The 72,089-nt window shown below is 44.5% G+C and overlaps 1 protein-coding gene across 1 annotated transcript; it reads left to right on the top strand.

Annotated features, from left to right (window-relative positions):
• Positions 1–16,512: 16,512 nt before the first annotated feature.
• Positions 16,513–43,481, top strand: TMEM64 (transmembrane protein 64). Its single transcript, XM_012936047.2, has 3 exons — positions 16,513–17,268; positions 35,140–35,295; positions 40,477–43,481. Exons 1-3 carry the CDS (start codon positions 16,513–16,515, stop codon positions 40,666–40,668), a joined length of 1,104 nt encoding a protein of 367 aa, XP_012791501.2. The 3' UTR covers positions 40,669–43,481.
• Positions 43,482–72,089: the final 28,608 nt, after the last annotated feature.

A 72,089-nucleotide genomic window follows, 5' to 3' on the forward strand; every position in this document is an offset into this window, starting at 1 on the left:
TATCCTTTTCTTTCTCTTTCTGTATTTTTCTTCTCTGTCCCTAACATGTGTCATTTGATTAAAGATCCCAGTTCATTTAAGATAGTCCCCAGGATCAATGGGATGATAGTGATAGTGAAACTGTAAGCCTGGACAATCTTCTCTCTTAAGGGGGTCATGCTCGGCTCTAACTTTCCCACTATGGAATGTGGTGCAGTGGAGTAGGGGAGAATTAATAGCATGCAGCCACTGTTAAGACCTTTAGCTCGAGAGCCCAGAGATAACAGAGCCGTAAGGGAGTTTGTCTTGCACGTGGATGACGCAGGTTTGATCCCCGGAATCCCGTATAGTTCTCTGACCTCCAGCCAGGAATGATCCCTGAGTGCAGAGCCAGAGCTATGTCTGAGCCCACCCCCCTCCCACCCACAAATATCCAAAAACCTTCAACTTTTCTGACATACACATTTAAATAGAGTGGAAAAATTGGTAAAATCAACACATCCACAATTATTTTCCTTGCTAATCTGAAAAATGGACTGGAGCAATAGCATAGCGGGTAGGGTGTTTGCCTTGGGTTTGATTCCTCCGCCCCTCTCGTAGAGCCCAGCAAGCTATTGAGAGTATCCCACCGCCCGGCAGAGCCTGGAAAACTACCCATGGCTGTATTTAATATGCCAAAGCCAGTAACAAGTCTCACAATGGAGACGTTACGATGCCCGCTCCAGCAAATCGATGAACAACGGGATGACAGTGCTACAGTGCTAATCTGAAAAATAACATTAAATTTCCTGGTCTTTAATATTTCTGATTTTGTTTGACACTAATTACTTTAAGGGAAGAAATTATTTTTCTGCAGTTCAGAAGTCATTGTTACAGTGTTATTGTTAGATAGTATTCATTTCTTGTGACTTATATTTAAAACTATTACAGTGTTATAAAACAAAGCTCCTTTAAACAATTCACTTGTTGATCTTCGTGATGAAGTATTTGGCTTTGGCGGGGTGGGCACACTCAGTATGTTCAGGGCTTACTCCTGACTCTGCACTCAGTGCTCAGGGGATCATAAGGGATGCTGCAGATCAAGCCCTGGTTGGCTTTTTGTGCAAGGAAAGAGCCCTATCCTCTGTCCTATTGCTCTCGTCCCTGTTTTCTTGCCTTTGTTGTCCTCAACTTACACACACCTCACCGTTGCACGTGGTGATGACGAATTACTTGCAGAGGGGGGTGACAATCAGTGACTTAAGTTAAACTTGCATCTGGGGGCTATTCAAAGGGTTAGATTGGCAGTTGGGAGTTAATATTCTGTTCTTGTTTTAAGACACAGACACATTTTACCTTCATTTCCAAATCCATACTCTCTCTCAAGTAGCTCAGAACTTGGGTGATGGGGAGGAATTATTTATTACCCAACTGTAACTGCAATAGTGACAAGACATAGGAGAACTAGCCTCACCATTGAGTTCTCCTATGTCTTGTAAACATAAGGTCAGACATCAGAAAAGCTTCTGAAAGTCAGCAAGGGCTGTGCTTAATGTCATTCAAGAAAGAGTACTATTTCTGCCCAAAGAATTTGTTTCCAGTTTAGACTCAATCTGAGTTACTCTTCTGGTCAAAATACAATGCTGACCTCATCTTGCCTTACCCCACCCCACTCCAAGCTTCCCTCCCACCCCACACGAAACAAACTACAGAAGCTATTGCCTAGTGAGAAAGACACAGTATTTTTGTGGGCTTTAAAGAGAAGAACTAATGTGTTTTACATACTTGGTGGTGAGAAATTTGAAAAAAAAATCCTTAGAAACGCTGTGAAGAAATGAAATTATGAAATTCAAAGACATGCCAAAATATTTTTCTTAAATATCCAGGAGTTAATATAAGGAAGTGACTAAATCAATAGCTCTGCAAGCTCAGCACCAGGGGCTTGATACAATCTGGACACGCTAAGAGCAACATTCGGAGAAGAACAGACAGAAGCAATTCTTGTGTGCAATTGCTAAGCAATTAACTTTAAGAGAAAACCTGGAAGTTGGCATCAAAACCTACCTGGATGTTACTCCGCATTCTATAATTAGGATCGAGGTGTTCACAACCAGGCACGAAGTACGCTTCATGTTGTGCTTGTAAAGTCCTATGCATCCCAAGGACCTTTGCGGTGGCTAAGAGGCCAGAAATGTCACGACTGCTACTCAGAGGGGGTAGAGTGGACATACACAGCGGGCCTTCTCAGTGGGTTTTATTTGCTTGTTTTTGGACCACACCCAGCTGCGCTCAGTAATCACTCCTGGTGGTGCTGGGGAACTTTACGGGGTTTCAGGGATTAAATCAGATCTAGCTCTGAGCTAGACCCAGGCCTTACCTGCTGTGCTCTCCACCCAGCCCCATCTACATGGTGCTTTTGGAGCATCTCTTGATGATGTCTCCTTAAAGTTTGGATCAGGACCTTTGCCTTACACGTATGCTTGTGTTCAATGGGAAGGCTCAGCACACCAGCACTGGTGTGAGTGGCTGACCCCTAGAAGCCTCACGTGGAGAAGAGGAGGAAGAAAGTGACTCTCAATGGAAGAACCCCACGGCCATAGACAGGGCAAAGGCGAGATTGCAAAGGAGCAGGGTTGCTGGACGGGACCAGGGTTCCTGGCAAGAGCAGTGACCAAGCTGCCAAACAGGCTTCCATTCCCCACCCCTGAACCAGCCAGAGCCCCGGTGGCAGCCCAGCAGCGCGCCCTTGGCTGCGCGGTCGGTCTGTGCAGAGGGAGACGGGGCGTGGGACAGGCTGCGGGTAGGCTGCGGGCGATGGGACCCTGGCCTGTTCCAGAAGGAGGCGGAGGGGCCTGACTAGACCCCTGACACCACAGAGGGCCAGCGCTTGGGGAACGGGCAGGGGTGCCATGTCTGCATCGTCCGTCTCCAGCTTCAGCCCGGTCATGCGCTCCTGAGCCGCGTGCCCCGGCCACCCTCGCTCCGTGACGCGTAGTTTCGAGATGACTTCTGACTGCGTGCAGAGGCGTCGCCTCTCTCCCTCTCGCCTCCGCTCGCCTAACCCTTCTCTGTCCAGCTGTAAGGACCCAACCGACAACAGACAAGACTCTGTGACTGACTCCAACCGACTGTTGAGACTTGGGAAGCTGCGGTGCTTTGGAGCAGAAACCTGACAGTAGTTTATTTGTATGTGGACCAGAATGAAATGATTTTAAGAACCCAGGATTCCTCCCTTTCAATATGTTTAATCATTCTAGTAATCTCAATTTGCTGTTACAGTCTAAAGTCTATTTCATATTTATATAAGTGGACTAGGGCCATTTATTTTGTCTTGATATAGGACACCATCTCAGCAAAAAGATGGTGAACTACAGCTGAATCTCAGCAAAACTATGTTCATGAAAAATGAACTAGTCTCTGACGTTCCATTTGCTCTCAATGGAATGAACATCTCTGAATGCAGCAGCTATGTGTACCTGGGTTGAGAATTCAACATGAGGAACAACTTGGCGCCAGAACGGCGCAGGAGGAAGAGAGCAGTGTGGAATGCCTTCAAGAGCGCCGAAGAAGTGGTTAAGAGGACAAAGAACCTCTGACTCTGGGCACATCTTTTTGACTCCACCATTCTTCCTGCAATAACATATGCCTCAGAGACCTGGGCCTTATGAAAACAGAATGAGAACGCTATTTGGGTTTCCCAAAGGGGAATCAAATGAGCTATGCTAGGAATATCATGTTTCACTCAAGTGAGAGAAGGAATCTGGAGTTCCGACCTCCGTCGATGGTCAAGAATCAGGGATGCTGTCTCATTTGCCAAGGCATCAAAAATCAGATGGGTCAGACACATAATGTGATTCAGAGATGACCACTGAACTAGAGCTGTTACAGACTGGATTTCATGGGACGTCAAAAGACCGCATGGCCGCCCACCAATGAGATGGTCAGACTTCTTCGTCAAAACCTTGAATGAATGCTTTGAGGCTCTTCCTGTTCCTGGAGCAAGCAGATATCATTGGGCTAAACTAGCACAAGACAGGGACAAATGGAGATGTTACTGGCACCCACTCGAGCAAATCAAAGACCAACAGGATGACAAGTGATACAAGTGATATGACACCATGGCTTCCATCCCTGAGTCTTCTCATATGTAACATGCACTAAACTTTCTCTCTCCTTCCTCCATCCCTCCCTCCCTCCCTCCCTCCCTCCCTCCCTCCCTCCCTCTCTCCCTCCCTCTCTCCCTCCCTCCTTCCTTCCTTCCTTCCTTCCTTCCTTCCTTCCTTCCTTCCTTCCTTCCTTCCTTCCTTCCTTCCTTCCTTCCTTCCCCCTTCCTTCTTCCTTCCTTCCTTCCCTCCTTCCTTCCTTCCTTCCTTCCTTCCTTCCTTCCTTCCTTCCTTCCTTCCTTTTCTTCCTTCCTTCCTTCCTTCCTTCCTTCCTTCCTTCCCTCCTTCCTTCCTTCCTTCCTTCCTTCCTTCCTTCCTTCCTTCCTTCCTTCCTTTTCTTCCTTCCTTCCTTCCTTCCTTCCTTCCTTCCTTCCTTCCTTCCTTCCTTCTTTTCTTCCTTCCTTCCTTCCTTCCTTCCTTCCTTCCTTCCTTCCTTCCTTCCTTCCTTCCTTCCTTCCTTCTTCCTTCCCCCTTCCTTCTTCCTTCCTTCCTTCCTTCCTTCCTTCCTTCCTTCCTTCCTTCCTTCCTTCCTTCCTTCCTTCCTTCCTTCTTCCTTCCCACTTCCTTCCTTCGTTCTTTCCTTTCTTACCTCTTTCCCTACTTCCTTCCTCCATCCCTCCTTCCCCAGGTCTCTCTCTCTTTCTGTTTCTGCCTCTGTCTGTCTCTCTCTGTCTCTGTCTCTCTCTCTTACACACACACACACACATATGCGTGCACGCGCACGCCCTAAACCCCTGAACGAAACTTTCTAAATCAAAATGTGTCTCATTTTCTCGTTATCAAAACTGTAGGTACTCCAAACATAAGAGAATAAATTCCAAACTCTATCGACATTGTTCTGAAAGACAAGATCTGTCAGCATTACTTGTGTGCCTGTAAGAGACACATTCCTTTTTTCCTTTTTTTTTATTAGAGAATCACTGTGATGTACTTGATCCTTTCCATTGTGGACATAGTATATAGGCAGACTCCTATTTTATTTTATTATTTATTTATTTATATATTTTTTTTTATTAAATCACCATGTGGAAAGTTACAAAGCTCTCAGGCTTAAGTTTCAGTTACACAATGCTCGAACACCCATCCCTTCACCAGTGCACATATTCCACCACCAAGAACCACAGTAAACCTCCCCCCCACCCCGTCCCCCAGCCCCCCATCTCGCCTGTGTAGCTGATACATTTCACTTTACTTTCTCTTTACTTTGATTACATACAAAAAAATTCACTATTATTGTTAGGAGTTCCCCCGGCCCCAGAATCAGACCTGCTGGAAAGGAAGCATTTGATAATTTGTTTTCCATTGCTGAGAATGAAGAGATATGAGGTCATGTGGCCACAATAGCGGCTGTGAGGTTCTGGATTTCGGTATTTTAGTATTTTAGTGACTAAGTCCAGAGGGCTTTCTGCCAGAAATTGCATCATTGCTAGCATGTACCTCTCTGCTATTTTATATTCTATATATGAGTGCAATCTTTCTGTTTGTCTCTTTCTGACTCATTTCACTCAACATACTTTCCATGTTGATCCACTTATATGCAAATTTCATGACTTCATGTTTTCTAACAGCTGCATAGTATTCCATTGAAGACACAGATTCTTACCTCCCCTTGCCCTAGACACACAGAATCAGTCTCTGGAGATGGAATCCAGCAACAAATGGCTTCCAAAGGCCTTCAGAGGATTCTGACACAGCACCTTACAAACCACTGCTACAGGATGTCACTTGTGGTTATGTGTACTGCCTTGGCTCTCCAGGCTCACACACACACTCCGTGCAGTTAGCCTCAGATCTCTTCACCACTTCCCAAGCTTAGTGGGCCCTTTCCTACTTCTGTGCTTGAGCTGCTTCTGTTCGACATGTTATTCTACCCACTGACAGTAACTGCAGGATGCTTCAAATATCCTTCCGGAGGAAGAAAATCACTGTACAACAAGCACCTTTAGCATCACCTTTGCTGCCAAGATTTCCCTGACTCCAGGCTGGTCAGTCCTTTCTCATTGCTGTGATTGTAAATCTCAGTGTGACAGTTGTTCCGGCTCCCAACCTGGAAGAGAAATCCTGGATGACAGAATATCCTCTTCAACATGTCCTATTAAAGTTCTGGGCATATCATAGCACATTGACGAGAAGCAATTACTGAGTAGGAACTTAACTTGGTGGTCTAGCAAGCAAGTCTGTCTACTCCTCTGGAGTGTTTATTTTGAATTCTTTTCTCTTAAGTGATGGTGATTCCCAGCTTTCCTGGGGTGAAATACCCTCCTCCCTTTTTGGTGGAGAGCACAGATTGGGAATGACATAAAGACAGGAAGGGAAAGAATATCGGACACATAGGTTATACAGTGGCTGGAAATCTGTTGAGCTTGTCTTTCCTGTCCAACTCAGGCCTTATAAACAAAAGAACTCAAATTGTATTTGATGAGTCTTGATTTATGACAGAGGTTGAAAAACATGAGGTATTTAATGTGTGTTAGCCTAAAATAATATTTTATTTCTGTGAAATTAATCAATATTAGTCCTTGGCTATATTTTCTATGTGAAAAACCAGGCTTTTAGGCAGTGGAATAATCTAAATTTTCCTTTTTTCTTGTTTCCCAAACAAAATTTCCAACAAAATTTTACCCATTTTTTCTAAGAGTTTATTTGGTACTAATTCAGAAAAGTTGAAGATAAACTCTGTGTACATCACTGCGTATAGCAACAATGACGACTGCCAAGGTTTGGCATTTGCATCTGTCATAAATGAGTAGTGGTTTTCTGATTGAAACATGGAATACTAATTTCCACAGAATCGAAAACTTCTTGAGGGACTGGAGAGATATTACAGTGTGTGGGACACTTGCCTAGCATGTGGCAGATCCTGATTTGATCCCCGGCATCCCATACGGTACCCTGGGCACCACCAGGAGTCATTCCTGAGTGCTGAGCCAGGAGTAAACTCTGAGCATGGCTGCCCCTGGCCCCACTACCTTTTTGAAATTGATAGCAGAAAATCTACCTACCATTCTGAATTGGCCTTATATCTGCAGAGTGTAATTTTCCATTTTCTTACTCTTACTAAGCAAATCAATTTCTTTGTTGACATCTCTCAGTCTCCTTTCTTCACTAATTCTTACCATCTCTGGCAATGTCTACTTCTTCTGAATCAATATGTAATGAGAAACGGTAAGATGCGATGGCCGTTTGTGGGGCTGAGGATCCTCCGAGGGAAGAGGGGTGCTTAGTAAAAGATGGAAAGGCATGTTAGCTTAAGGAAGGTAGGTCAAGGCTGGGTGACATTCAGCCTTTTCCACCACAAAGGCCATGTTGAACAGAAGGGGTTGTAGAAGACTAGTTGTATTCACAACTAGCTCAGGGTTATTAAGACAGACTTTTCAGTTGAAAGAGTCTAGTTAAATACATCCAAAGAAAATAACTAAAGGTGTTATTAAGAAATGGCCACCTTGCAATCCTCTGATGCACCTTGGCATCACTCTGATGCACCTAATTGCATTGAAAATAAAAATCAGAGCATTTGTATCTTGAATGTAATTGAATAAGTATATTACTCAGAAAGAATAAGTCAATAACAATGAAAGAATGGCTTAATTCACAGTCCTGTATACTCATTTAAATCATTATTCCCCAGCAAGTCTGAAAAGAGAAGGCACTTTTCTTCTGTAATGTGCTCTTAAAAGGTGTTTGAACTATTTACCATACTAGCTGGAGAGTTCTTAAATAAAACAGCTCTGTTTCATAGTTGTTATTTGTTGTAGGACATTTAATACTTTTCATTCTTTTGGCTATCGAAGTAGTCACTGGACGATTCCTGGCACGTGTATTTATTTGGCAAAGTTTCATGAAAAATTCATTTTCTGGTACCATTATATGAAAGGAGCCTTATTCTAATTTTGTTCCCACAACCATAAGATTCCCCCATAAAGCATACCAATAGAAGATGCAAATGGAAAGCACAGGAGACAGGGAATCATAGGCCACTAAACCCAGGACAGGCCTGATGAGTGTGTGCAAACAATTTCCATGAATAACAGGAATTACAGTGAATAATTAAACTGAGCTTCAATACTGGTGCCCAATCGAGAAATCGATGAACAATGGGATGACAGTGATACAGTGAGCTTCAATAATCACACGCAAAACATATTTCACTTGATAGATCATTAGCTTTACTTAAATATGCATACATATATTTATGCACTTAAATATAAGACATATATTTATGTAAATAAGCATATAAGTATAAATGCATGTTTATGTATTGAATATGGTATACATAGATTAATATCCATAAATTAAACATAACATACACATAATGTATATTTACATTTAAGTATTTATAGTTACATTTAATTAAAGTTAATATTGTACAGTGCATGGAAATCCTTAATTATAAAATGGATAATTTAGAGCTTGGAGAGTAATTTGCTATTGAATGTTTCAATAGCCTCAACTTTGCATTTAAATATGAGCTAACAAAGTTTGATTGTATTCTCTCTTTAACCCCATTCTCAGTTCTACTCCATTCTATAGATACTAGGGAATTAAACTATGCTAGTTTTCACCATGGAAAGGTGATTAACAAAAGAATTGGAAAATAATCTATCCATTCTATGAATGAAGCCCAAGGAACCCAAAAGATAGATGCACCTCTATTTTAAGTCATGGATAGTCATTGAAAGCATGTCCCGGACTATTACAGGGGAGAGAAAACCTACCTCTATACCCCTGAAATAAATTCAATAAAATCCTCAGATCACAGGCTAATTAAAACTAAGCATGGGCAAGGCTGCATTTATTTCTACAGCTTTGCTTTGAACCTCGAAGTTGCCTCTGCTTCTAATCCTTTCTTTGGAACTTATATTCCTGGCTTCATCTACTTTCTCCTTCTGTTCTTGTAACCCACCTCAGGTTTCTTTACCTCGGTATGACCGTCTCACTTATAAAAACTCCATCTTTCTTAGGTGTATTACCTTCAGCTGTTCTTTCCTTTCTGCTCAAAACTATAAGAAGTTCAAATATTATCATCCTGACTCATTTCAACTGGCTATGCTCAGGGATCACAGATTACTTCTTGCTCTGCTCTCAGAGATCATTCTTGGTGGATCTCAAGCAGCCATATGGGGTACTAGGAATTGAACCTGGTTGGCAGCATGCAAGGCAAGTGCCCTGCCCACTGTTCTATCACTGACTCCTGAACTCGCTGTTATAGGTGTGTTAAATCTCTGATATTTGTCTTTCACGGAATCCCTAAGGTAATAATGACTTTCAGAAGCATCAAGTCCTCATTCTCTTACCTTCAATCCTTGTTATGTTGGACACTGTTGACTTTCTTTCTCTCATCTCAGTGTCCTTATATGAGAGTGCCCAGATCTTTTAACAACCCCTGAGTTGACTTGATTTTGAAAACCAGTATGCCAACACTATGTCTGCATAATGGATCTTGAGGGCGTGCTTTGAATTCATGTCAGTACTTTTAAAGGCATTAGCCTCTGACCTGCCCAAGTGTGCCAGTGGGTCTCCAGTAGGAAACAGCAGCCACAGTAAACAGAACACAGTTAAAGAAGCTTCACAAGGGACAGGGACATCTGTCACCTATTGCTAAAAGTGGGAAAGTATTAGAGCTCTTTCAAGGGGGTCAACTCCACAGGAAGGTTGGCCATGGAAGAATTCAGTCACTTCCACAAGCACTTGAAAAGTTGGATTTCCCTTTGTAAAGCTGGCTTATGAAGCTGATCACCTATTATCCTCTTTCCCTCCACACTTCTGTCATTGCCTTTCATTTACTAAATACAACTGGAAAACCACGGCACAACGGAGCTTCAGTGATCCAAACTCTGGAAGTCAGCCTCCTGAGAAGCATCATGAGGAAAGGAAAAGTAGAAAGTAAGGCCAGGTTAGGATGCACAAAGAATACCAAAATAGAATACTATTACCAAAAGTGAGCCTAGAACCCAGTGTGGGAGGAGTTGGCCCAGTTCTAGGGCATATGGGGTATAGTATGAGTACAGGGAACCCTTAATGAAGACTGTCAGTTCACTGGCATATCATATATATATATATATATATATATATATATATATATATAAGTATCTACGGGACATTTGCTTTTTCATGTACAGCCCTATTAGGAATTGTTATTTTTTTAAAAAAATCTCATGAACCAGTGAGAATGCTACTCAAGTTACTTGAATCATTTGTAAAATACATCTGCCTCTACCTTGGTAGCAAATAATGTTACAACTATTTATAAATAGATGTATCCAAGACAGACTTAATATTTACAACAGTGTATTAGTTTTTTGCCTTAGATTTGTTTGTTCATTATTTGAATTTTACTTTAGTAACATTCTCAGATTCCTATAAAGTGTTTGGTGGAACATTGTATAACTATATTATACAAACGCCATACCTGCTGTGCTGTCAGAAAGTGTAGAACTGGAGCAATAGCACAGTGGGTAGGGGGTAGGGCGTTTGCCTTGCATGCAACCGACCTGGATTCGATTCCTCTGCCCCTCTCGGAGAGCCGGGCAAGCAACTGAGAGTATCCCGACTGCACGGCAGAGCCTGGCAAGCTACCCGTGGCGTATTCGATATGCCAAAAACAGTAACAACAAGCCTCAAAATGGAGACGTTACTGGTGCCTGCTCGAGCAAATCGATGAGCAATGGGATGACAGTGACAGTGTTCATCTCCTTGGTTCAGTTCAAATATTTAGCATGCCAGGACTTTTGCAGGAAATACAGGTCATCACAGAACAGAACATACTCTGTTCTCATGGTGCTCCACCTTCCTTGTGGAAGACAGACAGGAAAGCAATAATTAGACAAGGCAGCTTCAGATGATAGAGTGCAGTAAAGCAAAGACAGATGCTGACACTCTCATATCAGAGTGCTATCCTGTAAAGGGGGTCTTTCACAGCAGTCATTTCTGAAGTGGACAACCCAGTTCCAAGTCAAAAATAACACTCAACTTCTAAAAGCATGGGACACGGTTGAATTCAACAAGCCCATAAAGCCAATAATCTGGAGGTAGAAACCAGCCCGATTCCTCTGGGGGAGATTCAGAAGGTCAGTGTGTTAGGAGGGAGGGTGGAGGGAGATGACATAATCATTGAAGTGGAGACTAGATCACAGAGGCCTTTTGTAGACTAGGAAAAGGAGTTGGTTGATTTGCTAATTCAACAGAAAGCTCTTAGGCTGGGAGTAGAGGTTGACGTGCTTTGAGACCAAGACATCTTTCCATTTGTAAAATACAACTTTCACAACCCCTTAAATAATAAACTACGATGGGACAAGAATGGAAACAACCCTTGGTCATTTGCATTGCTCTGACCAGAGATATCATGCTCACGGGACCTGGGTGTTGCCTGGCAGAGGGATGGCACGGTTTGAATCCAGGAGGGAGTCGGCCACAAGAGTGCTCCAGCCATAGGCTGTTTGGCAAACAGGACATGGCTTAGCGCTAAGTGTTCTTGCAACTAAATTATACCCACTCTGAACTATGGATTAGAGGATAAGAAGGTAACTAATTAGTAGTTGGTAGTATGAAAACAGATCAAAGAGTTTGGGGAGAGGTACAGTAGGAAAGAAATGAATATAGCTTATCTTCAGAAGTGCCTTGGCTCCTTTGAGCTGTCCACGTCAATACTCCTGCAGTCTCTCTTTTAATTAAGACGTCTCTGAGTCGCTTGTTCTTGCAAGCAGATAGTCTGATGCTCACACCATTATCCCCAACGTTTCATTCCCCCACCCCACCCCCACCTCTTTTCACATCAGCCAGAACAGACAAAACCTGCCCTGGTAACAAAACTTTCAAATCTCAGAAGCTTAAAATGATCATGGTTTAATTCTCTCTCACTTTAAATAATCATCATCAAGTGGAGACTTTTAGTTTGCATCTTTCTCCCTGTGGGAGCAAGACTGAGAAAGCATCTTCTATCTGGAACACTGTTGATTACCATGGCAAAATGAGAAAGAATTCTGGAAGACCTTGCATCAGCAGGAAAATGCTGAGCTCACAATTCATGGGCAGAGTGCATCATCTAGTTTACCCTGGGCACAAGGAGGCCAGGAAATGTAATTCTACCACATCCTCTGGAAGAGAACAGAAAATTCCCATCTCCAGTCTCTTGCCCATATCCCCAGCTTTCATTGCTGCCTATTCATCAATGCCAACATTTCTAGGAGAGATACCCCTTTGAAGCCCCTTATTTGAATTTGCAACCACCTACTGGCATGCGACGAATGGATTGCATTGCAGACACTTCAGGTTTCACATACCTGATTGAACACTTTATCTTCTCTTTCTGTTGGCCAGTGGTTCTACTATCCACTATCTAGAGAAATCTAGGTATTTTCTTTGACTGTGGTCCTCTTCCAACTTGCCATCAAGTCTACAGATGCTTCTAGTTTAGAATTGTACTACAGCTCCATGTCCATCACTCTACTTCAACCTTTCATGTAGAAAAATTTTTATTGGGACAACATTGATTTGTAACTGTAATGTAGGTTTCAGTTACATAGCATTTAAATTAGACATTATGTATACATAAATGCATAATTTAAATGCTATGTAATGCTGTCTGAATGCAAGGTTCTGTCCCAGTGGAAAACCAGTAGGACCATTCTGTTGTACAAGAAGGGAGACATCCACGACATCAGCAACTATTGCCCAATCTGCCTGTTGTCTGTTGTCTACAAGTTGTTCACTTGTGTCATCCTGAATAATCCTGAATAGAATAGGCAGAACACTAGACGAAGGACAACCATGTGAGCAAGCCAGATTTCGAAGGGAATTCAGCATGATAGACCATATCCACACAGTGACCAAACTCACTGAAGTTTCGCGAGAGTTTAAGATGCCGCTCTGTCTAACGTTCATCGACTTAAAGAAGGCCTTCGATTCTGTTGAGACTGAGGCAGTCATCGAAGCCCTGGCCAAACAGGGCGTTCAAACTCAGTATATAAAAATCCTCCGAGGGCTGTATTGTGGATTCACCATCAGGATCTCACCATTCTACAAAGAAGTGATCATTGACGTAAAGAGAGGGGTGAGGCAGCATGATACCATTTCACCGAAACTCTTCAGTGCCGCCCTTGAGAACATCATGTGACGACTGGAATGGGAAGGAATGGGAGTGAAGATAGACGGTTGGCAATTACACCAGCTCCGCTTCGCTGATGACATCGTTCTCATAACACCAAACATTAGCCAAACGGCACAAATGCTGACCAACTTCGACCACGAGTGTGGAAAGGTCGGATTGCAGCTGAATCTCAACAAGACGATGTTCATGAAAAACGAACTGGTCCCTGAAGCTCCATTTGCTCTCAATGGAATGAACATCTCCAAATGCAGTAGCTATGTGTAACTGGGTTGAGAACTCAACATGAGGAACGACTTGGCACCAGAATTGCGCAGGAGGAAGAGAGCAGCGTGGAATGCATTCAAGAGCGTCGAAGAGGTGGTTAAGAGAAGGAAGAACCTCCGACTCCAGGCACATCTTTTTGATTCCACCGTTCTTCCTGCACTAACATATGCCTCAGAGACCTGGGTCCTACGCAAACAGGATGAGAATGCTATTAGGGTATCCTAATTTCAAAGAGGAATTGAAAGAGCTATGCTGGGAATATCATGTCTCACTCAAGTGAGAGGAGGAATCTGGAGTTCTGACCTCCGTCGACGGTCAAAAATCAGGGATGCTTTCTTGTTTGCCAAGGCATCAAAAATTAGATGGGCCAGACACATAATGCGATTCAAGACGACTGCTGGACTAGAACTGTTACCGACTGGATTCCACGGGATGTCAGAAGACCTCGTGGCCGCCCACCAACTAGATGGTCATATTTCTTCATCAAATCTTTGAATGAATGATTTGAGGCTCTTCCTGTTCCTGGAGCGAGCAGATATCATTGTGCTGCACTAGCTTGCAACAGGGACAAATGGAGACATTACTGGCGCCCGCTCGAGCAAATCGAAGATCAACGGGACTACAAGTGATACAAGTGATGTATACATTATGATTGACACAAAAAGATTAGTTCCCACCTTATATTTGATCCATTTTGCCTGATCAACACATACCCCCCTTGTCCTTCCCATTCTGGCAACTACCACTTAGTTCTTAGGTCCCAAGAGCTTTTTTTGGTTTGTTTTTCTACATTTGAGTAAAATTAAATGGCATTTGTTTTTCTCCATCTGGCTTATTTCCCTTAGCGTAATACCCTCAATCCCTAATAGTTTCTTGCCCAGACAATGCATTTAGCTTCCACTCTGGTTTTCCTGCCATATCTTGTCCTATTCACTGCAATAATTTGTTTCATCAACAAACATTCAAAGAGTACCTTATTCTTCTTAAATAAACAATGGGCCTACCTTGAATGAATAAATGCAGACTGAAAATGTAGTGATGTAATCAGAAAATTAAAACAAATTAAAAAAACAAAAAAAATTCAAGATTGTCATGAGTGCCTTTAAAAGTGATCGGGACTAGGATGAAAATACCAAATTGGACACGGTGCTGATGAGAACGTAGGGTAATGAATATCCTGACAGCTTTGAGGGATTCTACTCGGCTCAGGTAAAACCAAGGCAGATTAAAAAGAAAGGTATAAAAAAGTACTGGGTTCCAGTTGTATAAGAACCCAACATATTTGCCAGGCAACTGGATACAAAATCATCCATTGAACTAAGGGCCTCTAAAGGAAAAGCAGATTTGGGTTTTTTTTGGGGGGTCACACCTGGTGATGCCCAGGGGTGACTCTTGGCTCTGCACTCAGGAATTACTCCTCCCGGATCTCTCCTATGGGGATGCCCACATGGAACCCAGGTCAGTGACACGCAAGGCAAATGCTCTAGCTGCTGCACTATTGCTCTGGCCCCAATGGGGGAACATACTCTAAATTATCGGTACCATGACGTAATTCAATATTAATTTCAGGCATAATGCCAAGCATCCTACTTTGTAATTTTAAAAAGTCACTGCAAGTCAAGGATTAATGATTTGACAATTACCGAATCTTTTTTTTTTTTTGTACCAGACTCCAAGTTGGTATCTATCGACCATGCAACAGTAAATTTGAGACTCTCTATGAGCAAGGGAACTGAAGACAGACTTGGGGACCCTCAGTAATTGCGTGATATGGTGGGATCAAAGCTACGAGCTGGGATGAGAAGCCTCAGTCAACGCAAAATAGGAAAAAAAGGAAAGAAGATTTGAGCAACACTAACGTTAAATGGGCAAAAAGATTTCAAGAAGTCAGCGAAGAGTTTGAGGCGTCTTCAGAGAGTGTGGACCTCCTAAGCAATGACCTCCCGCTAACCTTTTTTTTGAGAAACCCCCAGTCCCAGTGTCAGGCGCTCAACAAAGAACCTCAATAAAGGTCATAGGGGCGTTCTCGGAAGGGTGGGCTTCTGGAGCCAGTTTCTGCATTTCCCTAAGTGGTGAAAGCTGCGTGCTGCCCTCACCGGCGGCCCAAGTGGACAGCTAGCAAATCCCTCCCAGCATCGATGCTTCCAGCGCCGCCTCGGCAGCAACGTCCGCTGCAGTCCGAGGGGCTACAGCGATGACCACCGAGCAGTGTGCTCATGGACAGTCGAAAAGGCAAAAATCGCGCTGTCTTGGGAAAGTCAAGAACAGAACGTGCCAGGGACCCAATCCATCCCTAGCAATCTTCCCGTCCGTTTCCGGTCCCCATCCGCCCACAGATGCTCCCAGCCCTGAGTCTACAGGGACTGGGGGCAGCGCTCAGCCACGCCCACCCACAATAGGCCACGCCTACTCACGCAGCTTTCCCAGCCCACTCACAGAGACACACCCACACACAAGAGGCCCTGCCCCAAAAAGCAGAGGCCCAGCAGGGACTCACGGAGGCCCCTCCCACCCAGCTAGATTTCCCCGCCCACATGCAAGAAACCCCGCCCCCACGAGCAGACATGCCCGTCTACAGCACAGAGACCACGCCCACCTACCTTGCTTTCCCCGCCCACATGGTGGAGGCCCCGCCCCCACGCGCAGATCTGCCTGCCTCCATGCACAGAGGTCCCGCACGCATGCACGGAGGCACCGCCCACAAATCTAGTTTTTCCCGCCCACATGCGAGGCCCCGCCCACACGCACAGCGGTCCGGCACGCACGTACGGAGGCCCCGCCCACCGCCTGGATTTTCCCCGCCCACAGGCGCAGATCTGCCGGCCCTCACGCAAGAGGCCCAGCACGCACGCACAAAGGCCCCGCCCCCACGCGCAGAGACCCCGCCCCGCTCCTCGAGGCTCCGCCCCCGCGGCCGAAAAGGGGCGGTCTTGGCCGGCGCGGGGTCCCGGGTGTCCCCCCCGAGCGGACGCGGGGAGCGGAGGCCGGCCGCGTGGGGTGGCGCCGGCGGGCGGACGGGGCATGCGGAGCCCCGCGGCGCCCCCGCGCCCGGCGCCCGCCCCCCGCGCCGAGCGCTCGGGCCGCCGGGCCGGGCCGCGGGCGGCGGGCGGGGCCGAGGCGGCCGGGCGCCTCCCCCGCGGGGGCGGGCCGGGCGCGGCGGCGGCGGCGGCGGCGGCGGCAGGCGCGCTGCTCGGCGCCTGTCTGGAGCGCCACGGGGCGCCTGTGGCCGCGGAGCTGCCCGCGCCGGGAGGAGCCTCGGCGGGCGGCCCCGGCGGCGGCGCGGGCGGCGTGGCCGAGGTGAGGCCGTGGCGCTGCGGCTGCCTCGGCAGCACCTGTTGGTGCCGGAGCCTGGTGCTGGCGTGCGTGCTGGCCGCGCTGTGCTGCGCGTCGCTGGCGCTGGCCCGTCGCTCGCTGCAGCACCTCCTGCTCTGGGTGGAGAGCCTCGACTCGCTGCTCGGCGTGCTGCTCTTCGTCGTGGGCTTCATCGTGGTCTCGTTCCCCTGCGGCTGGGGCTACATCGTGCTCAACGTGGCCGCCGGCTACCTGTACGGCTTCGTGCTGGGCATGGGGCTGATGGTGGTGGGCGTCCTCATCGGCACCTTCATCGCGCATGTGGTGTGCAAGCGGCTGCTCACCGCCTGGGTGGCCGCCCGCATCCAGAGCAGCGAGCAGCTCAGCGCCGTGATTCGCGTGGTGGAGGGGGGCAGCGGCCTGAAGGTGGTGGCGCTGGCCAGGCTCACCCCCATCCCGTTCGGGCTGCAGAACGCCGTGTTCTCGGTGAGTGACGGGCGCCCACTGTGACGTGGGGGTTCTGATGACTTTCTGCCGCCCCCCCTCCCCCCGGAGCCCGGGGCCAGCCCGGGCCCACCTGGGAAATGCGGGGGACAGGGAACACCCGCCACCCCGCCCTCCCTTTGGCATCCGAGTTCGATCAGTCCTGGGTCCCCGGAGAGCAGAGAGATGGAAACGTTCATTTTAAACATCCTGTCATCTTGGCAAGCGGGGAAGGGGCCGGTTCGGGTTTCTCGCTTTCTCCGTGGCCTGCCTGGAAGCGTCCAAGTTTCACTCAAGTTTTTTATTATTTTTTCTTTTTAGCAGCAGGGGCTGAAGAAGTGTTGGTTAAACAGCGCAGAGGTGGGCTGTACGCGCCGTAGTCGTTTGCACTTTGGTAGAATTTGGGCGTAGGGGCCTTTCTTCTCTCTCTCGTTTCCGTGCGGGGCTCTGAACCCCAAGCCTCACGCCTGCAAGCAGGTATTGGACTCAGAGCCACGTTCCGGGTCCTGTGGTGGGACTTTGCATTGCTTTCTGCCATTTGCATTACTGACACAAAGGGGGAAATCTCCGGTCTTCACCCTTCTTCGGAGGAACTTCATTTTTGAGGTCGCATTTTGAGGTTGCAGTTGAACTGAATAGGGCAAGTAACCCCTTGCCCAGTGGATGTGGGTTGTAAAAAAATACATTGTTTTTGAGGTTACATGTGGCGTTATTATTCGTGCTTTTTTTGCTTAAAAATTTTGGGCATCTCCACCAGCCGCCAAAGTGCCAGACCCTGCACCCCTAAAGCATAGGTACTCTAATCTACATGCCTTTGCTTCTCTTTTGTGTTTTGCTTTGCCAGCTTGGGTCTGGCTAGGTTGTATTTTCGTGCAAGGGTTGGAGAAGTACTGCTCATGAGATCAGCTGGTTGTAGAAAATCAGATCCTTACAGTGATTCGGAACAAATTATCAACCCAGTGATCTACCTCTGCTTTCCTCTTTATTTTTTTTTGTGGGGGTTGGTGGGTGTCACACCCTGCAATGCTCAGGGCTTGCTCCAGCTCCTAGTCTGCTCAGGAAACACATGTAGATACTGAACCCAGGTCAGGTGCATGCAAGGCAAATACCTTAACCTGCTGTGATTATCTTTCAAGCCTCTTTCTTTCCTTTTTTCTAAAGTGAAGAGGTTGAGATAGTTCAGATTTCCCAGATTCAGTTTCTCAAAACTCCGGAGTCCATAAGTTTCACCAGGAACTCTACCTTAAAGCTAGACCTAAAACTATGCCAGTGTATAAAGACATACAGGGTTCAAACTACAGGGATTAGTGTATTTTCTGGTATGTGCATGATTCTGCCATAGTTTTGAAAAGTTGTTAGGCTCCACAAACTTTCTCCTATGGTCTTGTATTAGGGACATCAGCCTATGTTGTGAAGTTAAGGGTTTTTCACCCCCTCCTTGCTTTCAAATATTTTTGCCAATCTGTTGATTTTGTTTTGCTGTTTTTTGTTCATTTTTGACACACAGCAGCAGTGACTAGAGTGAGGCTTGAGGAGGAGGGATTTGGATTTTGGCTCATAGGCTGCTTTGTTTGGGGGTCACTCCTGGCAGGCTCAGAGCTTACTTCTGGCTCTGTGCCGGGGATCACGCCTGATGATGGCAGACAACCTTACACCGTGCTGAGCTGGGATTGAACCCTACTTGGCCGCATGCAAGGCAAGTGTCTGAGCCCTGCCCCCCTCACCATCTCTCCAGCTCAGGGATTTTCTTTGCATTTAACTTCGATGTTGTCTCTACCTAAATATTTACCTTTTCACAGCTTCCAAGAGTTTGGATTGTTAAGATGAACTTTGACCCTGTCTTGGGTAATGATAAATCAAGTGTCTTGAGGTTTGGAAGGAAAACTTGGGAGTTGGGAACCTGATTTTTGTGAACAGTTATTTTATGCCCTAGTATTCCTTTGCTCCTTGTGCCCCGTCTGACTGATCTGCAGCGTGCTTCCCATGCCAGGCTTCTTGTGGCGGGGAGGCAGGGCTTGGGCTGCACCCAGTTCTGCTCAGAGGTTACTCCTGCCCCTGTACTTCGGAATCAGCCCTGGCGTGCTCAGAGGCCTGTCTGGGGTGTCAGTCACGGAAGCCCAGTTGTCTGGGTGCAAAGCAAATGCCCTGCCCGCTGGACTATTGCTCCGACCCCAGCACACGTATTTCTAGTCTCCGCAGCCCCACGGAAGGTGATTATGCATATCCTGTAGAGTTGCGAGCAGGTGCGCTGGGCTGATGTGATGGAATTCTGTCTGCTGGAGTCGCTTCACCACGTCACATTGCCTGTTTGTGGAATGAGGAAAGGAGAGGAATCAATTGCGAAGGATTATTGGGAGGATTACAGAGAACAGTCACATGCACCCGAGCCCGGTGTAGCGAACCCTCCATGTGGCTTCCGTCCCTCGCAGTGCTCCTCTACCCACAGACATCCCGGAATTCAGTCAGTGCTGGAGTCAGCCTTTCCCATGTGGTTTGATGACAGGGTGTCAGCCCAGGGTGACAGCTACACTGTCTCTGCCCGTGTAGCTACTGCACCTAAGGTGGCCTTGCTTCTAGCATACGCACTTGTTATGTATTCATTCAAAATAAGATTTTGTTTTGTTGTTTGTTTCGGGGGCCACACCTGGCAGTGCTCAGGGATCACTCCTGGCGGGGCCCAGGGAACTGTAGGGGATGCTGAGCACTCCTGGGGGGCCCAGGGAACTGTAAGGGATGCTGAGCACTCCTGAGGGGGCCCGGGGAACTGTAAGGGATGCTGAGCACTCCTGGGGTGCCCGGGGAACTGTAAGGGATGCTGAACACTCCTGGGGGGGCCCGGGGAACTGTAAGGGATGCTGAGCACTCCTGGGGGGTTCGGGGAACTGTAAGGGATGCTGAGCACTCCTGGGGGGCCCGGGGAACTGTAAGGGATGCTGAGCACTCCTGGGGGGCCCGGGGAACTGTAAGGGATGCTGAGCACTCCTGGGGGGGGCAGGGAATTGTAGGGGATGCTGAGCACTTCTCGGGGGGGGGGCCCGGGGAACTGTAAGGGATGCTGAGCACTCCTGGAGTCCCGGGGAACTGTAGGGGATGCTGAGCACTCCTGGCGGGGCGGCCCGGGGAACTGTAGGGGATGCTGAGCACTCCGGGGGGGGCCTGGGGAACTGTAAGAGATGCTGAGCACTCCTTGGGGGGCCCGGGGAACTGTAGGGGATGCTGAGCACTCCTGGGAGATGCTGGCCATTGAACCTGGGCCGGCCGAGTGAAGGGAAGCACCCCGCCAGCTTTGCTCTCTCCAGCCCCAGTCTTGTCTCCAACCTGCTCAATATCTGAGAAGTTGCCTTCTGTACTTGGAAGAAGGTCACTGTGCAGTGGAGATCTGACTTGGTCGGGGGCAGCAGGAGGAAGGAAGGAAAAGCTCTGTAGCCCGGAAAGCTTTATTCCACAGCCCCTCACTCGGGGCCTGTTGAATGAGAAACAGCTCAGCAAGGGTCAAGGAGGCGGATGGGCTGCAGGTCCCGGGGCTCAGGGGGGAGCAGTAAATTCCACCTGGATGGGTCCCCCGAGGCGCACACCATCTGAAGGCTGAAAGAGTTAAGTATGGGGGGGAGGGTAAACTGAGGACTCTCCTTATCTTCAGACTTTGGGGCAAGGAGAGTTGTTCTTGGCTAATCCTGTTATGGGGCAGGATTCAAATGACTCCTTGAAACCCTGTCTCTGAGGAGGAAACGGCGGCCTCACCCGGGAATGCCGTCACCGTCGCTCACCTACCATGCGGCCAAGCTAAGGTGTGAGCCCGAGATGGGTGGATACTGGGGGTTCTGCTGAGAAGGTCACTTGGTGCCGTAGGACGTGGGGGCCTTATGTCACACTCTGTAAGTGCAGAGGCCTCGCCATGCCCCAGGTGCCACCTCCCCATCCTCCCCCACGCAGAGAAGGACCTCTTGCTTATTCCTGCCGCCCTAGTCCCTTTTCCCTGCCGTAGACTGCTTTAGTTTTCACTTTCCTAGGGGTTTTGTAACTAACTAATCGCTCAGAGCTAGCAGCAGGTTCGTTTGGAAGCTATTGTCTATATTCTTGATCTTGGTCCTTTCTGGTTTTCGGAGTTCTCTGCTTACGAAAGTGGCCCTAGCAATCAGTATTGTGCTTCATTCTGCCAAGGTACACACTGGCTTCTATTTTCTTTTCTTTTCCCTTTCCTTTTGAAGAGGGTTGTTCTTCCCCAGTGATGCTGGGGGCTTCGGAGCCACTCTCAGCTGCAGGTGGGGCCAGGCGCTTCTGTGCTAAGCCAGCGGTTCCGTGCATTGAAGCGCAGCCCAGTATAGGGCAGTTCCTCCTTGGGCACCCCCTGCAGTGCCGCGTGGGCAATTGCAAGGATCCTGGATCTTGGGTTCTGCCCGCCCGCCCGCCCGTGGAGCCCCGTCTCCTGCCCCTGCGCTGGCTCTCACCACTTCCACTTGCAAGGATCTCACTTCTGACTGGCCACAACGACTTACGTGGCACCGCTAACTTCAGAGCAGTGGCCCAGGAAGGGCTGAGCACTGGAGAGTTTGGTAGTTGTTTGTATACTGCTAGCACTTGACCTTCTCCTCCTCCTCCTCCTCTTCTCCCTCCCCCTTCTGTCTAATCATGCCCATCTCCTGTGGTCTCTGCCTCCTGCGTCCGGAGTTTGGCCCACTGCCCCTGCTCAGCCTTCTCTGCCCTGCCAGGCTCCTGTGTCCAGACCAAGCTTCCCAGCTTTTCTCTCCCCAGAAAGGTATTTCTGAAATGCAGATCAGATCTTCAGATCTTGGTACTCCTTCCCCCAGAAGCTACCTCACGTGCCGTTCGTTTTCCCCTCAGGATAAATTCCAGATCCTCACTTGTTCGCCCTCTGTACTCTTGCCTCCTGCCATCCCGAACACCCTTTGATGAGTGCAGTTTCTTTCATCCTCAGCACTCCAAGAGGCAAACACGGTCTTTCTGATGCGAAGAGCAGACCAGATCTGTACTCTTGGATCTGCAGGTGGAACTTTTTTTTTTTTTCTTCAAATGGGGCTGGAGAGATACTACACAATTGCTAGAAAAACTGGTTGGATAATGAAAGGGCTTGTGACACATCTGGTAGTTGGAGTCCTCAGACTCCGTAGGCCCGGAGGAAACGGATTGGTGCCGAAAACTGCCGGCATGCTCCGGAGTCCCGAGTCCCATCATTCAGTGCTGCCCGAGTAAGCCTCGCGCCAGGCTCCCGAGGCCTCTGCCCTCCGGTCACCGCTCGGAGAAGCAAGTCAGTTGAACCCTTATGGTTTGTTATCTTGGCGGGGTGGGGCACACACGGGCTCTGTGCTCAGGGGCTACAGCTGGTCCCACCTTGGTAGACAGCATGTGCCATGGTCCAGGGAAGGAATCTGAGTTGTGGCTGTAGCTTAGCCATGGGCAAGGCAAAGCCTTAACCACAGCCCGGTGTCTCTTGCCTGAACCACTAACTGTAATCAAATAACAATAGAGTGCATGATGGTTGTCTGTTGTAGGTAATGGTGTTCATAGTGATTCTTGTGATACGGTTATTCTATAGGACACCCTCAAAATCCTTTTCAGTCTCTTTTGTTCATTTATTTATTTACTTTTGGGTTTTGGACCATACCCAGTAGTGCTTGTGGATCACTCCTGCTGGGGCTCAGGGGACCATATGGGGTGCCAGAAATTAAACTTAGGTTGGCCACATGGCAGGGCAAGCACCTCTCTGTTGTATTGTCGCTCTGGCCCTCTTTATTTTAATCATAGGAAGAGCTTTTACAAATCAAGGACTGGATGGATTGGTTTTTTGACATTCCTGTTGTTCATCAATTTGCTCAAGTGGGCACCAATAACTTCTCCATTGTCGGACTTGTTGTTATTGTTTTTGGCATATCGAATACACCATGGAGAGCTTGCCAGGCTCTGCCATGCGAGCGAGATACTCTTGATAGCTTGCCAGGTTCTCCAAGAGGGGTGGAGGAACTGAACCTGGGTCGGCTGTGTGCAAGGAAACGCCCTGCCCGCTGTGCTATCGCTCCAGCCCTCTTTGACATTAAGTATTTGAAATGTAAGTAGAAAAAGTGTAGCATAAAAGATTTTAAGGGACTAGAGTGATAGTACAGTGGGTAGGGTTCAATCATCAGCATCCCAGATCTTTACATATGTATAGCATGTTACAATCTGCAAATAGATTTGTATTCATGATCTCCCTTAGTCACCAAAATAGTTCATCTAGGTGTTAGGGGTGAATGAGACAGCTTCATGGAGGGAAAATATCAAACACTGGACCAGACCTGGTTCTAACAAGTTTGAGCTGGTCAGATGTAATCTTCCAGACTTTCTGTGGTGAAATATTCGTATTAACATTTGCTGTGTAGCTGATAAACATGTCATTTGTCCATTACACACTATTTCCCTCCACTTCCCAAAGGAAGACCTGGGAACTCATTTTCTAATTTCATTATCTAACATATGTTTGTTGCACTTTCTGTGTGGGTACTCTGACATGCACACAATACCTGTTTAATGTTTCTTAGCAACCTGCCCTCATTTTATCATGGAGGTCATTGAGGCACGGAGTGGTGAAATGATTGCCCCCAAGCACATAGTTTGTAAGGGGCCAGTTATAAAGCTACCGGGGTTTTTGTTGGGGTCTCGAAATTCCAAACCATGTTACTCTAAGAACAACACTGCACAGCTATGACAGTGTGTCACATATCAAATGTGGACCACTTTCCCACGTGACAGGGCCAGTTTTCTGGGGGAGAATTAGGCATCACCCTGGGATTTTAGAGCAGGGGTGAACTGAGATGGCCCCTAAGCCAGGTCATTTGGTGCCACACATACAAGAAAACTTTTTTTTTCCATATTAAAAGTAATTAGAAAAAAAATCCAAATAATATGTCATGCATGCGAAAGTTATGGTAGTGTCTAGTTCGCATATTTGTAAATAGTGTTCGTGCGGTATAATGATGCTGATTTATGTCCCTACCGTTTATTGGAAGGGCAGGGCCGAGAGTAATGAATAAACAACAGAATCTGCAAAGCCCAAGACAAAAGAGGGACCGTAGTATTTTACAGGAATAGCTTATGTTGGAGCAGTCCCTGGAGTAAAAGTACAGCCAGCAAGCTGAGTCCTGCCAGAAGTGAGCTGAGAGAAGAGCCAGTAGCAAGCCCTGAGCACCAGCAGGTGTGGCCCAAAAAAAACCCCAAAAAAATTAATCTGGAAGGGACAGGAATTTATGCAATTCGTGACTAAAATAGTCACAGCAAAATATGATATAGAGATTTAAAGCAAATATTACTCTGATGAATAATTTTCCTATTTTGCATTAAGTAATCCTGAAAAAGTTAATTCCTAATTTGTAATTTAGTCATCCATTTCATACAGTCATAGAAAACGTTCTTGACTGGCTTCTGACTAGAAAGCCAGAAATATGGTAACAACTTAGTCTCATGGATATTTTAAAAGAGCCAGGAGTAAGCCCTGAGCACTGTGCATAAGCAAAACAAAACAAAGAGAAGCCTTGTAATAGTGTAACATGGTTGCAGTACAGTTTTCTTTCTTGTGCGTTCGGGCTGTCCCATTTCTGTACCTCCCAGCACTGTCCTTCAGTCTCTTTTAGTCAGACCCGCCTGCTGGCTTGGTGCTGTCGCTCCTGTATCCAGAGTGCAAGCAGGTGTTGGTGTCCTTGGCAGTGCTCCTTTTCTGTTCCCTTCCCTTGACGCGCATGTGCGGGATCGTCCCAGATTCGCGCCCCTTTTCTACCTTGCTTGCACCCTGCCTTTCTCAGGGGCGTGCTAGTTGAAGCCAAAGGCAGGCAGTTGCCCTCTCAGAGCTGAGGCGTATTCTGCAGCCTACTTTGCTTGCAGGGCCAGGGAGCGGCCCCTGGCAGTGCCCAGGGGACCCAGGTCCCTTGCAGAGAACCTTGGCCAGTCTGGCCAGGTGTTTCCTGGCAGAGCCGGGAGGATGTAATGACTGAAATGCCCAGGCCCGCACCCAGGGCCAGCGCCACCGCTTCTTGCACCATGCATCCAACTTGGATACTTAGTTTCTTTCCTGTAGCAGTTGCGGTGGGCAGAGATGTGCGCGCCGCTCTTCTTCTGGGCGCTCTTGTGTTCCTGGCATAGATGCCAGGGAGTGAAGTGTCGGGGTCCTGTGCAAGTTCTGCGTTTAATCTTTATTTGCAGTGGGGGCAGGTGCGGGGGTGGGGATTCCCGCACCATGCTCGGGAGACCCCAGGGCCTCTCCTTGTGGTGTTCCCCTTGCCTGGTTCCGTGTGAAGACGTGAGCGGCGGGTGCCAGAGCTGAGCAGGGCCACCGCTACCGTGTACGGCGCCTTCACAGCCGCCCTTAGCAGTGGTGTGGGGGATCAAGCCCAGTTAGCCACATGCCAGCCCAGCCCAGTGCTAGTTCTGATGCTTGAGAAGTGATGCTCAGAGGCTGCCCTGACGCCTTCACGCCCCACAGGGCAGGGAGGTTCTGTTTTCTTCTGTGTTTCTGTTTGGGGGTGGGAGGCGCCCCGTGCAGCCCAGGAGACCTGTGGCCCAGTCATGCTCGCCCTGGTAGGTCAGATGGATGGTTAGGGCGCGGGCTTGAGGATGTGGGGGTGCTGGGGACCCTCCACAGTTGCACCCAGCAGTGCCGGAAAGGCCAGGAGGCGCCCGGAGCAGCATGCGCCCTGAATGCTATAGGTCCCCCGCCCCAAGGCTTCTGTTTTCTCCACACCCCACCAACCGCGCCGCCTGGTTTGGCTCTGCCATGATATATGCATCTCGTGGGCTCTTTGGGGACTTACAGTTCTGTGCCAGCTCCTTTGTGACTTTGGCAGAGTGATTTGATTTTCTCACCTCAAGTTTTATGTGTAAAAGGAGGGATCGTAGAGTAGATCTCAGAATTTGCTCTTCCAAAGGCAAGTGTTGGGGCTGGAGCCATCGTTCAGCAGGTGGGATGCTTGCCTTGCAGCAGGCAACCCACGACCTGTCCAATCCCTGGCATCCCCGAGGCCCCCTGAGGATGCCAGGGAGTGATTCTTGAGTGCTGAGTCAGGAGTAACGCCTGAGCAGCACCAGGCAACTATTGGGCCGAAGCGAGTATAAAGGTTAGGTTCATGCCTTGCACACAGACGATAATACGGCATCCCATGTGGTCTCTGAGTCCTGCCAGGAGTGGGCCCCAAAGCACAAGAAAACAAGGCATAATTCTGAGTCCCAACAGGATCTTTTAGTACTGATAGTGTGTTTTATGAAACTTGTAATTTTGCCATCATTTCTGCATTGTAGATTAAACCACAGATCCCGATACAGATTCTGGGTTGTAATGCTTGTGTCTGTGCCAGCCTGGCGAACGATGACGTACGTCTTCTTAAAATACTTGATTTACCAATAGTGTTACAGTTCAGGTAGAATAGAAAAAGGGACACGAGCTTTGTGCTGGAGGGGGCTTGAAGCGCAACTGGCCGGAGTGGGCCGACACAGTCTCATAGTAGGGCCTAGAAATTAATTTCCTGTTTTGTTTTGTTTCAGTTGTCTGATTCTGTGATTTTTTTTATGAGTTTACAGGCCTAGAATTTATTTAAAAAACAACAACAACAACAAACCCTCTGTCTGAAGCATATTTATGATAGTAACTGTGTTTTATTCTCCCTCCGAGATTTTTAAAAATTATTTAAAGCAGAGAGGTTTTGTTAAAACTTTCCTTAATATTTTTTTTGTCTATGGTGTAAATGTTCTTTGTAAACACTTTTGAAATGCATAGCAAAAACAAGAAAACAGCTATGCACATCTTCTATTTCTAGTGTTTTGGTTTGTGGGCCGAGCCCAGTGGGGCTCAGGGGACAGCAGGGCGTGCTGGGGCTTTGGCCAGGTACAGGAGGCCGGGGTTTGTAGTTTTTGGATTTTTTTTGAGTGAATGTGCTTTCCTTATATACATGGTGTGTTCCTTTCCTTCCCTTCCTGCCCCCACACAGTTTTTTTACTGAATGTAAAGAACACTTGGATGATTATGCTACAAAGTGATTTAAAAATCAGCTGCAATTAGTACAAATGCGTCTCCTGGAGTCAGGTTGCAGGGCGAGCTGGGGCCGGGAGCAGAGGGTTGAGAATAGGAACATTGTAAGCCCCTTGTAAACTTTGTAAAATCATGGTGTCTTAAAGAAAAGAAAAGAATTGTAATGACGGCATGGTAATCCTTTTCCCTCCTGGCTGACACCTGGCATTTTATCCATATTTGTTCAATAGTTCATTCATTATGACTGTAAAATGGACCAGTAACTGAAGTCAAAATGATATATTAGATACGGTTTTTTTTTTGTTTGAGTTTTTTGGTTTATTTTGGGGGCCACAGCTGGTAATGCTCAGGGCTTACTCCTGGCTCGGTGCGCAGGGATCACTCCTGGTGAGCTTGCGGGACTTACATGGGATGCTGGAATTGAACCCAGGTTGCTCCCGTGCAAGACAGGGGCTCACCTCCCCCACTGTGCTGTTGCTCTTATCCCCAAAATATGCATTTCTTTCCTGATAGAACAGTTATATCCAGTATTCTAATGATAATTAAAGAGGATTGCTCTGGACAGGAGCTGAGTGCTGAAAGCAGGTAAAAGGGAAAATAGTTAAAATGAGGCCCCCATAGCCATGCCACCAGACTCCACGCCGGGCTGTTCTCACTTGGGGTGCCACAGAGGAGGGTGGGTGAGAGCACCCCCCACCCCAGAGGCCCCAGGCCACCGTCCGGCTGAGCCTCATGCATGAGTGAACATACTCCTGGACTGCATGGCCACTTTGCGGCCGCGTGACACATCATAAGACTCTCCCTACCCATTCTCCATAATTAGTAGGCAACAAATCAGAGAGAGAAATATATATATATATATATATATATATATGCATATATACATTTTTCAGATATATGTACAAAAGCTCACATCACCCATGTTAGTGATATGCTATAGAATGTCTTAATGGCTCCTGCCAAAATAGAACAATCCTCACACTGTTTCCTATATGTGAACGCATTTTCATATGCATGTTCAGCAGTTCTCCATAACAGACAATACAAAATACATTCTTTCGGTTGTGTTTTGGGATGGATTGGGGCTTGGGATGGAAACATCTCAAATTTGATGATGGGAAGATGTAATAGTGGTGGGATGGGTGTCTGAATATTAAATGTAATCAAATATTGTGAACTAACTTTGGGACAGGGATTGGGGCTTGGAATGGAAACATCTCAAATGTAGTGGTGGGAAGGTGTAGTGGTGGTGGGATTGGTGTTTGTATATTAAATGTAATCAAACACTGTGAACTAACTTATAAAATAAAAAAATAATTTAAAAAATATGCATGGAAGGGGAGGGAGAGAGAGAAGAAAGAGAAAGAAAGAAAGAAAGAAAGAAAGAAAGAAAGAAAGAAAGAAAGAAAGAAAGAAAGAAAGAAAGAAAGAAAGAAAGAAAGGGGAAAGGAAGGGAAGGGAAGGGAAGGAAAGGGAAGGAAAAAGGAAAGGAAAGGGAAAAGAAAGGGAAAAAAAAAGAAAGAAAATGGGTGCTGGAACATTGCATGACTGAAGCCCAATCCTGAACATCTTTGTAACTGTGTATCTTGCGGTGATTAAAAAGAACAAACCCGAACCTATAAATTCCGAGCCCCTCCCTAGCTGGCGCGATGCCAGAGCCTCTGGGCTGCTTAAGCCCCAGCACCCCATAGAGTTCCAGCCCTGGAAGAGTGCAGAGCTCAGAGGAAACCCCGAGCAGCATCGGTTATAGCCTCCACCCCCAACCCAGCCCATCCATGTCTTAACAGTGCAGTGCCAGGAGCTGGACTGGGTGAAAGCAGGGCTGGGGCGGCCGGGGGCTGCGCGCTCCCCTCCAGCGGGGGATAGAAATCAGCTCCGCAAAGGCCTGGCGCACACTTGAAGCAGCTTTTGTACTGGTTTTAGGATTTTCTTCTCTTTCTTCCTGTCCCTCTCTCCCCCTCCCCCCCCAGTCTCTTGCCCTCCCCTCTCCCCCCACCCCCGTTTCGATGGGATCTGTTTATTTTATGGCACTCTTTTGCACTGGCCCCTCCTTGCCCAGACAAATGAATTCATCTCCAAACAATTCACAGTACCTCAGAGAATAAGAAAGAATGTGTCTTGATGGCATGTCTAGAATTCTGCTGGCCTCGGACGGGCACACTGCACCGTCTCTCCTCACAGGCTTCCCGGCTGGTGTTCACAGCTCGCTTGAGATTGCCAGCACTGCTTTAGGGAGAACAGTCCTAACTCACACCGCGGGCCGTGGAGGCAGGAGTTCCCATGAGTGGTTTCTAGGTGGATATTTCCTCCTGTCTTTGTAGCATAAGGAGACCAGGGGCTGGAGAGAGGGGACAAGAGGATGGGGCACTTGCCTGGCACGTGGCCAACTTGGGTTTGATCCCCAGCACCCCAGATGGTCTTCTGAGTCGGCCAGGAGTGATTCCTGTGTGCAGAGACACAGCCAGGAGTGACCCCTGAGCACTGCCACACCTGTCCCCAGAAAAAGAAGATAAGATTTTAATTTTTTTTTAATAGTGTTTATTTCAAATCAAGTTTTCTGGGTTTTTTGGTTTGCTTTGTTGTTGTCTTTTTTAAGTTTATCAGGACACAGTGATAGAAAGCTGTCCATAGTAGAATTGTTTCAGGAATACTCTGTTGCAACACCAACCCCACCACCTAGAGTGCCCCGAGGGTCCCTACTGCCCCAACCTGCCCCCTTGGTAGGCAAGAACACGTTTCTTTCATATTGCTTGCTCCAACAAAACTTAAAGGAATGGCAGATGAAATTATCAGAAGATTCAGCAAACAAAAAATTATAAAGTTGATGAGTAAGGTCCCTGTGATGGCAAGTGTTTTAAGTTAATTATATTTTAAGCTGCATTGTATATATTAGCTTTATTGTAAATGGAAAAATCTTATGTGTTGCCCGTTGGTTAAGTCATTTCACTCTCCAGCAAAACTCCTTACAATGAGAAGCCAACTTTATTTATTTTTTGCCTTTTTAGCTTTTGCTTCCTTTATAATGTAACTTTTCATAAAGGAAGTATAGATAACAGCACCGATTTTATTTCTCTAGGATGAGGATGTCATGAAAATTTTGATATATTTAATGTTTTGAACTAAAGGTCCTGCAAAATCAGTGGAGTGATTTTTCTTTTTTGTTTTGATTTTTGGGCCATACCTGGCAGTGCTCAGCAAAACTGGCTCTTCAGTAACGAATTGCTTCTGGTGGTGCTCAGGGGACCCTATATCCCGGGATTTGAACCCGGGTCAGCTGCTTGCAAGGCAAGCATCCTATCCACTCTACTGTCTCTTCAGCCCCCAGTGTTATTCCTGATATATGAAATCTCTTCTTTACATAACTATTCACATACTACATAACTTCTTTACATAACTATTTGATTTTTCTTGATGACTGTCAAATACGTAGTGAAACTTTTATATTGAAAGACTATGGACAGACCCTTTGCGTTCTCACATTCTGGACCTTTGCCCTAATTAATTTGAAGGGGATTTCCACGTGTCTGACGTCATAGTTTACTAGCTCATTTTAGTTTGTACTCACTTGCTACACCTGATCCGCTCGTACAGAAGATGGTTGTTCATGGCTGCGGCTTGCCAGGAAAGGGGCTGGAGAGACAGTGTGAGAGCTGGACGCCTGATGTATGTGTGACCAGGCCAGGTCTGATCTTCATGGGCTTCCCTGAGCCCTGCAGGTGAAAGCCGTGAGGACAGCCTGAACAAAACAAGAAGTAGCAACAACCACACAAAATAGATTGATAGAGGAACCTTCCTCAAGTGTCTCTCTATTCACAGTATCCCTGGGCTAGATTCCCCGGGGCCTTGCACACTTGTTTCAGGCTTAGCCAAGCACTTGAGCCCTGTCGCCTTGCGTCCTTGCCTGGTGTTTATTTTGTGTTTTGGATTTGGGGCCACACACAGAAGTGCTAAGGGCTCACTTCTGGTAGTGTTTGGGGATCAAATCTGGGTCAGCCGTGTTAAGCAAGCGCTTCATCCATTGTACTCTCTCTGGCCCCTCTGGCTTTGACTTTAAAGAAGTCATGTGCGCGTGTCCCCACTGTACTGCCAACATGACAAATCTGCCAAGACTTTCCCTGCCATGCTGACCTAGTCCTTCTCACCTCTGCCTGTCAAATGCTCAGCTGTCAGTGTCTGTCGCAAATGTGTGTTTGCCACCTGGCTCCTTCTCCAGCTCATTCCAGTACCTCTTTTCCCTCCCATCCTCTGTGCAGAGTTCTCCCCGAGTCCCCCGTTCTGCCAGCCCTTCTGAGATGTGTCGTTACTGGTCTCAGGGGAGCGTTGTCTTCCTGTCTGTCTCGGGCCCCTGCTGGAACATCACGTTTGGTACTGCCATCGGATCGGTAGTTTTGTGAATTGCTCACAGAGAATCAGTGTAGCGTTTGCGATCTTCTGTGTCAAGGTGAATGAAAATGGTTTGGGGTTATTAGATAGCAATTAAAATAACTTCCAGTTATATTCTGTAGTTGATTAAAATACCAGATCGAAAATGAGGTAGCATCTATCAGTTCGTTTCTTTCCTAAGCAAAGGATTGGTTTGGAAATCCACAGTGCTCCTGGATCTCGGCCCCTGGGGGGCGGCGGGGAGGGGTGGGGGGAATGCCAACTGTCATTAATGGGAGTTGGAAAAGTTTATGACAGCAGTAGGAGGCTCACATGAAAAGTGAATTTAAAGGGGACCAGAGAGATCGTGTAGCCTTGCCACGGCAAACCTGGGTTTGATCCCCGACATGTTTATGGTCCCCCAACCCTCCTCAGGATAATCCCTGAGTTCAGAGCCAAGAGGAAGCCCCGAGCACAGCCACGTGTGACCACAGAACAAAACCAAAGTGGAGAAGACTTGATTAAATCACATAAACATTTAAGTCATATAAACATTTACAAGCACTTGTATATCCAATCATAAAAGATAAGGAAAGCTTTATGGGGCTGAAGCAATAGTTCAGTGGGTAGGGCATTTGCCTTGCATGTGGATGATCAGGGTTCAATCCCCGGCATCCCATATGGTCCTCCAAGCACCGCCAGGAGTAATCCCTGAGCATCGCTGGGTGTGACCCAAAAATGCAAAAAAAAAAAAAAAAAGGATGCTACATAAAGAACTCAAGAAATATAGGCTGGAGCAACAGGACAGCAGGGAGGGCGTTTTCCTGGCATACAGCTGAATGGGGTTTGATCCCCAGCATCCCATATGGTTCCCCGAGCACCACCAGGAGTGATTTCTGAGTGAAGAGCCAGGAGTAAGCCCTGAGCATCGCCAAGTGTGGTCCCCTCCAAACCACCCACCCACCCACCCAACCAACCAAAAACCACTTAAGAGTAAGTGAGAGGGGTCGAATATGGCCCAGCAGTGGGGCGCTTGCCATGCGTGGGTCCAGAATGGGCAGGTGTACAGAAATCAGGCCGTAGGAAGCAAACAGAGAAAGTGTACCTGGGCCAGCACTTCACTGGGCCAAGTTGGTCTAGTGTGGCTTGTGTGGCTTTTGTGGGTGCAGCTTTCCGCCTCTCTGCTGGGGCCCTGCCCCACGCTCCACTCTGCGTCAGATGCCCGCCCCATCCTTCCCTCCCATGCTCTTGTTGTCCCCTCTATAATCATCATAATTTTTGCAGTCTGTTATTTTTGTCGCGACTTGTTTTTTTTCCCCCCCATTGGTTATTTATATTCGTCTTTTGAGGAACCATCTTCTTGTGCTTGTCCATCCTGTTTGTTTTGACTTCTTTCACGTGGCATCATCATCTCAGCTGGAGTTGAAAGGCGAAGGGTCATCTGTTCTGTGTAATGACTGTCTGAGGCTGAGAGCCGCCCCCCAAGAATGCCCGGGGGACCCTGTGGTGGCAGGTGCGGAAACTGGACTTCCCTTGTGGAAAGCAGGAGCTCCGGCTCTTTGTGTTTTCTTCTAGCGTCTTTATTTCTTCCCGAGTGCCCTTCCCATTTTCTGTAGAGGGTGCAGCATTCTGAGAGAGAATCCCTGCTACTCCACTGCCTTGTCAGCTTAAGTTGTTTTGCTTCTTTTTCACACGCCCATTCTCACGGGTGTGGGGTAATAGCATACGTGGTTGAAAGAACAGATATTTAAAACCACAATTAATATAGTCTGAAGTAGTGGGCAAGAAAGATAGCACAGCAGGTAGGGCATTTGCCTTGAGCATGTGGCCCTCAGCGTCTGTCCTTGACCCCTTTAAGGTCCCCCAGCACCTCTAGGAGTGATCCCTGAGCACTGACCTAGGAATCAGCCTTGAGAGTCTCTGGGTGTGGCCAAAAGCAAACAGACAGTATAGTCTAACCATCTTGACCTCTCTGTAAACTTAACATTATAAAAATTTAACTCTTAAAGCTTGATAATGGTACAGTAAGATGGATATGTCAGCATTACCCGTTGGCTTGTAAACCAGTGTGAATTGTTCGGGGCTACTTAGTTTTTCATTGGAGGCAGTAATTCCAATCCTAGTATTCTTCCATTAATAGAGGGCCTGAGAGGTAGTACAGCCAGCACCTGCTTGCCTTGACTGTAGCTGACCCGAACTCCACTAGGACTGACCCCTGAGCACAGAGCCAGGAGTAAGCCCTGAGCGAGCACTGCCCGGTGTGGCCCCTAAGCCATAACATCCAAACAAAACAAAAACCAAAGCTTAAATAAATGGCAGGGGCATTGCACAATCATTTACTGCTGTATAGTGGGTCACCCCAACACTGAGTGATGTAAGCCCTAGTCTGTCAGCTTGTTCACACCTGTGAACCTGGACACATGCGGTGGGCCGGCCGTCGCAGACCCCTCACCCAAGCAGGAAATCCTTCCTGGCTCCTAGCTGCTTCGGGTTAGGGGGTCCTTGTGGTGTAGCAGGTACTTGTCGTTCCAGCTCCTTGCATGATGCTGTGCAAATGTGTTGGCCGGGCTTGCAGATGTCTTAGGGTTCACCAAGGAGCACTGGACCCCCAAGGCGCACTCAGCTGTCTGTTGGCAGGCCACCGTCTAGTTTCACTGTTGGCTGCAGACATGGGTTCTTTGCATCTCGGACTGTTCCGTAGAACTACTCAACATCTGGCTGTGTGCCTGCTTGCAGGAGAGATGGATGTCCTTTTCTTTTTGTTTGCTAACTAGAAAATAAGCATCTAGTGAGTACAGACAGTCTCAAGACACAGCCTCCCACACAGATAACATCCCCCCCAAAATTTAATAGCAAAGAAAGATGTCTTCACATACGAGAAACAAAATGCAAAGGCAGTTTAAATGACCCACAGCATCAAAGGGGTTAAACGGCTACGGTGACAGTGATGGTGACAGTGACAGCATGGTACCAGTGCTAATAGGATTGCACAAGCGTGATGGCACCTTCACGTGAGGAGTGTCAGTTACTAAGTACACACAGATAGTTCTTATCCTAACAGCCATGAGCCGTCGTCGTGATTATTTTGCAGATGAAAAGACTGTGCAGAGTGCGTCATTGAGCGCCTAGCACTGGGTTGTCATTCTCAGGGTGAGTAATTTGCAGGCTGGTCACCTCGCTGCGTTCTGTATGCTGTGAACTCACACAGCAGGTTTTGCCAAGTGTTGTATGTGCACATTCCATTTATCTGCAAGAATAAAAGACCGTCTAAAGTGTCTTCAGTGGTACCGTAATAGAGAACTAAGTCTTTCCTTTAATGTTTGTGTCACCCGAGTCCTTCTGCAGCTTGCCTGTATTCCCTAGATGGGCCAGGGAGCTTTGTAATGTGTTTCAAGTCCCCGGATTCCCTTGCAAGAAAAATCACTAGCAACGGCCATGCAGGTTGCCGTGAGTGAGGCTGGCATTTTATCCACGGGGCCTTCATTCCTTTGAATCTGTTCTTCCAGATCACCGATCTCTCCCTACCGAACTATCTGATGGCATCCTCGGTGGGCCTCCTTCCCACCCAGCTCCTGAATTCTTACCTGGGGACCACCCTGCGCACCATGGAAGATGTCATTGCGGAGCAGACTCTTAGCGGATACTTCGTTTTCTGTTTACAGGTGAGCCTAAGGCCCGGGTGCATTTCTCTTCCCAGGCTGCGGGGCATTGCTGGTCTCAGTCTGACTGATTGGATGACGAATAGTCTAAGAGGGTGTAAAGCCTTTTCTAGTTCTCTCAGTGCGACTTCATATTTCAAGGCTTTACATTTTCAAGCGCATGAAAGTATTTGGAGCATATTTGTTTCACACTGAAAATTTCCTTTGGAAAAGGTGCGGCCAAGTACTGGGTTTTTTGCATTGATTCATCTCCCAATCAAACTCTATTTATTATTGTTTCTAAAGATAGCGGTGAGAGTAACTAACTAACCCTTGGTGGAAGCTTTATGCACTATATATTAAAATTCGTTTAATGCTTGCCAGTACTCTTGGAAGTGCTCTCATTATTTTGAACCAATTTTGGGTGTATGTCTCTCACCTCTGGGTTGAGTGGCATCACACTGGAAGCTTAAAATTGATCGTGGCAGCAGTATTTGCACCATGGACACTGACGGGTACTCCAGATGCTCACAACCAGTGGGTCACTACTAAGCATAGTACAATAATGAGTGTTTTTTGATCCATTTATTTGTTGTTTTTAACTTGTGGTATTGAGGAGATGGTATCATTTTACAGATTTACTATCAGTGGCATTTTTTTTTTGATTTTTGGGTCACACCTGGCGATGCACAGGGGTTACTCCTGGCTCTGCACTCAGGAATTACCCCTGGCTGTGCTCAGGGGACCATATGGGATGCTGGGATTTGAACCCGGGTCGGCCGCGTGCAAGGCAAACGCCCTACCCGCTGTGCTATCTCTCCAGCCCCTATCAGTGGCATTTTTGTCAAGTTTTTGAGTCAATATGTTACATAGAGCCAGAGTTAATTTTCTTTGTGCTTAAGCAATACTTTTGTGAAAATAAAAATTGAGTCTAGGAATATTAATATTATAAATAAAAGGACTTTGTTTTAAGAAGTAGGTGTCATAATCTATTTGAATATTGATATTCAGTAAAAAGTTAGTCTTTTGTTGTTAATTTTTCTTCTTTTTTTAAAAAAAAGATAACCTGAATCTAGATTTGGGAGGCTTTGTTATTTTTATTAATGTGCCACATTAATAAATGCTAATGTGACATTAAGTTGTAAATGCATTATATCTATAATGACTTACATTTGTGATCTTCATGAGGTGTAAGATTCTATCTTATGACACATTTTTAGACTTTTAGTTTGTTTGGTTTTTTTAGCTTTGTTTTTGGGTCACAGCTGGTGATGGTCAGAGTTTGCTCCTGGCTCTGTGCTCAGAAACCCCCTGAACAGGGGTCAGGTACCATATGGGATCAAGCCCTGGTTGGCTATTTGCAAGGCAATCTTCTTTATCTACTGTACTGTCTCTCCGACCCCTGAAGTCTGAGTATATTTAAGCATGATTTTTTTTTTTCCGCTTTCCTACAAACCAGTGAACCATTTGAAATACTTCTCTTGGGTGGGTCACCCACAGTGGTGCTTGGGGGCTCCTGTCTTTCATGGTGCTGGGTGTTGCTTCTGTAATGGTGACATCATGTGATATGGGGGTTAAACAAAGCTTGTGCATCCCTCCTTGGAGCTATCTCCTCAGCCTTGAAATACCTTTTTCAGTCTTGATTATGTATGTAATTACAGTTCTTTATTATAATTGTATATATCTTAGCAAATTGCTCTTAATTACAGCTGATAGCATTATAATAGGATAAAATTGTTTATGCACTTGTCAGTGGATTTTGTTTTGTTTTTTAGTATATAGAATTCTCTCTTTTCCCCTGATTTTTTACCCTTTCTTTAAGTAAGCAAATTTAAGCTCAGTTTACAAAAGGCAGTTATTTCTTAGCTGTAGAACCGGAAAAAAAAATCATCCACCAACACCAAGTGGCCTTGATTTGATTTATTGCTGTTTATAGCTTATTTTGTTTCAGGAAGGATTTGATTCAGTTTACAGAGAACATACAGAAGGATGAAAAGAGAGGGCGGAGAAGTCCTCTTGGTGGGGACAGTACACATGAAGGGAAGAATGAAGGTAGATGAGGGTTGGCCAAGTACCCATGGCCTTCTTCCTCGTGGCTAGAAATAAACTAATATAAAGATGGACTTACCTGAGTTTTACAACCATCTAAAGAGAATCCAGAGTCAGAAAACATTAAGCAGCAGTCTAAATCAGATGTTGGTAGAAAAGTAGGACTGCTTCTTGGCTTGGGCCTAACCTAGATTCATGGAACTGTCTTCAGTTCACTTACTCATTTGTTTTTGTTTTGGGGCCACAGCCAGCAGTGCTCAAGACTTACTCCTGGCACCCAGGGATCATTCCTGCTCGTAATCTGGGGGACCTTCTGGGGTGCCGGGGAGCAAGCCCACCTTGACCACCTGCTCTCTCCCGGGCCCCTCTTGAACTCAACTCTAGGTGATGTGCTTTGTGTCCTTTCTTCCATTAGGGACGTCAGAGAATCAGATTGGCAGCACTTTTCATGCTTACGAACTTCAGCTGACTTCCCAGCACTGCCCCGTGGTATCCAGTCGTTTTGTCTTACCTTCAACCCCCTCAGTGAAAGATCCTGAATTATCTTGACTCATAAATTTTTGCTGCTTGGTTCTTCATTTTCATGAGATTGCTTCTCATTTCTTGCTTAATAGAAAAGTCAAAAGCTTTTGACGAGTGGAAACTTGTCAGTTACTCAGAAGTCACCTGATTCCATTCTGCTCTTGATGCCAACTAGCTTTTAGTTTAACAGTGAGCGATCCCTCTCTTTCTGGGCGGACGGCTTCTGCTCTACCTGTGTTGGATACTTTTGTTTGAATTAAGGAAACAAGTCACTAGGCGCTGGGGGCTGGAGGAAAATCCCTTGGAAATATGGAGCCAGTTCATCCTTCTGGGAACTTGAAACTCTTTTCCACTGAGTCTAAATATACTTACTGTATCTTTGCCATATCCTTTCCCTCCCCACCCCCATCTGCTCTTTCTAAGGTCATCACTCACCTGGTCTAGATCCCAGCTTCTATTTTCTGTTGTGTAAAAAGTTCTCAGACAAGAAGGGTCACCAGTGGGAAAAGACTAAGAATGCCTGGTCCAAATCAGATTCATATTCCAGTTACCTGCTCTGACCTCTTGGCAGTCTAAGGCTGAACCGTGCTGCCGTTCAGATACTTTCTTCTCCGCTTCTTTAGTGACTCTTGTGGTTCTGCGCCCCTGCTAACCTTAGGTTCTTCCAGGTTCTAATCCAGGCTCGCTCGTGTCACTCTGAAAACTCTCTCCTTGGCACTTCTGATAACTACGTTGGTGCTTTTATAGTACTTGTGTAAGGACACCCCTAATTCATAACCTCAGCTCAGTCGTTAAGCCCCTTCACGGGGCTGCTTTGGATGTGGCATGTGTCTTTTCTCTTTGTTTTTTCAACTGTATGGAGTTTAAACTCGGGCTCTTCCTAAACAAGTGCTCTTAGCCGCCTACCCACCCCAGCCCAAACTTCATACTTAAACAGAATGGACTATCATGCGTACCCTTTTCATCGACTTTCCTGGCAATCTTTCTCTCTCTTTCCGTGGTAGTCTCATCCAGTGATGCTAGGATGGTTTTCTTGTTTGAAGACAGCTAACGGAGCAGAGCGACAGACAGCTTGTTACATTTGATTCCCACAGCAGGGTCACGGGTTGGAACTGGCAGTGTTCCTGGGACTGCGCAGTACCCAGGGTTAAGCACTGGGCTTCCAGAGCCAAAGTACGCACTCTCGCCCTCTGACCCTCTCTGCAACCCCCGATGCATGAATTAAAACCTTTCATTAGAGTTGAATGATGGGTACTCTTCTAATAGTGCCCCTTGGCACAAGTTCCACATTCCCCCCATTTCTCTAGGCATTGCCCCTCCCTCTGGCTCCTTCACGCCCTCCGCACTCGGGCTAGGATACTTCCACCATAAGAATTCTGCGTGTCTGTTAGTGCCCTGACAGAAAGGCGTGTTGGAAAGCGTTCTTTAGGATAGGTTAGTGCAGCTAAGGACGCGCTCTGGCCCTTTCATCCAGAGTGCTTGCTTCCAGCACTGAAGAATTGCTTCACAAATGAACTCCAAGAAATGCAATTTCAAAAGAGTTGCAGGATGTAACTCTTCAAATGTATGGAGTTCCAACATTTAAATCTGCGTTCCTGTAAGTTGTGCACAGTGACTTCCTGTGACATGGTGGCCGTGCACTCGGACACGAGGCCAGTGCCTGGGGGTTACAGACCCCGAAATGGGGACCACTTGCTGCTGGACTGGTCTTTTTCTTCCTCATCTTGTTTTCCTTTTTCTCAAAGTACAGACAATCTCATGCACGTAATCTCTGGATAATTTCTTCTGAAACTTGAGATTCGTTTTTTAAAATGTGCTTCTGGGGCTGGAGCAATAGCTCAGCGGGTAGCGCGTTTGCCTTGCACATGGCCGACCCGGGTTCGATTCCCAGCATCCCATATGGTCCCCTGAGCACCACAAGGAGTAATTCCTGAGTGCAGAGCCAGGAGTAACTCCTGTGCATCGCCAGGTGTGACCCAAAAAGCAAAAAAAAAAAAAAAAAAGTGCTTCTTTTTGTTTCAAATTGGAGCCTTGTCACCCGTTCTTTTGCAAGTGATAGTGCACTCCTCTCTGACCTAGAAATGAACATTTATAGGGGCCAGAGTGGTATAATACAGCAGGCAGGGCATTTACCTTGCGCAAGGCCCACCGCGGTTCAATCTCTGACACTCAGTAGGTTCCTCAGCCCTGCTAGGAGTGGTCCCTGAGCAGAGAGCCAGAAGGAAGCCCCAAGCCCCAGAAGTGGCCCCAAAATAATAGTATGTTAATCGCATTAATAAAGTATAGTCACTACCTCTGTTATAGACATTTATTAGTTCTTGAAGGAAGCTTTTTAGTACTTTAGCTTTATTAGATAAGCATCATTTATGTGGACAAAGGGGATGTAAATCTGCCTGTATTATCTAATACTGTATAGTATGTGCCTGGAGGTTTTGACCTTCCATTCCTAGTAGAAAGAAAAGGAAAGAAAGAATAATCATGTATAAACCTTTAAGAAATAAAAATCAAAAGCAAAACCCTTACTGCATCACTCTTAGGAAGCATTCAGTTGGAAACATTTCTTAGCCAAGCATTTATTAGGTTTTTTTTCTGTGTATGATACTGCAAATTGTATTGTTTTGTTTTTATTCACAGATAATTATAAGTATAGGCCTCATGTTTTATGTCGTTCATCGAGCTCAAGTGGAACTGAATGCAGCCATTGTCGCTTGCGAAATGGAACTGAAAACCTCTCTGGTCCAAGGAAGCCAGCCAGCTCTCAGCGGCTCTTCATTCTCCAGCAAGAGGACCCTCGCGTTTTCCGGAGGCGGAATCAATATCGTATGATGCTAACGGAATGGGTGGCTGTCAAGCGCTTCCTGTGCGGTCCCAAGGTCTCGTGACACCTCACTTAGCAGGCAGTGGCAACTTCAGACTGTCTGACGGCACAAACGAAGTGAACTGGTTTTTGAATTGCACAATATTTTTTAAAGCGAACAGTTGTCTACTGGACATGGACCTGTAAATGTCAACGCAATTTTGGCTGCACCTCTTTATAATTTTTGTGCCTGTAATGGCCTAGAGATCTGCACTTTAGTGTTTTAACTTTTTTTTCTGGGCACTTAAGAACAGAGAAAATGGCCCCCCTCCCCAACAGACCCCCCCTTCTTTTTTGGCTTAGTGTCTTTATAAAACCCATGGATTAGTTGTATGTGTCTTTTCTACTTACAAAGAGGAACTAAAGTGAGCAAATTTACATGTCTAGGATCCTTAGGTGTTTCTTGCTTTGGGCAGCCTCTCCAGCAAGGATGGACAGTGCTTCTTGCCTGTTTCATTGTTCCAAGTGAAACCACTTTGTTTTCTCTGGTTCTTCCTAGTTGTCAAATAGATGTGCCCTGGCCTGGCTGTACACACATGAGTATCGCCCTGTCGCTCAGCCATTCGTCCCTGTTCCTCACTTAAGCCCTCCAGACGAGACTGAAGTGCTCTTAAGACACCTTTGCATTTTCATGTTGTATTGTCCTGTACAAAGCAAGAGGGAGTTATTGGATGGGTGGTGGCCCAAATGAGAACAGGTGTTCCGATCCCATTGGCTTTATTTACTCTTGCGTCAAAGGGCTGTCCCAGTGCAGTCTTCCCCAAACACTGTATGACAATAGATTACTTTCTTTATAATTTTCATCACTGGGCTTTGAAATAAGAATGCTGTTTCTGTATAATGGTGTGTTTACCATCATGAAGATGTCACTCAGGTGGCCTTGTTTCATCAAAACAAAACGCCTTTTGGACAAACCAAGCTTTAATATCTTGTTTGTAATTCCACTGAAGTACCTATATATATATTTGTCCCTATTGTCTTCAGCTTTAAAACTGTTAATGTAATGTTAATACCCAAATTTGTATAATTTGGCCTATTATAGAGTAGGTTTGTTCATCTTCTGGTCTTTTTTTTTTTTCCCTCTGATAAAACTCAGGAATTCTGAAATGTGAAAATAAGTCTCAATTCTTTCTCCTCTAGCATGAATTGAGTGCATATCTTCATAGCGCTTATGAGTAAGGTATATAATCATTTGGCAAATGTTTCATACATGTGTTCATTTATCATTTTCTATAGTTTAATTGAGAACTGAATGAACTTTTTAACACCGAGATCATAAATATGAATGCAGATTTTCTGGTAGGGATCTCTTTTTTGGCTCTGAAGATTCCAGTATAAGAAACCACCCATTTGCCTTTCCATTGGAGTCAAAATCATTGCCCTGAATTGCGAAAGTGTAAAATATTCCTTGGAAGATTATTTTTGTCTTATGTTAGAGATACAGTTGATAATTTTAATATGTAAACTTTTTTTTTTGTCTCATGGAGACTGGAGTTGTTTTCCTGCGTGTTAATTATGAATTAAAACTTAAGTTTTCTCACCATTTAGTAACAGTGAAGTTCTTTCATATACTTATTATACCAGGAAGGCCTTAGTGCAAATAATCTGAGACACACCTGGGTTTATAGCCATTAATTGGCCTCCAAATACTTTCTTCCTTTATTGGTTGAAAATATAATATTGGGATATTCTTAATTTTTTAGAATCATGATTTTGCTGCAGTTTATTGATTTTTATAATAATTGCAGCGGACAATAATTTGATTTTCTGTTTAACTTGACAATATTTTCCTTATGCTTTTTGTCAATATTTGTCGAAGGAATTATAACTTATGTTCACTACTTTCTTGTGTTACACTTCATGTATTATGAAGTGCATTAATTAGCATTTTGTAACTTGAATTATTTCACCAAATGAATACTTTTTGGTAGTTTGTAATGAATTCTTCCAATTGTTGCAAGTTTGCCTGATACTTAAAATAAAGCTGTAAAGGTAAAATACTTTTTCTGTATTCTACCAATCATAATTTTATATAATAAAATCATTCATTTTTACTTAACATACTATGGATTTGATTTTCTAAAATACCAATCTGAAGAAGTGGCTGTTTTCCTTGGTTTCCAGCTTCCAAGTAAAAATTTGGAGGTGATGCTATATGACAGCTGATGTGGCCGCTGGGTCCCGATGTGTTCACTGTAAAGCACTGTATAAAACATTGCCAAGCTTCACTCAACTTCGTCTTTCTTTCCTTCTTTATTTTGAAAGGGGGGCCATACCCGGCTGTGCTCAGGGCTTAGTCCCGGCTCTTCCCTCAGCCGGGGCTCAGGGCACCCTGTGTGGTATCAGAATTGAACCTGGCTAGTCGGCCTGCAAATGCATCCTACATCTGTACTATCTCCCCAGCCCTCACCTCATCTGTAACACTACATCTCAGTTTTGTGACCACAGCAAATTTCTCCAGGAATTTTTTAGGGTCACCCAAATTATTTTTAGGGTCACCCCCCCAAAATTAAATAAAATTTAAATGTTACAAATTTCTCAAGTCGTTTAAGTGCATATAATTTTTAATGTACATTTTTTAAAAAGCATATACTATACCAAATTTTCATATTTGAAGAGCGAATATTGTTCTGTTTTTAATTCTAAGGACCTTCTGCTAAGCTACCTGGATTCTCTAGCATATTGTTACAGGGAATTCACTTAGTCTTTGCTGAATATTGCCATGTTAATATTACTTGAAATGCGACTTTCTTAAAAGAAATAAAACAATAGAATAATTTGCTAAGTATTTTTCATTTGTGTTTCTGTTTGATTTATGAAATAATCTAAAATGTTAAGTGTCTGGGTTGTAACCAATCAAGTGTTAAGCTCTTAGACTGTGCATTTTTAAAAAGAGACAGTGGGTTTATTCAGAACCAGCCATATTCTCCTTTTACTGACTTTGTAACCAATTGCAAACCTTTGGGAAATGGATTTCCCCTGGTAGGGCAAAGTTTAACTATAAGACATTTTCATTTGTGCCCAGCTGTCAGTTTGATGGCTGCTCTTACTTCCTGCTTGTCTCCAGGTATAAACCAGCACTTCTGTTGTGTTTAGTGCTGATTGGAACTGGTCTTGGCAAAGGTGCTCTTATCTTGATGGTGCTTCAGAAGGTCACTTGGAGGGCATCAGGAGGATGCTGGTAAATTTCTGCCATTCAAAACGAAGTGATATTTTTATAGAAAAAAGATATATGTGGATCTCAACAACAGGGCGATGGATGTGCACTGATGTCTGTGTGATGGAAGGTGCTTTGGGACACTCCTGGTGATCATCAGTGTAACAACCCTGCATTTTTGCTTGGATGTTGTTGGTGTTTGTTAGAGGTAATTTAAGATACAATTTTTTTGTATGTGTGTTTTTTTTTCTTTTATTGGGTCACACCCGGTGATGCACAAGGGTTACTCCTGGCTCTTGCACTCAGGAATTACTCCTGGCGGTGCTCGGGACACCATATGGGATGCTGGGAATTGAACCCAGGTCAGCCACATGCAAGGCAGATGCCCTATCCGCTGTGCTATCGCTCTAGCCCCAGGATGTAATGTTTTAAAAAAGAGCATCTCTTTTGGCTGAAGATTCTTTTAAAGAAGGTTGAGGAATCACTTTGTTGCTTAGAATATTTAGAAATCCGAAGTTCTAGAACCCTCAAATATTTAAAATAAACTGTTATTATGCTCCACAACTAAATTATAAATTGGTACTTCGGTGTGATTGCTGCAAATGATTTTCTGATGGCTTAAAATAGATCAGTTTTGGTAAAATTTCTTAATAATTGGTATTTCAGATCGCTTGTGTTCCTGAGAAACACAGGTGGTGTTGTCTTCTTTCCTCTTATGTTTCTTTCCTTCTATAATGGTTGTAGAAATATTCTCCATAAATAATAATTTATACTGCCTTTCATAATGTCAGCTTACTGACAAGTCTAATTTCCTGTTGATCTCTGCCCTGTTTTCATGACTGTTTGCTTGAGGGCATATTCTAGTTGCCATAAAACTTTGTACTAAGGTCTCGAATAACTATTTGATGCAGATCCCATACTGTTAGTATACGTTTCAGGTTAAAATCAAGAATAAAAAATTGAGGGGCCACAAATGAGGCAATCACATGACGCAGTCTGCTTTTTCATGAAAATGGTGGAAGAGGGTCTCCAGGGGGCGCCGTTGGCTGATGTGGGCACATTACCCAAAATTCCTCCAGTGTTGGGTTGCAGCAATAGCACAGCTAGTAGGTTGTTTGCCTTGCACATGGTCAACCTGGGTTCGATTCTCAGCATCCCATATGGTCCCCCGAGTACTACCAGGAGTAATTTCTGAGTGCATGAGCCAGGAGTAACCCCTGTGTTTCATTGGGTGTGACCCCCTCCAAAAAAAAAAAATTTCTTCAGTACTTTCTGCTGGGCATGTTCTTGGTTGAGACCCATCAGTACTAAGTCCAAGATATGGTAGTTGGCTATACTGGGCCATGAATTCATTAGTGAACATTTTAGGGACATCATTCATGATGGTGTTCAAATGGGTAAGGACAAAAACATGGTAAGATGTTAGTTAATTCTGCCAAGTTTTAACAAACCGAGTAACTTGTACAAACTGAGTAACTGGTATTAGTACCTGATATTACTAGTATGCTGTAGAAGTATCTACTGGATAAAAGCTTTAACAGTTGCAAATGGAGACATAGTGCCGTGGGTGGGGAGCCTGCCTTGCCATGTGGGTGACACAAGTTCGACCCCCCACCCCTCATATGTCCCCTGAGCACCTCCAGGAGTGATCCCTGAATGCAGAGCCAGGAGTGATCCATGAGCACTGCTGGGCATATCCCAAAGCAAAAACACAAAAATTACAAATACCCCTACAAAGGGTACTTACAAATAAACAAATTACAAAGGTTATCACAAATAACTGCAGAGTTGAGTAGAAAAGAATGAGTAAAAAAATGCAGAATTAATTTTTTTAAAAGGAGAATCACAATTCTTGGAGTAGTTCTATGATTTGAGTTGTATGGTTCATGAAAGTATTTTTACATAGGATGTAAGAAAATCCTGCCATCAAGTAGAATTTGAGGATTTTTTTTTAATTCTCTATTATAAAATCATTTTTAGTAGAAATGTTTCGAGGTTCAGGCTGCTTCCTACACATTGTCTCTTAAGAATACTGTACTAAGGTGACCTCCGCCGTGACAGCAGGGGATGGGGTAGTTTCCCACTCAGTTTTCAGCTCACTGCTCTGACTTTACATTAATTAAGTGATCTGTGTCATCACATTTCTACTTTAAATGTATAATAGTACCGCTTTGCTTGCAATGGGCTCCATAGCAGTCTACTGAATTATTGAGTGAACTTGGAACAGATTCGGGGAACGTTGAATTTGAGAGCATCTCTACTTGACTGCAGCTCTAGACTGCTGAGTGTAGGTGAAGCCTGGCTTACGTTTCACTGGGCCTGGGCAGGAAGAAAACGAGCAGAAGGCTGGGGGGATACTTAGAGGAGGAGCACATGGTCTTGATCTTTGAGGCCCTGATTTGATTCTAACATCATAGGCTTCCAAGTGCCACTGGGAGAGACACTGTTGGCCGCCAGCACTGCTGGGCACAAGCATCTAAGTCTCCATCCCGATTGGCCTTGGGAGTGACCCCTGCAGCCTCTGAGCATTGCTTTCGAGACCCCAAACAACAGTAGGAATTTCTCCTCTGTTGACCTTGGTTGGAGGGAAGATGAGAGCTGCAAAGATGGGAGAGACTGAACCTTTGAAACTTGTGAGCTTGGATGTCTATAGATGTTTGTTAGAGTCATCACCAGAGTATGTGAGTTCTCCGGGATCTTCGGAAGGAGAGAGCTTCCTGCTGCCTGAGCAGAGACCTCAGGAAGACCATATACGTCCAGGGATGCTACCTCGTGTTCTTCCCAGAACTCCCGGCTTGCCTGTTTCACCTCCACCATCAGCACTGCTGCTGTCTCCATGATTGCAGAATTGTTTTGAGTGTCAAAGAACTGGAAATAAAGCAAACAAGGTTTAGAAGGAAGTGGCTGAATAAATTATAGCACATCTACATCACAGATTGAGCTGTCAACAGGAAGGAAAATGTAGGCCAGCAAATTTGAGGGCTTTGCAGAAAATAGTGTGTTGTGAACAGAATGAAGCCTGGAAATAAGGTAAAAAATACTTTTTTTTTCCTTAAAGGAAGTGTCCTGTCATTCTTTTCTATGTATGTTGGTTTTTATATATTGAGTTTCTGAGCATGTGGATCTGTGCATCCCCCCTACAGAATTAAATGAGTAGGGCAATGAAAAAGGAAAAGTACTAGTTAGAAGATAGATTACGTGGGAGGTGATAGATAGACTCAAGGTAAAAGGACATGGAATGAATAGGAAAGAGAAAAAGCAAAATATCTGGCTGACTTTGAAAGGAAAGGTAGTCCTTTCTTTGGCATGGTGAAAGTCATTTCTTATCAAAACTTCCAGTTGAAGCATCATTCTGCTCAAATACTTGATGTAGTAGGATGCACTACTGAAGAATGTTCTCTTCTAAGGCCAGCGGGCACTGCTCATACTTTTGGGAGCCACATGTAACAGTGCTCAGGGCTTATTCCTGGCTCTGTGCTCAAGGAGCACTCCTGGTGGGGCTTAGAGGAATCATATGGGGTACTGGGGATCGAACCTGGGTCGGCTGCATGCAAGGCAAGAGCCCTGCCTGCTGCACTAACCTCAGGCTCCCTCAATTTTTTTTAAGTTTATTGCATTGTTGTGGTTTGTGATTCTGATTTTTTCCTTTTATCAGTATGCCACCCCATACATTTTTACTGAGAAAGTAATGTTTGGATTTTCCTGGACTTAGATTGTCACCATCTTTTTCTGTTAGTATATATTTTTAATTACTAGATCCGAGGTGTGGTGAGCGGGCCTTAAATAGCTTGCAGTCAAACATTCGAATAAACAGGTTGAGAAAGCCATTTTACAGGGACCAGAGACAAGAGCAGGATGGTTAGCCAACAGGAACAGACAGATCAGCCTGCTGGATATCTGCTGTTATCTCCCCTAGTTGCCCTGGGTGCCATTAGTTATTTTTAGTTTTACCTTAAGGCCATGATACAAGTAGAATGAAGCCTAAGCATGCATAAGCGCTGTGGAGTTATAATAAAGTAGCTTTTGTTTTTGCTCACCTCTATGTGTATGTGTGTGTGTGTGTGTGTGTGTGTGTGTGTGTGTTTGTCTCCCCTCTCCCTATCACTCTCTCACCCTCTCCTCATGAACCCTGTTATGCAGTTCCGAGGGACGGGACACTGAGCACTGCACTTACAGAGTAAATATTAGAGGAACTCTCTGCCTTATGGGAATGTAGACAAAAGTGAAGGAATAATCACAGTAAAATGTATGAAGTCCAAAAAAAAGTTTTATTCTATAGAAGCAGATGGCTAAATTAGAAGTTGACCTTGTGTCACAGATGGAAAAACTGGGGTGTTGGGGGTGGAGACATGGATCGAAACTCATTCCACCATTAGGGATAACTATTGAGTTTAAGGATAAAGACCAATTTCCCAAGGGAAGGAGAGATGGAAGGGCATTCGAGAACAAAAGTACTAGAGAGCAGAGCTAGAACACAAAGTAAGTGAGAATATTGGATAAGATCAGGATTTTATTTATTTATTTTTTATTAGTGAATCACCATGAGTTACAGTACAAACTTGTGAACTTTCATGTTTGCATTTTGTTTATATCCCTCCACCAGTGCCCAGTCCCCAACACCAATGTTCCCAGTATCCCTCCCACCCTCCCACCCCATCCCCCCGCCCCACCCCACCTCTGTGGCAGGGCATTCCCCCATGTTCTCTCTCTCTCTCTCTCTTTTGGGTTTTGTGGTTTGCAACAGAGGCACTACATGGCCATCGTGTTTGGTCTATATTCTATTTTCAGAGTGCATCTCCCATCCCGTGCAGGTCCTCAAACCACACTTTACCTGGTGTTCCCTTCTCTGTGCGAGCTGCCCCTTCCTCCAGCATGTGGGGCCAGCTTCCAAGACTTGGAACCAACCTCCTGGTACTTATCTCTACTATTATTGGGTGTTAGTCTCCTATTCTGTTATTTAATTTTATATTCCACAGATGACTGCAATCTTTCTATGTTTGTCTCTCTCTTTCTGACTCATTTCACTTAACATGATACTTTCCATGTTGATCTACTTATATGCAAATTTCATGACTTCATCTTTTCTAACAGATGCATAGTATTCCATTTTGTAGATATACCAAAGTTTCTTTAACCAGTCATCCATCCTCGGGCACTCAGGTTTTTTCCAGATTCTGGCTATTGTAAACAGTGCTGCAATGAACATTCGAGTGCAGATGTAATTTTGACTGTACTTTTTTGCCTCTCCGGGATATATTCCCAGAAGTGGTATTACTGGTTCAAATGGGAGGTCAATTTCTAATTTTTTGAAAAGCGACCATACTGTTTTCCAAAAGGGCTGAACTAGTCAGCATTCCCACCAGCAGTGTAGGAGGGTCCCTTTTTCCCCACATCCACGCCAACAGCGATTGTTTTTGTTCTTTTGGATGTGTGCCATTCTCTGTGGTGTGAGATGGTATCTCATAGTTGTTTTGATCTGCATCTCTCTGATGATTAGTGATGAAGAGCATTTTTTCATGTGCCTTTTTGCCATTCATATTTCTTCCTTGAGAAAGTTTCTGTTCATTTCCATCCCCCATTTTCTGATGGGGTTTCGAGTTTTCTTCTTGTAGATTCCAACCAGTGCCTTTGTATATCCTTGATATCAGCCCCTTATCTGATGGGTATTGGGTGAATATCCTTTCACATTCTGTAGATTGCCTTTGTATTTTGGTCACTGTATCTTTTGCAGTGCAGAAGCTTCTTAGTTTAATATAGTCCCATTTGTTTATTTTTTTTTCTACTTGATTGCTTAGTTCTGTGTCATCTTTGAAGATACCTTTGGCTTCAATATCATGGAGGGTATTTCCGACCTTGTCTTCAATGTACCTTACAGATTGTTGTCTGATGTTTAGGTCTTTAATCCATTTTGATCTGACTTTTGTGCATGGTGTTAGGTCGAGGTCTAAGCCCATTTTTTTGCATGTGGTTGTCCAGTTATACCAGCACCATTTGTTGAAGAGGCTTTTCTTCCTCCACTTCACATTTCTTGCTCCTTTATCAAAGATCAGATTATCATATATTTGGGGTTGCATGTAGTGATATTCCACCCTGTGCCATTGATTGGCGGCTCTGCCTTTGTTCCAGTACCATGCTATTTTAATTGTTACCACTTTGTAGTAAAGTTTGAAGTTGGGGAGGGTGATGCCTCCCATCGTCTTTTTCTCAAGAATTTCTTTGGCTATTCATGGGCATTTATTGTTCCACATGAATTTCAGGAGTGTTTGATCAATTTCTTTGAAGAATTTCATGGGTATCCTCATAGGGATCACATTGAATCTGTATAGTGCTTTGGGGAGTATTGCCATTTTGACAATGTTCATTCTTCCTATTCAGAGCAAGGAATATGTTTCAATTTCCTCGTGTCCTCTTTTATTTCATTTATTAGCGTTTTGTAGTTTTCTTTGTAGAGGTCCTTTACTTCCTTGGTTAAGCTGATTCCGAGGTACTTGATTTTCTGGGGTACAATTGTGAATGGGATTTTTTTATGTCACTTTCCTCTGTTTTGTTATTTGCGTATAGGAAGGCCATGGATTTTGGGGTATTGATTTTATAACCTGCGACTTTACTATACAAGTCTATTGTTTCTAAGAGTTTCTTGGTAGAGGTTTTGGGTTTCTCTAGGTATAGTATCATATCATCTGCGAATAGTGAAAGCTTGATTTCTTCTTTCCCTCTCTGGATGCCCTTAATGTCTTTTTCTTGCCTAATTGCTATTGCAAGAACCTCCAGTACTATGTTAAACAGAAGTGGTGAGAGTGGACATCCTTGTCGCATCCCTGAAGATCAGGATATTTTTCTGTACACATGAGAGTCAGGGACCTAGAAAGCGTAGAGTTTTACATTGAATATTATGAAGTTTGGATTTCATATTCATCAATGAAGAGAGTAAAGTCTGAACGTTAGATCATGCTCAAGAAGTCTAGAGGGGTTGAAGAGTCAAGACGACCAGTCTCTGAGGACTGACCTGGGGAGAAATGGTTCAAGTCCCAAGTCAGATGTCAAAATGAGAAAGGGCTGTATTTGAGAAGGGCAGAAACGATGTTGGGAGATGTAGGATGAGGATGTCATGGAAGAAGCTCTGAGTGCTGTCCAGGTCCGCCCGTGGATAATGACTTAGGAATGAGTAGCAGGAAAGGGGAAAAACATTACATAAGAAATGTCTTATGGTGTGTGGTGTAATCAGTGACGCTGTCTCTTTTGCCAAGGTGTCGAAATTCAGATGGGCTGGACACGTAATGCGATTCAGAGATGACTGCTAGACTAGAGCTGTTACTGACTGGATTCCATGGGATATCAAAAGACCGAGTGGCCCACCACTTACAAGATGGTCAGACTTCTTCGTCAAAACTCTGAATGAACAGTTTGAGGCTCTTTCTGTTCCTGGAGTGAGCAGATACCATTGGGCTACACTAGCATGTGACAGGGATGAATGGAGACATTACTGGTGCCCACATGAGCAAATCGAAGATCAACGGGATGACAAGTGATACAAGTGAAGGAAATGTCTACAAGACATTGGAGAGTAGGGATTGGATATGGGGATGAGGAAAGAGGTTGCTAAAGATAATTTTTGCTTCTGTTTTTAGCAACTGAATATATAGGAGCCTTTTGGGTATACTAAGAAAGATGATAGTTTAGGGAATAATTTAGTCACTTCTATTTTAGATATCTTACCACTGAGAAGCCCTGGATCTCCAGGCAGTTCTGAGTCTAAGCTGAGGTCTGGAGCAGAGACATAAATTGAGGAATTGTTAATGCATAGAGACAATAGCATAGGTGAGATCACATCCAGAGCTCCAGTAGACAGTCGAGTCTCCAAGTCAAGAATGATGACCTCCAAGGCCAGAGCCGTAGTATAGCAGGGAGGGAACTTGCCATGCACGCAGCTGAACCAGTTCAATCCCTGGCATCCCATATGGTCCTCCGAGCACTGCCACAAGTAATTCCTGAGTGCAGAGGCAGGAGTAATCCCTGAGCATCGCCAGGTGTGCCCCACCCTTCCGAAAAAAAGAATGATGACCTTCAACATCTATAGATGAGGTAGCGGAGGAGACCAATTATGATGGAGCAAATGAAAATAATTACTCATATGACTCAGACTTCTGAACTGAAATAAGGTAGGACTTGGCAGATTTATCCAAGAGAAAGGCAAGCGAGAATGCTGGGTTGATTAGCTTCTCTCTCAGCTTCTCTTTCAGAAAATGTTCCTTTGCAGATCTTCTTCAGCTGCCACGGGTGACTATTTCTTCCAGTACCATTCCCCCAAACCCCCGCTGCTAAACTAAACACAGGATGAGCTCTAAAGCTGGCTTGAAATTTGCACATGCAATAGCCTCACTCCATTTAAGAACTTTGGGAATAACCCTGTTTCTCCTGGGACTCATTAGAACTTCCTAGGGTTAACAAACAGGTAACTCTTTGTCTGATTGCATATACAAGATGGAGACTCCTCTCGCCTCCAATTCATTATCTGTGTAATTGTCAGAGGGAGTTGTAAATGAGAGTTTCCTTGAGATATACAATTGACTAGAGGTTACTTAGGTCACAAAATATTTTTAAAGAACTATTTTGGGTATTAGGAAATATTTGGGGGTTGATTTTATGTATTTTATGATGCTATAAACCCAAATTTAATGTCACTGAAGTTCTATAGATAAATATAGATGGTAGGCTGTAAAAATATAAATGCACACGCACATGGAAGGGTGCAATGATATGTGTTGTGTTGTGTTCGTGGGCTCTCGGGGCAGTGCCCCCTCTCTCTCTTTCTCTGCTTGCTCACATTTGGTGCTCTCTCAAGCTGCTGTGTATGATTTGTTAACAAATTAATAAAGAGGGGTAAAACCACTCCTCCAGGAGATTAACAAAATCTCATCTAAAGAGATTACTCCAGATTACTAGGAGATCCACTTAAGGGCAGGATCCCATCCAGGGTCTGTCACTTTCTTCTTTCCTCAGCTAATAATCCACTTAAATAGTTATAGTAAATCTACTTCTAGTTTTTCTAGCAATGTCATTCTGTATGAGCACAGTAAGAGATATATCAGACTTAAAGTTTGGTTCTTCCCGAGGACATCTCACTATATTTTCGAGACCACAGTCCTCAGGCCAAGTTAGTCTTCCTAACCCCAGCAGGGTCCTAGTCTCGTCGTTACTTTTGGATCATGACAGCATTTGTCTATGACCATGCTCTCAACTTATAGTTGAGTATTGTTGTGCTTCGGTTTGGCCCATTTTGATGCCAGGGTAGCTCACAGCTTGCCCTGGGTCCATTCTGTCCCTTGTTGGGACCCTGCTTTTGGGGTGCTAGGAACTAAGGGCAACTGAGTTGAGAAAGCAGATACCCAGGAGTAAATATTATTGGAGTCAATCAGCTCCCAAGTTACAAAGTATAATATTAACTGTCTTCCTGTGTCCATACAGAAAGGACATTGCTTCAAGGTAAACTAAGTTCCCTGCATTAAGACTGAAAGGACAAACCCAATGTTGCCCTACAGTAAGCCTTTGTGGATATCCCAATATAGGGGAATAGGAAAATAAAAACAAAGCTAAGTATGCATGAAACTATTTGGTTTGTTTTGCTGTGCAAAGGATTGAACCTAGGGCCTATAAGAGAGACATATACTGAGCTACATTCTGGGCCCCTAAACTGAGTGATCTTGATGGCATTTGAGAAAAGCGAGGAGCAGAGAGCATTCCAGGGAGGTGTCTCAAATATTCATAAAGATTCCAAGGAATATGTTCCAGTGTCCCTGGAATATGTACATGGGATATTACTGCTCAAGATTATCTCAAGAGATGTTGAAAAATCATGAAGAACCATGCTTGACTTGACATCTTACAGATGTTTATCAGCTTCTCAGTTTATAGTCTTTATGAGCTCTGCCATTTGCTGGGGAAGGTTTCTGTCAATAGAACTTTGGCCTGCTTGTTTTTGACATTCCTGTTCTCTGCCCTCCTCACTTTTATGAACAGAGCTAGAATTCTTGAATGTTCCAAAGTGTCCAGTGAAATTAGTAGCAGAAGTATGCTGAGCTACTTGAATGTTTGCCATTGTGTAGCCAAAACAACAACAAAAAAGGCATAGTGGGGAAAGTCTGTCTTCCATCTCCCTGGCGTATGCAGTTGCTTTTCTTCTCTTTCCTAGAGTAGACTGAGGACTTTGATGAGGCATCCCCCATGACAGATGGACAACAATAGATTGGTTTTTTTTTGAGTCTTAGAGGTGCTTGCGTGCACTCAATTCTTTTCAGCGCCTTTGTGTTTTGAGAGACTTGTCATACCTTTTGTCTTGTTAGTCACTAAAGGGACAGCACTTAGAATTGTGCCTGGCACCTGGGTGATAAAGGGCAAGTATTTGTTTTAGTACAGTAAAATTTATAGGGCCTCATGTCTATGGAGTACAACATGTTTCCTTTATTAGGTAAAGTATAGAAAATACTGATTAATCATTTTTCACCTTTTATATGTGATATAAAGGACAGGGGATATAAGTTAATCCTCACAATCATACTATGCAGAAGAATGTTCCCTGTTCTAGAATGTGGAAAACAAACATTTCTTTCCTTTTATGTTCTTTTGTGTGTGTGTGGCGGGGGGGGGGGGGGGGAATGTGCACACTCACTGTTGCTCAGGGCTGACTCTTACCTCTGTGCTCAGGAATCACTCCTGGCAGGTCTGGGGGGCCATATGGGATGCCGGGGATTGAACCCAGGTCAACCATGTGCAAGGCAAACACCCTACCCACGATACTATCTCCCTGGCCCATATGTTGTTTCTTGTGAGCTTAGAGTAACATTCTGAATGCCTTAATAAATTCCTTAGGAAACATAGAGTTTGGTGTAATAAATGAGTTTAGTTTGCTAAAATTGGTTTTCTCACTTTATTTTCATGATTTTATTTTAGTTTTTTATTTCTCAGGGGTTGCTCAGGAGGCCTGGGCAACCTTTCCCCTACCGGCAAAACTGAGTATGGCAACCGAGCCGTCCAGAGGTCCAGTGGCGGAGCCGGAGGGCCTGGAGACCTGGAATCGCTCAGGGTCCTCCGGGTCACAGCAGCAGGTGCGGGGCATCAGGCACCCTTGCGTGCCCCTTGTGCATTAAATCCCCAGCCTCAGACAGTCCGGGCTCTTATTGGACTTGAATAATTTATAAAAAGAGCCTATTTACTTAGTATATTATATCATTTATATTAGTTATAGAAAGAAGAAAGATAAATTAAGGGCCCGGGAGATGCTCAAAGAGATGGGAACCATGCTTTGCACACAGAAGTCCTGGGTTGGGTTCCTGTCACCCCATGGTCCCCCAAGTGCCACAGGAAGTAGGTCCTGAACTCCACTGGGAGTGACTAAAAACAGCCCCCAGAGAGGAATTCTTCCTTTTGAATCCTTTGCTTTCTTTCCTAATATTATGCTATCCTGTCATTGGAATAAAATGAACTCCTTGAAGAAATATGTTTGTAATTTTTGTTTGAAGCTCCTCCACCTTCTCCTCCTCCTTCTTCCTTCTTCTTTCTTGTTCTTCCTCTTTCTCTTCCTTCTCTTCCTCTTCCTCTTCATCTTCTTCCTCATCCTCTTTCTTTGTACCTCCTTTTCCTCGTTTCGTTACATCCCACTGTGCTCACGGGTTTATTCTGGGCAGTTCTGGGGGCAGTATACGGGGTGCAGGGGACCAACCCTGGTCGGCCTTGTACAAGGCAAGGGCCCTACCTGTTTTACTATCTCTCCAGCCTAACATTTTATTTTTCCTAGACGCTTAAATACATTTTATTTTTTCCTAGATGCTTAAATGTTTCTCCTCATCTCCCATGTCCTAAAATGCCAACCAACCAAAATCAGTATCATCACGACTATAAATTACAGATAAGTTATTCCTATATTATCTGTAATTTTATAAAATATTCCTTTTGGTTGCTTCAAAAGTTCTGAAATCATGACTTAATAGATATTTTACTATACTATTATAAAATAGAATGTTTTAACCTGTTATTTAGTGCTTTCAAGAACTGTAAGTATTTGAGATTTCTATAATAAAACCAAGATTGGATAACTTACTATAATAAAGATTTGGAGATTTACTTTAGAAGTGTAGGTACACTTTTACAAACGAGGAGAAAATAAGTTAGTGTTAGAAATCTCTCCCCAAACTATTTTAAATTTTAACATTCCTCACCTAATTGAAATCCATATTAATCAGGCATGCTCCCACACCAAAAAAATATGATGTTTAAATTATTTCTGAATACTATGCCAAATAATAATACCATATAGATGATGTTAATGATTTAAGTATGTCTATTTTTATAATAAAAGTATTTTATTTTTTCTTCTGATCATAGAAATAACTTAGAAAAAGGCAATGTCTAATTTTCATCGAAATTTTGTCACCGTGTTTATCTACATCATCCCCCAAGTTCCAAGACTTTGTGATGTATATCCTAACCAGGCATATTATGTGATTGGCTTAACATTATTTCATTAAAACAAGTTCTTTAATTTTCTGAAATTGTAATAAATTTGTGTGGAGGAGCCAGAGTGGTAGGACAGTGGCTATGGTGTTTGCCTCGCAATGCGGCTGATCCGGGTTCGGTCCCTGGCACCCCATTTGGCCCCAGAGCCCAGGCGGGAGTGATGTGTGATGAGGTTGAGATCTGAGGTCGGGTAAACCATACACATGGAATTTGATATTGGCTGATTGTAAAGTTGGGAGCTATGAATAACTTTGTAAATTACAGTACCTCAATAAAAAATATTTAAAAAAATGAAAAAATAAATTTGTGTGGAATCATAAGGCAACCCAGGTAACTAAGTCCATACTGAGAAATAAGAAATTGGGAGAAATCTCATTCCCTATCTTGATACAAAACTATAAAGTTGTAGTGATAAAAACAGCATGGTAGTGGAACTTATGCTTGACAGCCAAAAGTCCACGTATCAAAAAATGAAGCTAGATCCATATCTCATACTTTATACAAAAATCAATTTAGGGTGGTCAATCATTTAGTGATAAATATTTTAATTGCATTTCCTAACTTGTAACTGATAGTAAAAGAACAGTTTAGATTGAAAGATGACTTGTAGATTGTTTATTTTTATTTTGTTGGGGGGCCACACCTGGCTGTGTTCAGGGACTATTCCTGGCTCTGCTCTAATAAGTGACTGCTGGCAGTGCTCAGGGGACCAGAAGAGATGCTGCAGATTGAATTGAGGTTGGCTGTGTGCATGGCAAAGGGTCTACCCCTGTAATGGCTCCAGCCTCTGTAGGTTGCGTCTTATCCAAGTTTAATACACTCACAAAACACATTGGAGAGCAAGTTCAAAAAACTCTTCCATTAATTTTATTATGATTCACACTAATTAGCTGTTTTAATATATTAGATAACACTGATCCTTACTAGTATTACCATGAAGTGTTTATACCATTAAAATGGAGTTTATTTAATTATCTTTAATAATTCCATTTTTACTGTTTGCATGAACTGCCTACTTCCTAATAAAGCAGAATTTGCAAATGCTTTTCACTTTGAGAATGAGTACATGGAGAGCTGAAGTTTGGGGAGCTGGAAGTCACAATAGTGTTACCAACCCCCATGCCCCCCAAAATACAAAAGCAAAATAAAAATACCCAAAAAACTGTTTTATTCAGATGTTAACAACAAGATGATGGTGGACAATGGCTCTCAGAAAGGCTTACTCTCAGGTTGGGAATAACGGGTTTCATGGGGCTGTTTGGAAAAGTAAGTTAGAATCCATTTATGTTAGTGAGAAGGCAAAGAGTGCCCAAAGAGGGCCCTGTCTGGATGTGGCCCAGGCTGATGTCAGTGGGTAATGAAGCCTTGGTTAATGGAAGTTGATTAATCCTTGCTTAATAGAGGTGAGTTTATGCTGGGGGAAAAGGCAGCTCAGATAGAGAAGGGAAAAACAAGTAAAGGATGTTGGGAGGACCCGTTGGGGTTGAAAGATGCGTGCCAAAGGTAGACTATAGACCGAATATGATGGCCGCTCAATACCTCTATTGCAAACCACAACACCCAAAAGGAGAGAGAACAAAAGGGAATGCCCTGCTGCAGAGGCGAGGTGGGTTGGTGGGGGATGGAATAGGGATGGTAGGAGGGAAACTGGGAACATTGGTGGAGGAGAATGGGCACTGGTGGAGGGATGGGTAAGCGATCACTGTATGACTGATGCAAACACGAATGTTCATAAGTTTATAACTGTATCTCATGGTGATCTACTAATTAAAAAAATAGGTGAGTTGGTTAATCCTTGATTAAGAGGTGAGTTGGTTAATCCTTGGTTAATAGAGGTGAGTTGGTTAATCCTTGGTTAATAGAGGTGTGTTGGTCAACTCTTGGTTAATAGAGGTAAAATGATTAATGAATAGGTGGTTAGTAGAGGATGAGTCTATTTGTTGTACAACTTTTGAGATCATGTGGTTGGACAGTTATATTAGTGTTTGCTCTTTCCCCATCCGTAACTGGGTCTGATTTAACAACATACAAAGCACAAAGATTTTTCTTAGGGTCTCGAGGCAGGGCAAAGGCCATCGGGGCCATCCGGAGTCAGAATCAGTACAAATGTGAGAAGCCTGATGCAGTGTCTGAGGTTTGCTTATTGCCTGGTTGTCCTCCTACCTGGCTCACCTCAACCCCAACTGAGATAAAATATCCACCTCCAGGTCCCAGATCCCTTGTCTTTCTTGCAGAAAAGAATCCCCAAAGAAGACAGAGATTGAAGTAGAATAGTTTTCTTTTGGAAATCTGAGTGATTGATGCATTAGGGGCTGAGGAGGCAAAGGATCAAACATGATGACCTCTCAGTACCCATACTGCCCAAAAGGGTGGGTGTGTGGGAGAGAGACACAGAGAGAGAGGGGGAGAGAGAGAGACAGAGACAGAGAGAGACAGAGAGACAGACAGAAAGACAGAAGTACCTGTTGTAGAGTTGGGGCTGGGGGGGGAGGCAGTGGAAGGAGGAATATGGGAGATACTGGTGTACACTGGTGGATGGATGGATGTTGGAACATTGTCTGAATGAATCTTGACCATGAGCGCTTTGAATCTGTATCTCACAGTGAGTCAACTAAAATAGAAAAAGAAAATACGAGAGTAAAAGGAAACATGTTCCAGAGACATGGCAAACTTTCTTGAAAGAGATCAGAGAGTCCCTAAAGTAAAGCAAATGAATTACACCTCCCAGGTTGAGATCTAGGTAGGTAACTCTGGAATGAAGTGCACCCCATAAAGTAAAGGGGAAAAAGAGGCATACCCAGAGTGTAGTGGCTTGTAGGCCATTTCCACGATGGAGCGTGCACCGTGCATATATCCAAGGCAGGTTTTACAAGGCTTCTGAGCTTCGTGGACTTGGGGTCCATGGTTAAGGCGATGTCAGAGAAAGATTCCTGAATCAGTTGGGGTGCCTCCTTGATGGATCTGAGACACTGTCCTCAGTTTGCAGCTGGAGTTGGCAGCAGAAACTCCTTTCTAAAATTTATATATATATATTTTGTTTTCTGGGCCACATCCAGCGATGCTCAGGAATGACCCCGAGCTCTACACTCAGGGGTTGCTCCTGGAGGTGCTCAGGAGGCCAGCCATCTAGCCCAGGTCCACCCTATGCAAGGCAAGTGCCCAATCCACTGTGCTATCACTTCCCCCACCCCCACCAGGAGCTCCTTTCAGGACACATTTTGGTTTGGTCCTCTTGAAACTCACTTGAAATTCATTGCCAAGCACTCCTCGGCATTCCTTTTCCTAGTCCACCTGCTTTATTTTGAATGCTGCGGCACTGCTAATTGAATAAGGGTAAGTAAGATTAATAGGTGATGCTTGTGGCAAGTTTGAAAATAAATGGGAAAAAAAAAAAACCACACTGTCTTCACAAGGAAGGACTCAAATCCCTTAGGAACCTTGAGAAGCCCTGAAGTGCTTTGGAGACTAAACATCCTTTCAGAGCCAGAATGAAAGATGGAAAAAGTTGTTTAATGTCCCTAAACATCACAAAAGCAGCTCAGGGAAACCCAACCGGCAACCCCAAGGGACTTAAGTGAAGGTGTGGTGACGCAAGATGACTTCAACCCAAAAGGTTTTGTTCTATCTAAAAGAATTGGCTCACTATGCATTAATCATGGGAGTTTATTTAGAAGTGTGGTTTATGGGGTCTAGATTTTAACTTACTAGAAAAGTTCAGATTTGAAAAAATACAAGAGCTGGAGATATGGTACAATGGGTAGCGTGTCTGCCTTGCTTGGGGCTGAGCTGGGTTCAATCCCTGGCATCCACATGTTCCCTTAGGCTCGCCAGGAGTAATTTCAGAGTGCAGAACCAGGAGTTACCTCTGAGCACTACTGGGTGGGGCCTAACCATCCTGCATCCCAGCCCTGGGTTTCCCCCAAATGCATATTTCAGTGAATCATAGGGGGGGAAAACCCATTTCCTGTTTATTACAACAATCATAGAATAATTTCCCACATACTCATGTCTGAGCCAATTTAGTCTCTTGGTAGGGGTCATCTTTGGAGCTTTGACTGTTATTCCCCAGGCCTGGATACTTGATTGCATAGGAAATAGCAGGGAGGGGGGTGGTAGAAAAGCAAGTCCAAGGTTGTCAGCTTCTTAGGAATGAGAGTCTAACAGGTAGGGCGCATATCTTGCACTCATCCCCAGGACCGATCATTGAGTGCAGAGCCAGGAATAAGCCCTGTGCACCACCAGGGCTGGCCCAAAACCCAAAATAAGAAAAGCAAAAACAAAACTCAAAGTTATAAGCTTCAGTGTCTCAATAACGTTGGCCCAGAGCCAAAGAAAGCGTTAGTCAGGACAAAAAACAGTTGGTGTGTTTGGGGTAAAAAGGATGGTCTGTTACTAACGGGAAATTTATTTCTACATCTGAAGGAATCAAGGCAGATCTGAAAACAATGAGGAGTGAATCACCTGAAGAGATTAGGTCTAGAAGGTTTATTATTATTATTATTATTATTATTATTATGGTGATTTTTGGGGGGTGACGCACTTGACAGTGCTCAAGGGTTATTCCTAGCTCTGCACTCAAGAATTACTCCTGGCTGTGCTGGGGGGGGGTGCATCCTGGATGCCAGGAACTGAACCCAGGTGGGCTGCATGCCATGTACATGGCAAACACCCTATCTGCTGTACTATCTCTCTGGCCCCAAGGCCTGGAAGCTTTGAGGAAAGAAAAAAAAAATAGAGATAAACTGAAGGGCCTTATCATATTACCTGGATAACCTTCATGGGAGGAGACACATATGCACCTGAAAGAGACTCTGCAGTTCATATTCCTGAAGGTGCCACACAGAGCTCCTTCTGATTCCCTCCCCCCAAGCCAGGAGTGTCTCCCACAGAGAAGTCTTGGTTCTCCCAAAACACTGTCAGTGCCTCTGACTCTGTGTTCATGGAAGAACCTTCTAGTACAGGTTCTTGTCTCACCTGGTTCTCAAGATTCAGTGCATGAGTGGCGGAAGATGAGGAAGAAGCGATCAGACTCAGGGTCGCCTTACTGAAATCAAGACCTTGCTGTTGCAGCAAATTGGCCACCCAACATGTTATTTCAAGGAATAAGTAATTCACATGCATGCCCAGCATTCCCGAAACACTTTCAAAGACGGTCTGCAGAACCCCCTTGGTTTCTTGGCTCTGATTTTGTTGGCATTGGCCTTGCCAGGCAGATTTCCCCTAAGTGACAAGCAGGGCCAAACATTCACATTTCCGAAACAGTCCTTATCCCTGTTACCCTGTCTCCTGTGTCTTAGGGAGATGGAGTGTTACATGTTTTGAGATTGTTATGATCCTGGCAGTGAAATATGATGTGTACTGATAAAGGACATCAGTTGATTTAAAAAAACATAGTGGGGGACACAGAGCTGGAGTGTCCCACTGATTCAAAGGAGAGCGCCACAGAACAAATTGTTATAAAGGTAAGCAGTTGGTGGCTCTGAGAGGACACCCTAAATGACAAAGCCCCAGTGGTCCTGATAATATAGTGTAATCTGATAAAACACCCAAACAGCTCAGCTGTTAACCTGAGCGCCAATTGCCAATTTGGGATAGGAATGAGGCGCCTTCTGAATGCCACCTCCAGGGCCTAGAGCTGTCTCTCCTTAGGGCCACGGGGGACCCTCCCTCAGCAGGAGAGAAGCCTCTCTTCCTGCAAACCAGCACTTGCCAAGAACTTTCTGGATCCCCAGGGCTGTTTTGTCAGCTCCCCTGTCTCCCAAGCCTCTGTCTTCAGTAGTTCCTATCACTTCTCTGCTGGTTGAATCACTTGCTTGTTGGATATTGTGTTTTCCTCTGATTAAAATCATTCTTTGATCATATGCAGATGGCTTGAACCATAAGATGAAAACTATTTTTAGGAAGGGCGCACTGAGCACTCTTGAGACAAGAACTCTTATTACTGGGGGCAACTCTGCCCAGGAGAGGGAAGGAAAATGTTTGTTGCTTTGGTTTTTGGGGTCACAGCCAGCGACGCTCAGGGATTACGCCTGGCTCTGCTCTCAGAAATTACACCTGGCGGTGCTCGGGGGACCATATAGGATGCCAGGGATCAAAGTGGGTCAGCCGTGTGCAAGGCCAACACCCAGCGCACTGTATTATGGCTCTGGCCCCAAGAAGACAGTTTTGACGCCAGGGTTTGATATGGGCTTAGAAACAAAACAGAGCAGCAGGTTGGTTCTAGAAGGCACAAAATGTTTCTTATGGAATTCTGCTCTCAGAAAGTAGGGGACATGTGTGAAAAGGAGTAAACCCCCCAGAGGGGACACGTCTGATGATGCTCAGGGGTTTCTCCTGGTTCTGAAAATAGGAATAACTCCTGGCGCTGCTCAGGAGCCTACATAGGGTGCCAGGGATCAAACCTGGGTCAGCCACATACAAGGCTATCACCCTAACCTCCTCCACTATTTCTCCAGCCTCAACTGTAAAACTGTAATAATTTTAGCGATCACCTTCAGAACTCCTCTCCCTAAGTTCTGTAAGTTCCAGGGCTGGAGCAGTAGGTAGGGCATTTGCCTTGTAAGCGACCGACCCAGGTTCTGTTCCAGGCATCCCAGACAATCTCCCAGGCCTAGGAGCAGTGATCCCTGAGTGTCGAGCCTCGAGTAGTAACCCCCACCTCAAAAGCCAAAATCAAAACCCAAATCGAAACAACAACAAAATCCCCCACCAAGCAAATACAGCAAAGGTCTAAATCAAAAATTAAGCTAATTCTTTTTCTTTCAGAAGCACCATTCCAAAATATTTCCTCTCACAGATGTGTAGCAGGGACAACCATTTCTTTTTCACATGTATAGGAACTAAATGAGTCATTTCATTTCCTTGCCTGGCAAGACTGCATTCCTTCAGTTCTACAAAATGTGAATTCCTGGACAAAAAGCAAGAATTGTGAAGCCTTATAAGATCAAGCACCAAAGTTGTTTCTGTAGCAACAAATTGCCCATATAAAATCTCTTTACCTCTTTATGCCTATGACTTTTCAGTGCAAATCCATCTATAGCCAACAAGTGGGATGCATTAAAACGGCTGTTTAAAAATCTGAAGCAGTTTCTCCCTTTCACACCTGTTCTTTTTCTGAAGTTCAGGGCCCATATTATGATAAATATCACTACAGAAACAAACAAAAGCTACCTTTTAATACCTTGTTTTGTTTGGGGGTCATACCTGGCAATTGTCTGGGGTTCCTCCTGGCTCCGCACTAAGGAATTACTTCTGGTGGTACTTGGAGAACCACAGAAGAAGCCAGGATTGAACCTGGGTTGTCCACATGCAAGGCAAATGCCACCCACTGTACTATCGCTCAGGCCCCCGCCCCTTCAAATTGCTTTATATAATCTTGGGCAAACAGTTTGTTCTCTGTGGGCATTGGTTGTTTCATCTATAAAATGCAGAAAAAGACACTGGACTAGCACAGTGTGGCATCCCGTGTGTCTTGTATGGCTCACTAATACACATTAGATTTAAGAAAGAAACACATGTTAATACTCTCCCTTCCAGACCTCTTTCTCCTTGGATATTACTTATCCCATCCCAGCGACCCTCTCGTTCCTCTGGCTCTCTGGAAGTGGAAATTTTTCCTTTCTGCTAGCAAGGCCTGTCCAACCATGGCTAACTCTGTCTGGCTCAAGTAGATATGTGCCCTTGTTATTTAATTCTGTTTATCTCGTCCAGACCCTTGGTCTCTGGGGCTCTGCCCACAACCTATCTGCAGCTTTTAATCTTAATCAAATAGCACAGATTCAGACAGACATTGAAAGGACACCGTATTAGTCAAATGAGGTGAGCATTTTGTAATAATACAAGCAAAGGAAAAACTGCTTGTATTTTGGCTCTTGGCTCTTTGTTGGAGGAGGTGATTCTACATTTAGTCTTTACTTTTATTTCTTCGACAAGTGTGCTGGGATTTCCTTGATGTCCCTTTTCTCTTTCCTTATGTTGTCATCACGACCTAACACTGAGTCACACCCTGGGGGGGAGGGGGAGTGAAAAATATTGGCATTTATTGAGCACTTACTATGAGCACGTTCCTTAGCCACACACACACACACACACACACACACACACACACACACACACACACATTATTTCGTTTAACCTACCCAGTAACCCTCTGAAGTAGACATCACTCTTGCCCCTATCATAGATGACAAGAAGAAGAATTAGAAAGGTATTTTTTTGTGTGTGTTTTGGGGACTACACCCTGAGATGCTTACTCCTAAAAGCCTATAGATGACAAGAGTTTCTTTGAGGACATGAGTCTGCCATATTCTAACCTCCAGAATTGTTTTCAGAAACACTCTTTTTATTTGATCTGTTACTATGGTTCTCAATTGATTGACCTTCAAATGGCAGTGGAACTGGAACGTCACGTTACACAAATATTACATTATCTTTGTTTAATTTCAATAGATGGTATATTATAATAGTTCCTCAGATTTTTTTTCTGGGTGATAAATTCAAATTTATATTGTATTTCTGGCTTTTAAATCAACTTGATTTGAAAGTGTTTTAAGTTTTCATTATGATAAATAGCTCTTTTGTAGATCTGAATTGCAAATTTATTCTTCTCCTTGCTTCCAGGCACTAACTTAAACATAACAGACAGATAACCTTTAGAATTTGTACCATTCTCAAATTTTATTTTTATAATTTTCCACTGCCTCTGGTGATAATATTGACTTTCTTGTCCTCTCAGGAATGTTCCTTGCAGACTATAATAATTTAGTCATTTTCCTAATGTCTAATGCTTTTGTTTAAACATTTAACAAAAAGGGAAATTATTTTAATTAGCTGAAATCAGAATAAAATTCTTATTTAAGGAGAGTGGTTGTCTTGTAATGGTTGAGCACTAGTATCCTGAGGCTCACATTATTAGTTATCACAGTAATTGTTAATAATTTGTGGCAGTTAAAAAAAAAGTGATTAAGCGAGAGACTAAATATATACACGTATATAAACATGTTGTATTATTAGTTATAACATTAAGAATAGACCAAGCTGGATTTGCGAATTTATAAATCCATCTTTTCACTTCTTTGGTTTCTCTGAGGATTTTCAGGGCTGGTTGTTACTGTGACGGTTTTCTGTGTATTATTACCACACATTGGACAGCGGGTAGGGTGTTTGCCTTGCACGAAGCGGACCTGGGTTCGATTCCTCTGTCCCTCTCAGAGAGCCCGGCAAGCTACTGAGTTTATCCCGCATGGCAAGCCTGGCAAGCTATCCATGGCATATTCGATATGCCAAAAACATTAACAAGTTGGGGCTGGAGCGATAGCACAGCGGGTAAGGAGTTTGCCTTGCACGTGGCCGACCCGGGTTCAATTCCCAGCATCCCATATGGTTCCTGGAGCACTGCCAGGAGTGACTCCTGAGTGAAGAGCCAGGTGTAACCCCTGTGCATTGCCTGGTGTGATCCAAAAAGCAAAAAAAAAAAAAAAAAAAAAAACCAAAAAACAAACCGGTAACAAGTCTCACAATGGAGACGTTACTAGTGCCTGCTTGAGCAAATTGATGAACAACAGGATGACAGTGCTACAGTGCTATATTCAAGGAGTTGTCGTTTACTGAAAGATATCATACATGTAGAAACAACGGGACGATAGTGCGGTGCTACTACCATACATTGAGTTTGGTAGGCGTCTACGCACATCATTCAATGTGTTCGCCGTGTCCCTGCTGTGCTGGGGGTGAATCTTTGTAGTTTCCCTCCCGGGGCGTCTCTGAAGATGAGGCTGAGCACTGCTCCTTCCCTTCTTTACCCAGCGACATGCGTGAGTGGCGTGCAGTGTGATGAGTAGGGCTGTCACAGACGTGGCCACGTGGGCCGGGAGATTGGGAACGGGCCTGCTAAGATGGGAGAGGCGAGAGGTAGAGCCAACAGGACCCCGCTGGAAGGAAGGGGAATTGGCTTTTGGTACCAAACGGGCCCTGAGACGGCCTCTGTGCATGGGAATCTCACCTGGAAGGTGGAGAAATAAGCAGAAGACTGAGAGACAGATGTGGATCTGGGGCTGTTGGGATGGTGGAGCCAATTGTGTTTTCTTTTCAAAAGATTAAAGGGTCAGCGGTGTGGCTCTTCAGTAGAGGATATGTTTCACATGCACGAGGCCCCGAGTTCAATCCCTGGTACCACACACACATTGATAAATCTAAAATAAATAAAATGAAAGCAATGGAGGTAATTCCTTTTTTAAAAAAATCTATAACTTTTCACGTCATTTTTTTTCTGCAACAAATAGGTAATTCAAAAATATGCATGGACAAAGAAAAATCCTACAGTAGCTTGTAATCCAACTATCCAGAGATCATAGAGAATCCTTGTCTGTTAGAAATAATAGAAAATGGGGGGAAGGGGTGGTTGGATGGGCCACATTCAGTGATGCTCAGGGGCTACTCCTGGCTCTGCATTCAGGAATTACTCCTGCCATTATCCACCCTGGGTGGGCTGCCTACAAGGCAGGTGTCCTACACACTGTACTCTCACCTGGGCCCCCTTGTCTTTGTTTTTTGATATATTACTCCCTGGGCATTTTTGTTTTGGTCTTTGGGTCCCACCCAGCAGTGTTCTGGGCTTCCTCCTGGTTCTGCACTCAGGGCACCAATCCTGGCAGTGCTGAAAGACCCACACGTGGTGCAGGGATCACCCAGTCATCCACGTACCAGGCAAGCACCCTACCCACTGTACTGTCGCTCCGGCCCATGTTCCTAGTTTTTAATGCAAAAAAATTACAGAAAAATATCTATATGTGTATAGAGATAAGATATATATATATAAAATATCAGCAACTCTATATATCAATATAGTACTTCTTAGCCAGGCTTTCATAGATAAATAATATTTACAATCCCAAACTTAGCACAGTAATTTAACAGAACTGCTTCAAAAAGTTTCAAGTTACTTTGCAAGCTGCAAGTTAAGAATCAAAGGTACACATTTGAAGAAGTTCACGAGCATCAGCAAAGGTCATCAACTTGTACGAGACTGGTGATGGTAGCTAAAGATGTGCTATTCATGAATTTATGAACAGTTGATGATTTTATTAATTGGTGACTAGGATACAACTTATTGCTCTAAACAATTCATTGCCTAAGATGATAGTTTGCTATAGAACCATTTTGCCATTGTTTATATATAATTGAGAAGACACGATGTTTGGGGGTGACATAATATGTTATAACTCAGACATTAAAATGATCAAAAATAGGTACCTGTTGGCTTATTTTGTAAGTTGCGGATATTAACATTTATTATTCATGACCATGATGCCTCATTGCTTGTTGGAATTGCTTGTATATGCTAATCTATTCTATACATTTCTGCAAACATACAAGAAATTGATATTGGCTGCATCTTGGAATATAAATTTTGAACCATATGCTTATGTTGTTATCAAAAATAGAATGAGAGTTCAGGAGAGATAATACAGCAGGTAAGGCTTTCACCTTACACATACACAACCTGATTTCAGTCCTAGGTACCATGTTTGTTCACTGAGCACAAAATCAGTAGTAAGTTTTGAGCATCCCTGGTTTCAGTTCTGGTTACCACATTTGGTTCCCTGAGCACAAAGCCAGTCATAAGCCCTGAGCACAACAGAAATAGCACATAAGCCAAACAAACATATAAACAAAACCCAAAAATATCCAACCCCTCTCCCCAAAACAAAAATGAAATGACAAAAGCAATCTGATACAATGTGAAAAATTCACTCAGATGCTTTTGACCATGAAAATTTTTATCTATTAACAGAAAAAGCAAACATGATTTAACCTCAGTGACTCCAGGTGTCTATTAGTTGCCACTCATCGTGTAATGATTTACTCAGAGTTTACTGAAAAATGAGGTGATGTTTACACATCTAGTAGATTGGTGTTTGGGGCTTTTGAGTCAAGGATGCAATGATCCCTTTAGGGAACCATTGGAAAAGAACTGTTTCACGCTGGAATGCCTCAGTTAGGAGCACGAAACTGGGAGTGGGTGTTGGGGAGCAGGAAAGGAAAGGGAGAGGAAAAAATATGGAAGAAGCAGGGAGAAAAGAAGAGGAGAAAGAAAGAAAAAAAGAGGTAAAACTGCCTTTTGACTTTTCCACATTTTTGTTTCTTTTTGCTCAGATTATCCAAGTCACAGGCCATTGCTTCTTTTTGCTGTTAGTCAATTCACAGCCTGTTGTGAATTGACTCAGCGACAACTTTTGTTATCCTTCACCCCCCAAATAAGCTTTAGGCACAACTTTAATAATTTCTCAGGAGCTCTTCAGTCTGATGAAGAAAATGGAATGAGTTCTGTGTTCAGGAGCAACAGTTAAACTTTATTGCTCTGCAATATATTTGGAACCACCCTATGCAACCCTAGTTCTGGATTCAGCTAGTTCAACGTAGCCATAAGGGAACCCTCTCCATCTGCAGAATTTTGAAGTGACATGTTCTCACTGCTCTGTTTGTTTCAGAGCAATCCAAGGCTTGGTTTCTACTCTCCCGTGAACTGGTGTCCAGATGCAGATGCTGCCCATGTGCTCCAAGAGAAATGAATGAATTTCCTGGCAGCCTTTCAGTCTATTTACTCTCCTTCTGACATACATTCATCTTTCACACTTTTCTCATGGAAGTTTATTTTTTTTTCCTCCGAAGTACTCTTCCTTCAGTATGCCAGAACTGCGCAGGAGGAAGAGAGCAGTGTGGAACGCCTTCAAGAGTGTCAAAGAAGTGGTTAAAAGGACAAAGAACCTCAGGCTCCAGGCACATTTTTTTTTTTGCTTTTTGGATCACACCTGGAGATGCACAGGGGTTACTCCTGGCTCATGCACTCAGGAATCACTCTTGGCAGTGCTCAGGGGACCATATGGGATGCTGGGAATTGAACCCGGGTTGTCTGTGTGCAAGGCGAATGCCCTACCCACTGTGCTATCACCCCAGCCCCTCCATGCACATCTTTTCCACTCCACCGTTCTTCCTGCACTAACATATGCCTCAGAGACCTGGGCCCTACGCAAACAGAATGGGAACTCTACTCGGGTATCCCAAAGAGCAATCGAAAGAGCTATGCTTGGAGTATCACCTTTCACTCAAGTGAGAGAAGGAATCTGGAGTTCTGACCTCCATCAACAATCAAGAATCAGGGACGCTGTTTCATTTGCCAAGGCGTCAAAAATTAGATGGGCCTGACATGGAAGGCAGCCGCTGGGCTAGAGCTGTTACTGAGTGGATTTCACGGGATGTCAAAAGATCATGTGGCTGCCCACCAACTAGATGGTCAGACTTCAGGTTAAAACCCTGAACGAATGGTTTGAGGCTCTTCCTGTTCCTGGAGCAAGCAGATATCATTGGGCTACACTAGCCCATGACAGGGACAAGTGGAGATGTTACTGGTGCCTGCTCGAGCAAAACGAAGATCAATGGGATGACAAGTGATACAAGTGAAGTACTCTCCCTAGGTATTGTAACCAGCCAACCACACTTTGTCACATGGTTCCTATACTGACACATGGGCTAAGCCTGACTGAAGTGAACTGCATGCATGGTCGGTGGCTTCTCGGGGTGGATTTGACCTAGTTTCACCAGAGAATGGTAGAAACCAGATTGACATGATGTAGGTCATAAGCTGATGACTCTGGAGGTTTATACAAAAAGTGCTGATGATGTTTGAGGTTTATCATTTCCTCCTTCGACTTCTGACAAAATTGATTACTTCAATTTTATATATTTTAAAATCACTCACATCTTTGCAAATGGCAGAATGATCTGGCATCCTCTGAAGGGTAGCCTGACACCGACCTAGAAACTTTCTCAAAATTTCCTGGGAACATTTTATATTCTACCTTTTAGAATAATTTTCATTTGTTTTGCTTTGTTTTTGTTTGGTTGGGATTTTTTTCAAACTTTAAAAAAAAATATTTTTATAAAGTTGTTCACAAAACTTATTGCATTTAATATTCCAATACCACTCCCACCACCATTACACCTTTGCAAAACCATTATTTTGAATTTTCAAAATTCAAAATTTTGAAAATTCAAAATTTTGAATTTTCAACTACTCAAGTGTGCCCCAAAGGCGGGTCCTAAATAATTTATTTTGTATTGCTTGTTATGAATAGTCTGCTAAAATTGGTCCAAAAAGGCTATTTTTAAAGTAAAGTGTGTGACAGTTGTTGTATCTCACCTTGGAGTCATTTAGATTCTGTATAAGAGATGACTAATGGCTTGTGTGAGACTTATGTGCTGATAACTCTCTCCGTTTTTTGATCAAGATTGATTGCCTCCTACTTTACAGCCCATCAAATGTGGTATGCTACTCTTAGTACATCAGTCGTATAAAGAGGTTGAGATGTTGCTACAGGAATTCTAAAATTTTAAATGGGTAATAGAGTTGGAGTTTAACTTGGTTTTTGAGCCACATCTGGAGATACTCAGGGCTTACTCCTGGCTCTGCACTCAGTTTACACCTGGTGGATCATTGAACCAGGTTTGGTCACATGCAAGGCAAGAACCCCCATCTTTAGAATTTTGAAGCTAACCATCAAAGGTCATATCAGTTTGTCCCAAATCCTTAGCTGAGGTCAGCTGTAATTCTTGTATCTTGCTTAGAAGAGGCTTCACTGTTGCCATCCAATAAAGGAAGCACCAAGTGTACCTCCTGTTAATCTCTATCTTCCACCTACGCCTTCGAGTGGGATCCAACGTAACTCCACCAGGTCCATTTCGTAATTATGCCTGCAGCAGTTCTGTTTGTTCTGCTATTTCTGCCTGAAATCAGTTTTTGAGTCTTAAGACTTTTCAAATGGGTAACTTCTGTTAAACTTTTACCATGTACAAAGCACGGGTGCTTGCAGACATGGCCCTTTTTCTAAGGAAAATTATATTTAGCAGATAAAAGACATGATTCAATGACCACGGTACAAACCAGTTCATGATGTGCTGTGGGAGTTCAAACACACCATCGTGAATATTCAGAGAGAGAGAGAGAGGGAGGGAGGGAGACAGAAAGAGAGACACACAGAGATCTCTGAAGGAAGCAAGGGAAGACTTTAAAAAAGATGGGGAATCTGAGCTAAGATCTGGAGGCTGACTAAGCTTTTCAACCATAGCTAGAAGGGGGAGAATTCAAATTCCAGGCAGAAGATATCACGTAGGAAACAGAAGAATACTGGGCGTGATGTTGTGCAGAAAAGCCATGGCATAGTTGTGGCTATGAAAAATGGAGTGTATAAAAATAATATGTTTGGTTCAAGCAGAAACACATTTGGGTGAATTCATGGCAAGTTTTGATTTTATAAATTGAGGAATTTAAAGTAGCACTAATATATCAGAAAATGAAAATGCCAGATTGGAGCAATGCTTGCTTTATTTTTTATTTACTTATAGTTTTCTTTTTTGGGGGGGTCACACTTGTAATGCTCAGGGTTACTACTGGTTTTTCACTCAGGGATTACCCCCTGCAGTGCTCAGGGACCATATAGGTTGCCAGGGAGCCAGTCCTGGTTGGCCGCATGCAAGGCCAATGCCCTACCCGATGTACTGTCTCTTGAGATCCTGGAGCAATACTTCAATCATTAATTTGATAGTGGAATACAGAATTGCTGAGTAAGGAAGGATGGGGAAATAGTATAAATATTGTGGAAATAGTAATAAAGCTCTGTAGCACTGTTTTAAGTGGGAATATAAAACAAGTAAGTGTAAAATAAAGGA

Source organism: Sorex araneus, chromosome 2, assembly GCF_027595985.1.
Source record: "Sorex araneus isolate mSorAra2 chromosome 2, mSorAra2.pri, whole genome shotgun sequence".
Lineage (NCBI taxonomy): Eukaryota > Metazoa > Chordata > Mammalia > Eulipotyphla > Soricidae > Sorex > Sorex araneus.

Coding starts and splice junctions, on each gene's coding strand:
- TMEM64 (XM_012936047.2), top strand. CDS start 16,513: ATGCGGAGCCCCGCGGCGCCCCCGCGCCCGGCGCCCGCCCCCCGCGCC. Junction 17,269..35,139: donor TGCAGAACGCCGTGTTCTCG/GTGAGTGACGGG, acceptor CTGTTCTTCCAG/ATCACCGATCTCTCCCTACC. Junction 35,296..40,476: donor ACTTCGTTTTCTGTTTACAG/GTGAGCCTAAGG, acceptor TTTTATTCACAG/ATAATTATAAGTATAGGCCT.